General features: G+C 36.2%; 2 protein-coding genes across 4 annotated transcripts; one reads left to right on the forward strand and one right to left on the reverse strand.

Moving 5' to 3' along the window:
• Positions 1–220: 220 nt before the first annotated feature.
• On the reverse strand, positions 221–33784 carry LOC124157927 (mitogen-activated protein kinase p38b-like). Of its 2 annotated transcripts, XM_046533021.1 has the most exons (10): positions 33700–33784; positions 33475–33622; positions 33047–33235; positions 29075–29216; positions 26372–26534; positions 23788–23859; positions 12446–12525; positions 8354–8432; positions 6587–6760; positions 221–5225 (listed from the first exon to the last, which is right to left on the reverse strand). In XM_046533021.1, the coding sequence occupies exons 2-10, from the start codon at positions 33579–33581 to the stop codon at positions 5122–5124; spliced, it is 1110 nt and encodes a 369-aa protein (XP_046388977.1). In that variant the 5' UTR covers positions 33582–33622; positions 33700–33784; the 3' UTR covers positions 221–5121. The 2 variants fall into 2 exon arrangements, with proteins under 2 accessions (XP_046388977.1, XP_046388976.1); XM_046533020.1 differs by lacking the exon at positions 12446–12525 and adding an exon at positions 17587–17666 and having other exon boundaries at positions 33475–33732.
• Positions 33785–33870: 86 nt separating this feature from the next.
• On the forward strand, positions 33871–57854 carry LOC124157928 (RNA polymerase II-associated protein 3-like). 2 transcript variants are annotated; one of them, XM_046533022.1, is made up of 9 exons: positions 33871–34226; positions 34313–34429; positions 36866–36940; positions 37062–37189; positions 42634–42905; positions 45267–45364; positions 50759–51028; positions 52409–52631; positions 57644–57854. In XM_046533022.1, the coding sequence occupies exons 1-9, from the start codon at positions 34089–34091 to the stop codon at positions 57730–57732; spliced, it is 1410 nt and encodes a 469-aa protein (XP_046388978.1). In that variant the 5' UTR covers positions 33871–34088; the 3' UTR covers positions 57733–57854. The 2 variants fall into 2 exon arrangements, with proteins under 2 accessions (XP_046388978.1, XP_046388979.1); XM_046533023.1 differs by having other exon boundaries at positions 45270–45364.
• Positions 57855–62013: the final 4159 nt, after the last annotated feature.

The following is a 62013-nucleotide window of genomic DNA, read 5'->3' on the forward strand; positions in this document are numbered from 1 at the left end:
GCCAATCTGAATGCATGGCTGCTAACAGTGATTGATGTGCCTAGCTTGGTTTGTAATTTTACGACAGTCGTAAATATGTAAAGTGACAGAATAAGCGATGGAAAAAGACTGGGAATGACCGAGCGATTCTGAAAATGATGGATCGAGCGATCACTTATTTGGTCCCTGAAAACCTATCACTGGAGCTATTATTATGTGGGATGAAAAAATGGAAGTGTGATTCATGCTTTTAGATCTTTAGTTATTTTATTGGCAAATTTGACACAGTTACACGTTAGCGTATTGCAAATTTCATGGAACAAGTGTGAGATAATCAAAAGAGAAACTATTTTTGTGGCTTCACGGCAACATGTGTAATGAGAAACATTTTAGTATTTGCAGGTAAGTTCTATCTTACCAATTTAGTAAGTTATAGACGTGTTTAAAGTACATACATGTTCCAAGCATGCTTGAGTATAGTAATCGCATTTCAATACTTCACTGAGAGAACATTATAGCCAAATCACTATTTTATTCTGGGATAGCTTTAGATAAGTTATTAACATAGCTTTAATTATACAATGTCTTTTAAAAGGCACAACACATTTGTAGCATTACATAAAACATATAAACATCACAACAAAAACACGTTAAATTCTCATAAGTCACATAGGTGCATGCCATATGTAGAGTTTCATAGGAATAGGGAATCACTATATGCACATAAAATGTATAACAAATCATAAATAAAGTACATATAAGGTTAGATCAAATAACCATACATTTATCATGAAACAACCCATGGCAGTCATTAAATGACAGAGATGAATTATAAAATATAATTAACTTTTTGCAACATTTAAGCGATTAATAAAATTTTACAAATATTTAGAGAAGTCCTGTTAAGAAATGGCATCATTTTTAAATTTAAGTTACTAATATTATCACTTATGACCAAAATTCACTTGACTCAATATCAAATGCTATTCGAGGTCTTAATTCCTTGTTTAATGAATGGAACACACATTCACAGAGATGAGTTATCAATTATCTATTGCCGCTGCGAGATAATTTTAAATGTGTACATTCCTTTGGTGTATTCAAATAAGAAAGTGATGGATAAGTTACCACATTTGAAGAAAAAAAATTAACAATAAACATATTTACAAGGAATACCTGCAAATTGAAGATCTTCAACATTTCTTGATTGTTGATATTGAAGCTAGACAATAAGAAATTTTGACATGATCTAAATGAAGCAAAATATGTTTCATGCAAGAATATTCGGAAGAATTCACATAGCCTCAAAGGAATAATAAAAATTCTAAGCCATATCACTTTTTAAAAATCATTACTACCTCATGTTTCCAGGCTAGTGATTAAGAGAGCAGTAATAAATACAAGAATATACATTTCAGATATAAAATTGATCATTACAGGCACTTCAATAACAACATAAAAGAGAAAATAAAAAACCTTGATAGTTACACGATTATTTAAAAAAATTGGAAACGCTTAGTAATGTCCCTATAACATTTTAACATTTATAAGAAAAAAAGAGTTAAAGTATGGCACAACATAATTAAAAGAATGATAGAGATGATAATATTCATATTAACAATTGTATACAAAGCCATTTGAGAATACAACTAAGTAAGTACAGATATAATTAGTGACTGATTAAACCGCTGAACTGAGCGACTGTGTAAGCATTGTGGTTGAAGAGTTTGTTAGGAGAGAAATGATGAAAAAAAATTCCAATACTGCTATTTTGTTTTGAATTAGATTACGGAGAAGATAAGATTTCATTATATGTCTACCAAAATATATATATATATATCACCAATATCTCTACATTCAGCAGTTGGGATGTTTTGATCAGAGAACAAAAATGAAAAGCATTACAGCAACATAATCATCTTCCAAAAAAAAGTAGATCACTAGCGGCACATACCACCTAAAACCTCCAAATTTTATCTTAGATATACTTCACGGAAATAGCCAATAACAAAAATAATTACTTAAAACCTAATTTCTAACGTATAAGCTTTCAAAAGGAAATAATAGTTCGACTTCTCAGGATAACATGAAACCACACAACAAATGATAGACATATGTATGGTATCATAATTTTTAAGAGAGTGGAATCGAGTGCAACAATAAGTGACACGTATGCATGACATTCATCATTCCACAAAAAGAATTGCGATCTATACTTGGTTTCTTAAAGATAGTTGCCAACTAGCCACTGTTTTTATTAGACTTAAATTGACACAAAAGAGCTTTAAAACCTTCATCCTCTAAAAACTTACACTGATACTTCTTAAAAAGTACAGTAAAAGATGAAATGTCTGAGATTCAAACAGAATCCAATTAAAGAAAAAAATTTTCAACCAATTCCAGAGGTAGTCATTCCCATTATTACACCATGTGATGATTTTCTAATTCCATGACAATGAACTTAATATCATTTATTAAAGCTACAAATGACCCATCATGAATCCATAAATATTCTGAATAATATTACACCATTTAGTAAACATTCATATGTTTGACATAATGAATTTAAAAAAAACTGAAATACAACAACTACTTAGGTCATAAGTTGATTTATAATCATCATATGATGTTTTACTATGTGAACTTAAATGTTTATCAATATCAAGGCATTGGGATGATGAAAAACCAAAAACAGAGTGAATCAAATAAATAAGAAAACTTCACACTAACTATTACAGGTTAAACCAAAGTATACTTGGAAGCATGAAATACCTAAATGGAGTGCTTCTTTTGCACAACCGACGTAGGTGAAAATGAGATTTAGTAAACAAATATTCCAATAGAAGAAAGGAATCACAGAAAATGAAGAGCATGTTCCACCATGCTAGTTCTCAATAAAATATATGGCATTAACAAATGTTCACCTTGAGAGAACCTTACGTTTCTATGAATTGTTTTATTATAAAAATTAATATTATTATATTGTTAAACTTGATGCGTAAGAAAGAGGAGCATGACTATCTAGGAATAAAAGCACGGGAAAATAAGTGGCTTTGAAGTATAGGTATTATATCCAAATAGCTGTATCCTAAATAAGATTAAATAAAGAGCTTCGAAGAACGACAGGGACTCGGTGACAAAAATCGGTTGCTTACCTCAATTATCCCGGTTAGTCTAAAAAAAGATACTTATCTAAGTTTCCACAAAAAAAAAGGAAAAACTACGTTGATTACTGGATATTGAGGTAAATTTCACTAATTTGATGAGGATAAAACATCCCTCCCGAGGGAACCATTCCCCCCACACTACTAAGACAGCATATTCCAGATAATGGTCACCAAATCCATTTTCCAATTTTATTAAGAGCACGTTTCCTAGAAAAATCCACTCAAATTGATTTAAAAGTAAAAACGGCATGCCACAATGAAGTATCAAAACAAAATGGACGGACAATACGGACTGCATTCATGCAAAAATTTTATTTCCAAAAAGAATAAATTCATCCCACTCCAAGTAGTCCCTCTCACAAAGCTACTTCCCTCAGGTTCTCAACTTGAGAAAAATGGAAATTCTTAAGAGTGATGAATTACAATGCCATACAGCAAATTGGAATAGATATAAAGGACCATAAGCATTGCAAAGTCCTTAGGGTCGAAGAAAAATTTCTTGTACCGCACTCAGATCATGGACTGTGAAAGGTAACGGGAATATATAAATGAAATCAAAGCATAAAAAAATTGAGAAATTTGTTACAGTTCGAGTCAGACTGAAGGAAACAAGAAAATCTGCCATTTAGGCAAACGACTGGGTACAAAGTTCACTGAGCCAAGCTATATGTATAGAGTAGTGCATGAAAGAATCCATACGTTCAATGAAAAAACTGTGAAGAGTTAATAAGACAACAACAACTGATAATTCTATGCATAAGAAATTTTAGTGAATGACATCTATTTGAAACAAAAGCCAAGGGTATACGCAAGTAATGAGATTAAATTCGAAAAACTGTCTAACCAAGTGTTTTAGATTTACTGAAGAAGGGTAGACTACAACACCATGACCCAATCAGGTGAACCAACACCATTTTCATAACGTCACTGTATCCTCCTCTCGACTAGAAAATAGGGGCAGTAACCAACAATAGAAATATGAAACACCTTCCACATGATAGTTAAATACCCTGTCCTAAATTTATTATTGCATCATTTTTAAGCATTGTATAATTTGCTTTATTTACAGTTGAAAAGTGCTATTTTTCACTTTGGAGTGCTCGATCCAAAATATTTCAAAACAAGAATGCTAACTTCAAAAAGATAAGCAACACAAGAAACAACAACGATACAACGTTTAATTCTACCCATCTCACCACAAAAAGGTGACAGTCATAACAATTTTAGCACATAGATTGTGATGATCTTATGAAGGGCTTTACCCAAATCTCCAGCATATCACAAATGAGCAAGCCATAACCCAGGCATTATGTGATGAATTGACAGAAACTACTACCTAAAGCACCCAACTAAGGCACATCAATAATGCATCACTTAGAGAAGCAGATTATTTCTTATTAACAGTCACTATGCATAGAAGTAGAAAGTTGTGCAATTGAAAGACAATTTCATCAAATAAAAATCAATGAAACCAATAGCATTGTGCCTCCATATCGTTTTGCACTGGTGAATAACATTCAAAGGCACTTGACCGGCCCACAAAACATTTCATTCTCACAAACATTTTACAAACCAACTTCAAAATAACATAACGAAACTAATGTATGAAAAGATGTGAAAAACACATAGGCCAATTCGGTGATGGCTTTCTTTTAATAACACGCACTAAGTTTACGTGTAATTTTTCTCACCTTTTGAGAGAACTCGATTATGACAACAACCAATGTGAAAAATCAGTCAAATACCACAGTCAGCATTGTACCATCAAGTATACACACTAGATTCAGCAATTGAAAAATAGTGTAGCTAAATTATAATGCACAACGTGCATTGCCTAATTTTACATGCTCCCACTCAATAGCCCTCCTTCATTAAATGGAAAAATACGAGAGACAGTATAATTCCGCCAGGAAACTATGAAAGAGTAGGCAAGAGAATGGCTAGCAGTCATTGTACAATACAAATTTTGCTAACTTCATGCAACAGGAGTGGCGGTGGAGCATGCACCCGCTGCACCTTCCCTTGGAGCCTGTGGTGTACTTTGTGGAACGAAGTTTATCACCTCTTCATACACAAGCTCTGTGGAAAGTGAAAATTATCATAAATACATATAACAATTAGAGTGTAATATGAGCACATATACAAGTAAATTCCCCAAAACTATATGCCCTTGGGCAGTGCCTTAGTGCCAACCAATGAGCCTTCAAACGACTTTGGTAACCAAATGCTGTCCTCGTGTGCCAAAATTTGAAGCATGTACATATGAAATCTCAGTGGCAAAAAAATGAATTACACTGCAAATACATAAACTTAATTTATCTTTCTCGAAAATCACCTCTATTTTCCCTCTCAATGCCTCAAAAATGATCATATCATTCTCTTTATACTTTTTCCAGTTTGGCTGTGCCAGCAACTGTGACCACAGATAATTAGCATTGTTACAAATTACCGATATTTTGGTAACCAACATGAATTCAGATGACGGTTATCGGCTACCAGAGTATGGATCTTTGTTAAGATCATAGTGTTTGGATGTGGCATAATTTCTATGCATATAATCATTTCGGGTAACCGATTTCTTTACAGAAAACAGACTTTAACAGTAGTGTTCCACTGCCTAGAAGTACAGGTGGGTCATTTTGACTCTTTTTTTTTTTTAATCTTCTGATCAATAATTTTATGAGAAATCATTTCATCAAGTGAACTGGGCGAAACTAATAGACATCTTTAAGAAAAAAGGCACAGACTGAAGGAATAGGTGACTCTAGTAACCTGTATATGGCTCAAACTGCACAATTGAGGGTAACAAACAAAGAGATGGTCGAAATGTGATACAGGACTGTCCAGTACGATATTTGATGTTTAACCTCTCTCTCATGTGCGACACAGCAAATGCGTCCTCTATGCTTCCATATTTTATCACAACTAAGTTATTTACACAGTTGATATCGGCCCTTTCACTTTATTCTATATGCATATGTAATATGAATATCATTTGTGCAGCACCGACTAAGCTAGTGCAACATATCGGCTGAAAGTAAATTCTTTTCTAACATTTCATTGAAAATCATAGATAACTTTGCAATGGATTGCCAAAACAGCTCTTCCTCCTTTTTTCAAATAGCAAATAAAGAAATAAATATGTTAATTAAGAACGATTGCAGGAATAAAGGGGTTTTGTTTCCCACCTTAAAATATTACTCCATACATGTAGCAAGCGATTTATGGGCCATTGAGAGTGCTTGCTACACTATGTTTCAATAGAAATTGAATATCAGGATAATTTATCAAGCATGGTTGAAATAGGGAATCTACCTTAATCGCCATGGTAATTGAAGGCATCACTAGGACAAAGCACAAACCCCAGAAAAATTCGGGAACCAATGAGAAAACAAGAACTTAAAAATAGAACAATTTTATAAATAAAACATAGAACTCACTCTTCCAATTATCCACAGTAAGATTCATGTCCTCAAAGCTCTGGTCATAAGGAGCAGAAATCGGTTCATCTGAAGGATCAGCATACTGAGCTAGATACTTGTGAGCAAGAGCTTGCTCTGCTGTGATTCGCTTATCAGCATCCAATTCTAGCATTTTTTCAAGGAGATCAATAGCTAGAATAGCAACAATCCATAAACAGAAATGAGCAAACACACTATTATAATATGATGGCATGTAAGTTTATCATTTCATGGCCAGTTTTTTAAGACCTTGAAAGTATGAATCATATCTATACTGTTTTTTTAGTGTCTAATTAAAATTTTACTGGACACTAAAATTGAGTTTTAAGACTAACCCCATTAATATCATCACATTCTTAAATGCTAAGCTAAGCTAACCGGAACGAACACTCATTTTCTCCGAAAGGATGCACTATGTATCTATTAGTTCAAATTAATCAGATATGAAAGGCCATTATGAGTAAGGAGGGTGGTTTGGGGGTCAAACCCCCATAAAACCCTTTTATCTTGGAAAGTTTCCACAATAGACACACAAGCCATTTCCCAGCTTTTTATTTTCAACACAATACCAGTTTCAGCTCACAGGGCCATCTCCAGGTGTAAGACCTATCAACCCTTTCCCGCAGGTGCCAACAATTGGAAAACCTTTTCCGAGCTACGAGTAGCATGAGAATATTTTAAACCCCTCTCTGTGCGGAGATCTTCTTTTGGGTGGAGTAACGCTGGTACATATTTTCGTCCCTGAGATTTGGGACCCAGCTCAACAGGGCAGCCGTCCTTTACCCCAGCCACTGGACTACACTCTCTAACCCTATCAAAGCACCAATCCGCGGTCAACTTATTGCGTTACCACTGTTTTTTTTCAACCAAACATTGTATTTGATTTTCAATAATTTACTCTTCTAAAATAATTAATAACATTTTTTTAAGCATAGTGGAATTTTAAACGGATTTCCAGCATTAATAACAAATAAGTTAGTAAATAAAAGGTAATAAGGCTATAAGTCCGGAAGTACATTATTTTTAATGCTAAAATTTCGTATAAAAATTGTTTATGCACAGGACAAAACAAAGAATTCATTTCTAAGTACATATGAAAAGTTGTAGTATGCAACAAAATATATCCTTTAAAAAAACTGCTGATGATATAACCACTTCGCAACGGATCCCTACGGTGAGGATGATCATAAATGAGTGTGAGGGTCACGCTTTATTGCATGGGGAGTGGCCGTAAGGACTCGCTGAGCTGTTCCCCAGACCAGGCCTGAATGCATCGGACAATTGCTACCTCAGCGATCACTTCCCTTCCCTCGCATCAGCTAGAGCCGACGTCCACTCATTTACGTTGAAAAATCTGCAACAGCTATACCCAACATCAGGTGCTATGGGTTTGAAAATTTCCGTCGGCTCCACATTGGCCGACGTCTGGCACGAAAGGGTTAAGATGGCTCTGTGAGCTGAACATAGTACATACTGTGTTTGAAAATAAAAAATAAAATGCTAAGTGTTTCTATCAGGAATTATCTAATGACCTAACAGACTCCAGGACATAGCTGCAGCCAGCATGTCACGAGAGGGTCCAGGGGTGAAACCCCTCTTAAATTTTTGGGAGATACAATCTTAAATATACCCACTGCAACTGAGTCCCTCTCTAAATTTTCTTATAGCTACAGGCTTGATACAAGGTACCAATATTAGTCAGCAAGTTCAATAACACTCCAGAATGTTTGTCCATGAAATACTCACCCAGAGGGTTAGCACCTTTGAAAACGTCTTTGAAATCCTTTTTCTTCAGCACCGGAAGAGATTTAATGTAATTTCTGGCCTAAAAAGAAACCATGAGTAATCCTTCAAATAAATAATAAGATCATCATCACAATGAATTCACTCTCTTAAGCATGAGTAAAATTTAATTACCACTATACTATCAAAAATGTAAAATTTCATGGTAAAAATAATAGCCAGCATCCCTTCAAGAACCAAAAAGAAACAGAAAAAAGGAGTAAATTAAAGAAGTAGGAAAGGACCACATTTGGAAGGAAATTTGCAAATATGACACGCATTCATACAACACATATGAAACAGGGATGAGGACTGAAAATTCATAAGAAAAAATTTTATATCCATTGAACATAGAAACTTCACTTCACTAAAATACATCTGTAGCCACAGTTTCAAGATCATAAATCATAGAAAAGGTCATATCACGTCTAACAAACAATATGTAATTTTAAAAATTTGCTCTTTTTTTCTGCATACATATAACCGAAAGACTAAGAATAATTAATTCTCACACCTATCCAGTAATACTTGACTTCTGCCATAGTAACCTGTGACACCTATAACTTTCACGGCCATGTAGAAAAAATAGATGGTTATGATGGGCAGCAATAAAAAATATTAAGTTGAAAGAAAAATTCCTTTCAATTGATAATACACATTGCAGTTTGGCATAAGTAACGTTTACATTTTGCATAGCTTTTATTAATTATGTATGCCAAATTCATGTTAAATTTCCCAAAAAGCTGATAGAGGGACCTGACCAAGCTTATTAAACACACATATGAAGGCACTACACCCTACAATAGATGAATGAACATACTAATAATTTTTATTAGAAAAATCTGAAAGAATAATTAAAATTTTAAGCACATCCCCAACCCTAATAAGTGTTCACTAGGCTGATCAGGAGCGTTCCACTCAGAGCTAATACCTAAATGAAAAGTGTTCTCTATATTTCAAAATTTTACCCTTGATCACTCAAAAATGTTCTTAAAACACTGGCTACAGAGATAACAAAAGAAGAAAAATACAGCGACAATGGTAAAAAACATAAAACTAAATGATGTAAGTGCACACTTTGCAAAATAGGGTGGTTCTCGACCAAATAGAATAAAATGCACATTTTCTCATAAAAATAAATAAACAATTTAATACACAATGCCATATGCATGCATAAAATTCATGGATATAGATAACTCAAAGGCGGACAAAATAAAAATTTACATAGAAAATAAACGAATATGAAAGTAAAAGAATGAATCTAAAACATGCAACTTCTACCATCCCATGAAACATTATAGTCTTCAAAAACATTGCCAGTAACAGCATTACTTGCTACCCTCAATATGCTTAATACTTTTTTTGATAAGAATTCTTTACATCTAACTCATAGTAAACCATAGCCCAACCCAAATTAACCTATAACCCATACTCCAAAAGGTCACATCCACATTAATTTCTATAATAAATATGATATTGCTGGACTACCTAACAGTGCCAACTCAATAGAAGACCAGAAGAGCACCTTCACAGTACTACATAATCTAAAGAAAACTTAATGACCTCAGTTTTTCAAGACCACCAAACAGGGAAAAAATTCCAATATCAAATCTTTATCGACATATCTCTCCAATATACATACGTACTTGTAAAGGCTGAATGAATAACTACGATTCCCCTTAAGTGATTCTTCTACAAAGAAACAGGAGAGACTATTTAGTGAATACCAAGGATCACACGGGCCAAAATACTCCCAAGGTATAATAATTAATTTCCTAAGAATGCATCCATCCCACTGAACAACAACCCACACGAAAGGAATTACATACTGCAGAGTTGTACTGGAAAAATCATGAGTAGAAATGTTAGCCCAATAACAGGAGATCTAGCATGGGATTCCCATGAGGGAAAAGAGACACAAAATAGATGATGCACGCAAAAATACGCACCCCATTACTGACATGAACAAGAAGATGACAATGTTTGCAGTACAAACGGGCATTTTTGAAATAATGGGTGGTAGAGGGATTCTTCCTTCATTTCCATTGACATCAATTCTCTAAATATAATAATCCAATCAAATCAATCCAATACTCCTGCAGGGTCGAGCATGAGGATACTTCCCAAATTAAAATTAGTCAAAATAAGGGGTTAATTCCCAAATTAAAAAAAAATACACACTTCACAAATGAACTCATAAAAAAATATACATGCATTCACAATATTACATGTAACTGTGTTAATATTTAGTCAAATTCTATCGATACAAAATTTTAAAACTTATTTTAATAATAGAATTTTAATGATAGAAGTCAGAGAATTAGCAGTTTGTTCTAGGATTTTCATAACTCCCTCACCAAGATAACTTCCTTTGCATTCGAAACATCTTAAGAAGATGAACCAGGGATTTCAAGATTTGATCGAATCCCAGCTAATTCATGCATTTGAAACTCATTTGTTTCCATTGACAAGAGATAAGAAGTACCACTGTTGTAAGAAGGAATGGGTTATGAATTACAAGATTGGAATGAATCCAATAAAATCTATCAAATTCAATGATTTGAGATTCGCCTTTCTGTAATTTTTATCTCCTGGAATGGCACTAAAATTTCACAATCAGTAGAGCTTTAATTATCCATCTTAATTAAGGAGAAAGCAAAAAAAGAAACCTATTAACAGAGGAGACTACAAAGGCTTCCACATGTAGGGGGTACAATAACCCTTTGTTAACCCTAACAATCTAATACAAAATATTAACTTTAATCCTAAAATACCATAATAAATAAATAAGGAAAAGCTATAGCTTCTAAATTGTAGAAAGTTAACTCTCTTGCTCTCATAGGCATACAAATGACTAAATTTTTAAGAGGGTGGTAACAAGCACTGTAGGAACCACACGAAAAAAAAAGCCAAAACATGCCTATGCCTAAACATCGTAATTTTCTTAACAACTCAATGTCAACTTTGGTTAAAGTGCCATCCTGTCCCTGCATCTTTTGTAGCCATTGCTCTTAAAAAAAACTAGATGTTCTTGAGGAGGGAAGGGTAAGAATGGAAGAGTAGGGGAGGAAAGGAGTGGGAGTATTCGAGGGTATCCGCAGAAACAGGCTCGGGAAGTGGATAATCCAGTGAATAGTGAATCAAATAATGGATAACCAAAGCTCCACTGTATTTCGTACCGCTAAATAAAATATTGATAGACGTGAAAAATAAAAAAAATACTTTGTTATATTCCATGCTTCATTTCAAATATGTAGTACGACCCGAGTTTCTGCATATCATGCTATCATCAGGTGACATGCTATCAACACCTGATGATAGCATCATATGCAGAAACCCGGGTCATACTGTTTGAAATAAAGTGTGGAATATAACTAAGTATTTTTTTATTTTTAACATGAAACAGTTCCACAAAATAACGCCGGAGACCATGTCTTATATTGATAAATGTGAAAAAATATGAATCAAAATATCCAAGTAACTAAGGAGACTTCCGGACACTTTTTATCACTGGAGTATGAAATGAACTCAAGAGGGATAGCAAAAGAGACAATATTGGAAAATTGAAATTGTCTCCTATACATTCACTTAACAAAGCTATTCTTAAGATAAATATTCAGGGGACCCACATGACTTTAAAAAAGTAACTTATAATCTCATGGAAGACTAATGCACATTCCAGCTAACCTTGGGATGAAAATTTACTATTACACTCCAGATTGATTGTTAAAACATGTATCACAAAAAGTATTTGTGAAATCACTAGTGCAACAAGAAGACTGGACAATTACGTTTACAAGGCGACAAAAATTTTTTGAAGCAAAAATTATAACATACATCATCTACGCACGAACAGTGTTACATGGATCAGTTGCACACAGCATCATTTGAACAAATGACAAACATGATAGGAAATAATTTTTTTAAGGGATAAAATTGACAAAGAAAAAAGAATCATGATTTGATGGAATGACGAAATTAATAACAGACACTAGGTCAAGACTTAAACCTAACATAAAACAAAGGTTTGGAGACAGAAAATACATTTCACCCTACCTCTTTGCATGATATTTTCTGCAGCGTTTCATCACTAGGTGTGCCACACAAAACAAAAATGCGGGTTAAAAGATCAATATCTGATCAAAGGCTGTTAAGGAGCTAAGCAATTAAGCTTCTCACGCTGACCAAAGTTAGACTGGACGCCAAATAAGCAGCATAAATATCACTCACTTGAAATTATTATAAAATAAGCAATGTTTAGATGCATAAGTGAAGACTACCATGCCTAGCGATTAAGAATTATAAGTCTACTTCTCTAAGATCTCTTACAATCCAAAAACTTCAATCCAATTAAAAATATACATGATCATCCATAATTCAGGTGAGAAAAGCAGTTTTAAAAAAATTATACAATGGCAATATTAGCCTCCACTAGCTATTCTGGAAATCACCTCATTAAGTTTTTTACGGTGCTATCATTAGATAATCTCCCATCAAAAACTGGTAGAAATAAAAAAAATCAAAAGTAGCAGTCCATACCTGATTAAGCCAATCTAATATTGTTAGCACCAAGTGAAATGCTTCAATTGCAGGTCAGATTTAAGTACACAGCCTCACTGATTACAATTCTTTTTCCTTTTGAATGGGAAAAATTGATTTATACTTCTCCAGCAAATAAAAGTACATCACTAAAACTACTGAAATAGTTGTATTGAATAATTACAATGCATTGAAAGTATATAGTATAAAGTACAGGGAATTGAAATTAAAAAGAGATAAAAGAAAATTAAAATTTAACTTGAGTAGTGGGTGACTTGATTCCATTAAATTAAAGTGAAAATAAAAATATTTGTAGGTGATCAGATGAACCTTCAATAATTAAGAAACAATAAGTAATGGGATGAAAAAAATGTATACATCAAAATGTAGTCAAAGCAATAATCAAGAGATACACTTACATAGAATTGATGGAGATATTACTTATGCTAAACTTATTTCAATTGAATCTAAACACTAAGTCGGAAACTGATTAAATTAGGTCAACACAGTAGAGTTACAAATGCAAGAATTTAAGCAAAATCGAGGATAATAAAATGAGAATCACACCTAGAATAACAAATACACCCAACCACAGGCCACAAATTAAAGGGGATTAAAATCAAAATAACTTCAATGTACAAAAACCACCCAAATTTTCTTCTCCAGTACCAATAATAACAAAAAGAATGCAAGATTTCATAGATGACTCAACCACACATATGCCTTTCAAGCAAAAGATATTATTCTCAAATTAAATGCCAAAATTCCTTGCAATAATACGTACTTATTCTATTATCCGTAACTTTGTACACTATTGTTTGCTAGTAAACAATATATTTAATCAAAATAATACTATACACCATTCAAATTTCAATCTTTCAACTAAGCTGAAGAGATATGAACATTGGTCACTCAATCCCTTCACCACAAAAGGAAAAGAACCACGGGTAAAAGCAACATAAATTATTGCCTACACGTAAAAACCGGCACCAAACCAAATGCCACTTAGGAAATAGGAAATGTTCCGATGAAATACCAGGAAAAAATTCCTACACCTCCTACTTGACTGATTACTGTATACATACAACATGACGATTTTTTATTGGTAATTGCTCACCTCCCCTGATGACATAATTTTATGGCAGACAGATCTATAAAAATATAAAACTAATAGAAAAATAAAGAACCACAAAGATAAAAAAGGAATAACATACCAGAGGCTAGATCAAAAAAGGATAAGAAATATGAAAACAATGGTAAAAGAATGGCAATGGCCGAGTCCACCTGTTCTAAGTTATGTAGGTAACTTTCCCAATTGAGAGATGATGTTGGCACACCGTTACCATAAAAATAGGTAGCAGATACAAAAATGTGGACTTTATTACTTCTCTTAATATATCAGGCATGGAAATACAGAAAAGTTGGTGAATCAGCCCATTCTGGTACACGCAAATAAAGCATGAAGTTATATAAAATACTGTTTCTCTTCTTCACAATATTCACAATTGAAAAAGAAACAAAAAGTAATCACGCACACGTTTCTTTTAAACAATATCACCTGACATTATCCCAAAACTCATTTCAGAGGATAGAATTTCACTTGAAACATTTAAATTGTAATAAGGTGAATTTCACTAGGAAAAAACATACCAGATGTATGTTCAACCTACAAGAGAGTTATGGGAGCAAGAGCTGTTAATGTTTGAATCAACTTTTATGTGACACGAAAACTCACTATTGAGAATGAGATTGTGTTAACCCATACTTTTTGAAAAATATGAATTAAAAAATGTTGGCATATGATGCTAGAGTAAAATTAGGGGTTGGACTAGATTTTCCAACAGAAGTACTGTAACACATTTAAAGCAAAGACCAAAAATCCATCACCTAATGATTCTAACAAACTTTAATCGCAAAAATCACTCCAGGATATAGGTGAGGCACAGAAGCATGACTGGATTTTATGGTTCACTCAACATTTAAAACTTATTTATAAGATTCTCAATTCCACCATCGACTGCCCTGCATTGCTCTCTTTTATCAATTTTAAAGTTCCACCCCGCCCTACCCGTTCTCATCCCCTAATCCACATTCCTAGACTTTCACTCACTAAACGTTCGTTTTTCTACCGCATTACTTCTGTGTTGAACTCACTCCCTCCACACCCCCTTTGCACTTCCATTGAAATCCTTCATAAGCCTTTCCCTATCCTATCTGTCACTGAATTAGTCTGTACCTGCAATTCATTGTTGTCCTTTTGTTTTTGTAAATGTAATTATTGTTTTCTACTATTGTATTGTGTTATATTGCGTCTTCATCCTCTAATTTATGTATTGTTACCTGGCCGCTATAAAATGGCAAGTACATGCTGTATGTGGTTCTCTTTCTTTAAAATAAATAAAAAAAAAGACTTCATCTCAAAAACCATAGCAAGGTTGACCAAAGAAATTTTGGCATTGCCATACAGTAGGCAATAAGGCAGCAAAATCTCCAACCACAACTGCTCAAAGTTCTCTTATGCCAATGGGCAACAAAAATTGGAATACAGGTTTCCAATGATAGGATGTTAGATCATCAATTTTCCAAGTTCTTCACTGTGTCATTTAATTATCAGCAAGCCTTTTATCAACTTAGCAACAGAGACAACTTATTCAGTGAAGAATGAATTAAGGGCAGTTTAATGCCCATGAAAGACTGGTAGAAAAAAGTGGAACAATACAACAGAAAAAAAGGAAATATGTAATACAAATTACCCGACCCTGATGCATTTCAAAGGCATCAAAGATATACTATTCATTGCTTCCTTTACATTTGGTTCAAAGCATCCTTGGAAAGTTAATTTTTCGATTCTTATCATGGGTAAATCAAGCTCTCGCAGAAATATATATGACTGATTTGAACATAAAATGGTATGTGATCTATTAAGTTCAAAGCTGAAAATGATAATGTTGTTGAGGTTGAGTTGATTACATGAGATATTTATTTCATCTGTGAATTATTTTATAAACATACCAAAATAAAACTTGGAAGACTAATTTTCAATGTGATCAGTACATGTATTACAAAATAATAATATAAATACGAAAAAGAAATGGGTTAAATAAATTGAAAGAAGAGTTTTTTGAGTATAAGTTCATGTTAGATAAAATTTATTCAAACCCTTGGTTTTTATTCATTCGATTAAACTGTCCAATTTCCATCACAATACAGGTAGCAGATTAGGTGCAAATTGTGATGAAAGAATTTTACTCTGAAAATTCATGCTCAGCAGCCATGCAAAATAAGATATTTTTCAGTACATATTATTCTGTAAAGATGCCTTTTGGGAATATGACCAAAACCAGAAAGCTTTGACCATGACCTGCTAATCTATCTCCTTCACAAAAATGTTCAAAGCCGAAAGTACATGGAAAAGTGAAAAATTACTCAGTTATAAATGCTTGTAGAGATTCCTATCATTCAACAACAATCCCTAAAAATTTCTAAGCCATCTGTCCTGTATTTTATTGTGATTATTTTTGTGCATTTTTTAGAATTTATTTCAATATGCATCAATGCTTTTTTAAAATTAATTTCTCCTGACAAGTCCTATATCTATGTTAGAGTGTTCTACTATCACATACTATCTCAGGACAAAAAATATTACAATGATTATTATCACCACTTTAACCACAGTATCTTTGTCTAGTTAGGGAGACAGAGTATTCCATGTTATTTGCTAGAGGATAGCCAAGGGCTGACCTTTGCCCTGGGAAAAAGGACTAGTATGCAGGCACATCGAATTCTTAATGCCTTCTAACAATCTAAAAAGCATGCGGCCATTTCGGTCACTCTGCCACTCGAGATCCAGGGCCCCAACACACAAAAACCCCTTACGTATCCAGGCCTCCTGAGTCTGACGCAGGTCTTCCCTTTTTCTGCACTCCAAGCTTTACAAGATACGCTAAGCCTGCATTTGGATGATGACCACCAACCAGATGGCTAGACACTAGCAGAAACCTTTGTAAGTGTTCAAAGCTCAAACTGGCAGGTAAAGTTCTTTGTTTCTTAATTTTGCACAATGGACAGTGAGATAAACAAAGGTGCTTTTTTCACTGATCTTGCAATCTGAATTTCTTGAGACCCTTAACACCATCTGGTATTTAACACTTAAAATTGCACCCATGGAAAAATTAAGACCTCAATCATTCAAATAAATATGTTAACATTGCAACATACATTATCATGAGCGAGCCTTATTCACCAAAAAAAGGGACAGAATTTACCGCTTATTTCCTTATCTTAATCTTATCATTTTAACTCCTTCAAAGCTTCTATCAATATAATTTCTACTGTTTTATGACTTGAGACTATAAAGTAATGTGTCACCACCTTTCAGAAAAAAGAGCAGGGAGCAGTTACTGCTAGGGAGGAATGTCACATCAAATTGAAACGGAGACTACAAAGCACTAACAACATATGCTAATCTTTAAGAACATATGTACTACATACGAGCACTTTTGCATTAAGGTAGCACTACTAAGCAATATTAATCAAGCAACATGCTGGCAACTTGCCAACAACAACGTATGCAAGAAAACAATCGTGTATTCAAGAATATTATAGTGCAAGCAAGAAAAGACCTTTCTTCACTCCTGACTTCTCATATATGTACTCACCGATTCACTTGATATTTTCTGCATAAATTCTTCCTTGGGAGTTCCCAAAATCTCCATAATTAGATTTAACTGGTGGATATCTACAAGGATGGCTAAGGGAGGAAATATTTCTACTTTCATGCAAATATTGTAGAGAAACAGTGGCATAGTGGCAGTGAATAATGTAGTTGGCTGCCAATGCAGTTGACTCCATGAGAATGTTTGGAAGAACTTTCAAAACTAGAACAATGCATACTCTGATTGAATGTGGTACATATTTAAATGCCACCAACCTGCTACTGTAAACACAATTAAAATGCCATACTGGATTTCACCTCAATAATTAACAACATCAATGATGATAAGAGAATGAAATGCATGAAACATGGTGCTTAAATAAAAATTACATAAGCTACTACCAATACAATGCAGCCAAATATGGAATGAATACAAGAGCAAACACATCTTAAGTGCTCCAAAAATTTTGATACAGCCATGGCCTTAAAAAAGCCACCATACTATTGGTAAACAAATATAAAACTGAAAAATTCACAATAAAATATTCAACGACATACCAATCCATATAATGTCATATCATTTCTAGCACCTATCAAGCAGCCAACTACAACAAGTTCGATCTAACAGACTTTTAGCAATATCATCCATTATTTACTACAATAAGAATAAGGAAATCCATAGATACCTCAATATCAAAATACTGGTGATCAAACTAGAGAACTATAAGCATTCCCACTACAAATATTCTAAACTATACACTGAAAGTCCCAAATGTATGTGCACCAGGGGTGGCAAATGGAAAATAAAGCAAAATGAACCTTATTTCAAGATGCTTGAAGCGCGAATGCCATCCGTTTAAAATTTTGCACTTCATTCAGACAAAGAGTGAAAAATTAATTTTGGGGAGAAAAAATAAAATCGTGGCTAAAGATGTTAATACATTATAGCACTTGATTATTTGACTCATTTGGTGAAAGCTGGTCAACACATGTAAACAGGTAAATATAAGATAAAATTAAAACAGGTACATTGGTGGTATAGCTGGCAGAAAACCTAACCAGCAATCATGAGATCCTGGTTCGAATTCCAGCTAAGCCAAATGATTTTTCATGGTGAATTTCATCCTTGTTGTAAATCTTTTTTTAAAGGGCGTTTTTCCTATAGACCAGATGAGACAGTATAATATCTTTTTCGTAGATTTGTCTCATTTTTTTTAAACTAAGGTAATGAAGCTGAAAAGATCAAGATAGAAGCTCCTACACTTATAACAGGAGTGGTTTACCTTCCAGAATTACTCCATCATACTCATAAGTAATGAAAGTGTTTAATACTGTATATAATTTATATGTTTTTTTACTATATAGCTGCACAACTGCCCGTAAATAAACCTACTAATAAATTTTTCTAAATCCTCATTGGAGGTGGTGACTTTCATTTCTAACTCTGATGGTATTGAACTTAAATTTCCTGTAGGCTTAGGAAAAAAAACTTACTGAAAAAAATGTTTTGAGCTTATTTTTCTTCAAACTGCCAGTCATTTTTACCTCTATTTAATAATAACTAGCAATGGTGAGTTCCACTTAATTAGGCTAATTTTTGGCACTTCAATTTCAATTATCCAGCCATCAGGTCAATGAGAGGGAATGCAGAAGATTATAGGCAAGAACTATATGGAATTGTGTCATGCAAGGTTGTAACAATGTAAACGTCCAAATTCTGTACTTAAGGTACTTTCTAGCTGCCCTTCAAAAGGGCAGTAAGAAATAAAAGTACCAATTGAATATGTATGCTGCAAGAGCTTGATCATCAAAAATCATCTGTAACCACCAAAAAAGATACATTTAAAGGATGGCAGATTTATTCCCCTAAGACAGATGATTTATCCTTTAGTATTCTTAGCCCCACAGGCTGAGAAATGCTTCAACTAAAAATAAGATATGTAGCATTGCTATAATGCATATTTTGTCATTCATCCATTTCAAGCACTGGCTGCACCTTCATACTCATTTATGGTTTGCGGAACGACAAGGCAGAAAATTAGTATTCTTCGAATTAGACATTCAAAACAACTGATTTCAGAGGAAAAAATATTACCCATGTCACATCATAGTAATGTAACAACTGAAAACTCTAGTATTAAAAATTCCTTGACCTGGTTGGAGGCCAGGCAATGCCATTCTCTCGCTGGATTTTGGCCAAGGAAAAATGAAAGAAATATTACGAAGGCGACACAAATAACAAAGAACCCAATGAACTTCATAATAGAGGTTGGACACAGCCTGCCATCAGTGTCGAAATGACCCTAGGAACACAGACCAATGAGATACAAGGGAGAGAGAAACATCAAGCAGCAGGCTGAATAAATATCATCCAGAACGCAACACAGTCTAACTCAACCTGAGTAAGTCTCCCGGGTAGAGAACAAAACTCCTATGCCCCAAGCCAGCTCTACGCAACTTGGAATCCAGAGTGTATGGACCCTCAATTGTCAAAGTTGACAGATACAGTAGCAAGATATAAGAATAGGGTGGTTTCCTATTATTTTTTTATTGCCTTAATCGAAAGATTATTACTCCTGGAATACGTATTTCACGCTTTTAGATTTTTAAATGACAATGTATATCTATTTTTCGCGATTAAATGAAAAGTGAAAATTTTCAAGCGCGGGAAAACGCGACGGCTAAGTATGAATGCCGGGAAAACTCTGTGTGACGTCGTTCTGGTTCCCACTGCCGCAAGTGAGGTGACCTTGGGGCGAGGCTTTGAGCGCTGATACGGCACAGGATGCTAGCAGGTAGCAGAGTACCCTGCTAGCAGGTAGGGCTTGGCTTAAATAAGGATTATTAATACCTTATCAAACGAAGAAAATTTCCTACCTTAGCCAGTTTTAATAGGCGATTATTAAGACATGTTTTCCTGAGCTCTGTGCCTCATGCATGCATTGGTAATCTTAGACAAGTAAAACTCCTATCTACTAGTATAGAAACTAGGTCCCTGTGACGTCACATGGAGTGGCATCGCATGGGCGCCAATCTGGCCTTTTTCAAATGAGGATAAAATTGACCATTGCCATTCGTCTAAACATGTATTTCTAAAACCAAATAATTTATATATTATGAATACACTAATGGTGGGTAACGAATCGCAATCAATGCCTTTCATTTTCTTTGATGAAGGAAACTACCCTATTGCTAGAAAAAATATTCAATAAAAATGGATTCAACCAAGTACTACTTATTATATTCATGTAAAATATACTTCTTGTACTTGACGGTACCTGTGACCACACAACAAGTACTGTGCTGCAGATGAAACACACATATTCTGAAATGTGATCAGAATTTGTTTCTTAAGCAATAAAAATCTATGATGCAGATTTTACTCACCCTAAATCATTCCCAATGGTAATTACAAAAAAAGAGAAGAAAGAACAGAAGGCCGTAATTTACTCAATTTCTTAAAGACAAGTGAATGCCAAAAAAGAAGTCATATTTGATAATTGGATGGAGATGAACTACTGTACTGAAGGCAACTGGTAAATATTGCAAGAAGTTGATCATGATAACTCATTGCCATACATAACAAACTCTGCAAACTACTGCCATGACTTTCTCTTTAATACAGAGTTCTGCTCAACACGAACCATTCATATTCAATGGATCAAAGGCATTCACAGTGCAATATTTTGAGCAAATTTATACTCCTTCATGCTTTAGGAGATCATGATTTGATATGCAAGGAAATGAATAACAATAAAATTTCATACAATTACATACAAACTATGAGAAAATACCGTAATTATCTGATTAAAGTCCCCCCTTTTATCCAATATGCCCGTGGAAAAAGTAAAGGGGGGCCATATACCTATACATTTTTTTAAATTTTCCCAAAACCCTCAAAGTTAGGGGGGGAATGTATTCAGAGGGGGACTATAATCAGAGAAATACGATATGAAAAACATATTTTCAAATCCTCAGCCAGCAACTGCCCCTAATTTAGATTCAAAGCAACAAGCTTCAATAAACCAAAATTAATTTACCTCAGAACTAAATTACCAACAGAAAAATAACCTAAAAAGTATGTTTTCATATTCGAATGATGGATGTGGTTTAAATATGATAATCAAAAAATTTAAAGTATAAATTACAAAATCATCTAAGAAAATAGTATTCCATAAAAAATGAAGCAGTCAACGCAAAATGTGTGTACATGGCAATAATATGGGTGAAGTCAATAATATGACACAACATATAGAGGAACAGCATTTGGGTAATAAAAAATAACCACTATAGTATTCCCTAATTTATTACCTCATTACAACATAACTTTGACATATGATTACTATCACCATTACCATGGACAATTTCCAAGTAAATTCAAAAGTAAGAATATAGTCAAGAATACTATCATCTTTAACAACATTCAAGACATTGCATTGGATGATAATGGAGAATCGCATAAAAACATACATAGTAATTACGTAAGTGAAGTACAGCAACTAAACAAACTCAATAATCACTGGACAACCCCAAAAGAACACCAAATTAAGAGTACAGAATATGTACTACTCAACTAACTTGACACAAATTTCCACATCAAAATAATGAAGTCTCATTCACAGCGAGTCCTCTACTTCCAAACTTTTAAATCAAAAATGTAATGAGACACCACGAGCAATTTATCACGGAATTGAAGTCTGAGCCAAATTATTAAATTCAGCAAAAAGAAATTAATCTCTGATACCCAAGGTCCCACGCCAAAACGTACGCTTAGATCTGAAAGTCGTGCAATAGAAATTAGAAAAATGCCAAAAAAAAGTTCTCTGGCCAAGATGCCTAACAGATGATCGCACCACTTTCAAGACATATGCAGTAAAACCTCAATGCAACAAACAGTGAAATTACAAGCAAACCTCCATATTTTGACGTCACTGGCCCAATCTCTGACCCATCCAATGGACAATGCATGCAAAAGCCAGTGACGAACCTCTTAAATTACAAAAACTCCCGACAACAAAGTTTGCCCTTGGTCCCAAAAGATAGAAAGTGTCCCTCTATAATGAAGTATTTAAAAAAAATTAGCCTTATGCATTTAAAGGTTATTTTTCCATTGTCATTTATGTAATATGCAGTAAGTAGAACTGCAGAGGAGAGTGCCGCGTCTAAATTGTATCACTCCCAGCTTATCTGAGACTTACATTGTGGAGGGTATGGAGGAAACTTGACACTCTGGCTCAACGAAGACCAGAGTCAACTCTAATGGTTTCCACAATAATCAGTAAGCAAGGGAATTCAAACCTCCGCTCAGCTCTGTCTATTACTCTGCTCTGCATGGCTTCGTCTATTGCTCCACTATGCATTACTGGATGAACAACGACTGCGTTTTGGAACAGAAGAGCAGGTGTGCCAAACAGAATACCAATTGTGTTCAGCTTCTATGAAGGCATCATCATTTTCAATTGCCACTGCTCAAATGTTGTTGATAGACCAAAACATGTCATGCAAAAGTGAATTCGTTGGAAATATTGCAACATCTTATTTAACTAATATTAATAAGTAGTATGGTTTAATTGAAACATGGAATGAGTCCTACAAAAAGATACACTAAACAGGGAATTTGTCAGATCCTATGAAAGAATAAAAATTTAATTTCTTCGTTTTAACTGACATTTATAGTGAATAAGCTAAAACTCAGGAACTCTGCATATGTTCATTATGCTAAAGCACTAATACATTGAGAAGTGTCATACTCGTTTTTTTGGAACTCATAATATATTCATAAATATCAAGAAGAGAACTGACTGTGAAAGAAAGACGAGAGATTTTGTCCAGTGAAATTTAGTGTGCAGTAGAGATTTGATTATCTGCCCCACTCGAAGGGAACGCTTACACGGATAATGCAAAGAGATAGATAATATTTTCAGGACAATGTTTGTAACAACTTTATGCGTACTGGGAATATTTAGGACCCATGACATTGAAAAACTCATTATTTTGAGGTGAAAAAGGGTGAATGTTGGCGGGTATGTGAGTACTGACGGGGACAGGCTAGGGAAATGACATCCAATGAACAGCTAATCAAATAGCAGATAATCAAGGCTCTACTGTATACATTAAACTCTAATAATAAATTTCACTAGTTATCCACAAACTGACCATTATTACAACTAAAAAAAATAACTTAAACATGGGAATCAAAGGATACGATCTGTTCCAGGGAAGATTGTTCTAGAAGTAAGTAATTCTGCCATGATGCAGCCCACAGACCAGATATCCACTAAATAAACAAATAGACATGAGCAATGTAAGTAACACATAAATTTCTAATCTATCAGAATTTATCAACAGCTTCAAGCATACTATTCTTTAAAAAAAAATGTTAATAAAAAATTAAGTCACCTGCCACCTTCATGAAATGAATCATACCAAACGACTTCCCCTCCAAAAATCCCCTTAGGTCTGGCTCAGTGTCATTTGGGTTAAACCACCATGCTTCACATGTTGCTCCTCAATAACATTATACAGCATGTATAATTACCAAATTCAAACAATGGGAATGGAGGCAAAGGAAAGACAGATAGCCAGTTGGAGGCATATGCAGGGATCACAGGGATATAAGTTATTGCTCCGCCTCAACTCCCCTTCGTAATTGCAACAGTGTCTATTGCTAACAGCTACGTAATTTAATATGAATTAAAGTTGTGAAATAGAAGAAATGGAGACAACTTGTTAGTAATATGGCAATTTTAAGAAGAATAGAAGTCTTATAAAAACCTTGGGTAGGAGACGGAACAACTTAATTGGCCACACCATGAGACATGATGGTAAGATGAAAATTGTCCATGAAGGGCAGGTGGAAGGGGAGAATGGTCAAAACCGAGCATGCTCGGTGGAATAATGTTTGAGCATGAGCATGCTCCCTCTCAGACGCTGCCTCCATCGAAAAAGAAAAACGACATTTAATGGAAACTTTCCAGATGAACGGCTCCCAGCGAGAAAACATCTTGAAGATTTCCCACAAAATGGAACGTAAGCAGTCGCTGATGGCCCCGAAAAGGACCAATGAAGAGAGCCCTACTACAGAAAAGGCGAGAGCACATGCTATCCTACCTTACGTCGCCGGTACCACGGAAAAGATCGAGAGAGCCCTCCAGAAACACAACATCATGACCAGATTCAAATGCGTCACCAAGATGTCGAATATCCTCATCAACACGAAAGACCACCACCCTAAAGACATCAGTGGAGGAGTATACCAGATTAAATGCAGCAGCAGTGATTCCTACATCGGCCAAACATCACGAGCACTGAAATGCAGAGTCCAAGAGCACAGAAGGGCCGTAAAAAATAGACATTTCACCCAGTCAGCGGTGGCGGAACACCAATGGAGTGGACCGACATACAATATTGACTTTTACAACGCCTCTCTTTTGAACAATGAAAGCCGCTACTACCCGAGAATAATCACAGAGGCAATTGAAATTGCCAAAACGACAAAGAACTTCAACCGTGAAGACGGCTACAATCTCACCAATACGTGGAAAAGGGTCTTCAAAGATCCTAACCAATCAGGGCACACCTCCACAGAAAAGGCGGCAAACGGGGTGTATATAAGATGAACAACTTTCTGCATCGACACTTCAGTGGACCTGAGGAAGCCAACTGGAATGTTGGAATATTGTCCTACAAAATGGATAAACGCGGAAGAATACCCGGAAAAATCACTAAAAATCATCAAAGGGTACTTGTCCGTGAATTTGTTGAATGCATTCCTGAAGCTTCCGATGCCACAATTGAGAGAACTTAACAGAAATGTTGGGTTATTGCAATATGTGCACTTCCTGGGTCCCCCGGATGCTGACTGACAGACAAAAGGAGCAACGCCTTGACCGTGTTTGCAAATTTCTTCAACACTGTGAGGGGGAGTTCACAGTTGCTCAGTTGGCAACATGTACACATGTTAACTGGTGGTGCAGCCACTCACTTTTAGGAAGTTGTTACCAACTGCTTCTATTTACATTCTCTCTTGGTAAACAATACAAATGAGAAAAGATCTATAAAACTGCCAGACATTGCTAGACACAATGGTGAATACCTTAGATTCATTATCACATAGAACACTGTTATCACTGGTGCACAGGAGGCAGACAACACAATAGCCAAACCAAGAGATAGCAGAACATTCCCAGCCAGCTGTCACCTGATAGCACAGTTTCATTAATAGGCTCAGTGCGATAAAGTGCCTTATGACCATGATTTAGATTGTAGTTATGACTTAAATCTTCTATATAATGGAAGTGTATTGCAGTACATTAAATAAAAGCTTCAATGTGGTTGAGGGGCATGACAACCAGTTTGCGGCGATTCCACCAGCTGCCCTGGCAGGCTCCATAGCAATCAATGCTCAAAGATGAGCCCAGAATCTGGTGTCAAAGCCAATTGCGTCGCAGGGCAGACAAGAGTAGTAATGGCCAAATTGTCTTCCTGAGAAGTGACCGCCAAGTCTCATATTTATCTGCGCCCTAGCAAAGGAAGCCTTCCCAATTTGGATGTATCATCCTCTATTAGGATATGAACATTTATGATGAATCTCACATTTTCGGATCAAAAGTTTTCGTTCAATATTTTTTGTATCAGCATCGTTCCTAACCTTTTTCATTTTACATGTTAAAAAATACTACTTATACCGTTCAAGTAACAGCTATTCAATTTGCTAATAAATTATGACATACCAAAGTAAAATAAGTCAACTCTACACGATTGCAAAATGATATTTTCATCGAGCATACCTGTTTGGTTGTAATGCATCCAATTTAGCATTATCTCTGGAGCCCTGTACCACCTTGTGGCCACATATCCAGTCATTTCATTTTCAGTGGGTCGAGCAAGACCAAAGTCTAAAATTTTCAGCTCACAATCTTCATTCACAGCAATATTAGATGGTTTCAGGTCCTGAAAATCATTTTTGCAAAATGAACATTCACGCATTGCAAATGCTCAAAATACAAAATAACAGTGTGCCAGGCCAGGCTACATTGTACAAAACCATATTTGCTATGACAATAATGGTTTTATAAATTGGCATCAATGCCTTATTCTATCACATGATTTATTTTGTTGACATAAAATAATTTCATTTGTTACAATGATGGTTAAATTTACATGCACTAAGCCTTGGGCAATGCTGAATATATCTTCAATACAGTATCAAGAGAGTTAAACAGCAGACATTTTTATACGACTCAGATGTTAGGACCTTAGCTAGAAATAACTCAGGTTTTAATTCGGGTGTAACAATATTACCCTTTTCCCAAGAAAAAAGAAAGATGGCCATTATAATTTAAACATTTTTTTTCAAATTTCAAGGACATTCAGTGAGAGACAAGGCATGTACCTCTTGGTACCATTTTCTTACAAAATGTGACACCATAAAACATATAATAAAATTGCATGTTAAAATATTTCATAGCATGAAATTTCGTCAGACAGAGACAACTTTACTTCAGTGAACACATGAGCAGGACTAACCTTAGAACCTCTTGTTTTACTTCATGAGCAAATGGTGAACCCAAACATTTATAAACAATAATATTATGCTAACCAAGGCTCGCCGTGAATTATTTCCCAAAATATGTCTGGAAAAATAGTATATACAGTGAGTCCTCGTTCTACGTCACCCCATTTAACGTCATTTCGCGATAACGTCACGAAAATTTTGAGACCGTCATTCGTTTATCGCTCCTACGCTTCGCGATAACGTCACGTCCTTTAAATTTCGCGCGAAAAAAAAGGCGAAGCAGCGGGCGTTGCAGGTTGTTCGTTTTGTGGGCGGTAATACAGTCTGTCTAAGCAAAGTGTAAAACGGTGTGTTCATTCTTAATTGCGACAATGGTTTTAGCAAAAATTTATGCAAAATGAATTCTTGCGTAGATGCACAAGGTTTTACTTGACATAATGGTTTTCAGGAACCTAAAAAGCGATTTCAAGGCATTTTTCCGTGTAGTACTCGGAGTTTTTGTCGTCACTTTTTTTGACGAGTTCACAATAATTTTGGTTCCTGTAACTGCGACGATGCTTCAGCGATGATGATGCCGAGGTGACGCTCGCCCGGGCGACCACCATAGCGAAGCCGAAAAGCAAATGCTGGAAGATACAAAAATGGAGAAGGATTTACGTCACTGCTGCCATTGTCGTTGATGAAGACAGGAACTCGTATTTATGCGATAGTTTAGCATTCCCACTGTAAAAAATGCCCCAGATATGATACGCTAACATTTTTTCGCGCAGGAATTGTGAGGTCTAGGAGCCGATATTCACTTTTTACATTGATTCTTATGGGATATTATGCTTCGATTAACGACATTTCGTTCATCGTCACATTTTTCAGGAACGGTAAGTGACGTTAAACGAGGACTCACTGTATGTTATATTCTCTTGTTTTTCTTTTAATTTCACGGACACATAATTTAGGTCTATATACAATTAAAATTTTAGAGAGAAAACAGTAACTTTGAGATATAGATTATAGAACCTGACTAGACATTGTCCTTTAAAGTATGTGACCGAATGCTAAATTTAGCAAAAAATCATTCCCCTTGACTGGGATTCGAACCCGGATCCCCCAATTTCCGGCCTAGTTTTTTAGCCAGTTAAGCTATCGAGGCATCATCATTATCTCTTGTGGAAATTTGAGGACTATACCGGACAAGGTGGCATGGACTGCTGAGCATATAATGCCACAAGCAGTCCAAATCGTGCGCACAGCACCACAGCCGAAGAGCTAAGCCTGAACTGTGACCACATTGAGGCAGTCGCTTCATACCTCCGAGGCATTCCATACCACCTTGCCCTGAGTAGTTCTCAAATTTCCACAGGGGAGAATGATGCCTCGGTAGCTTTACTGGCTAAAGCACTCCACCTGAAATTGGGGAATCCGGGTTCGAATCCCAGTCAAGGCGAATGATTTTTTTCTCTACGGATTTTTTGCATAATTTGTGCATTGAGGGTGACCCCGTAAAGTTATCACCGTGACTAGTGCCGGAATACTTAAAAAATTTATGCTAAAGGACAGATGCTAAATGAATAACCGACTTATGACAATGCATATTGTATTTCTCCGAATATGCCCCCCCCCCTAATTTTGAAAAAAAGGGGGGACTATATTCAGACAAATACAGTATCAATCTTGTAAGCAGTGAAACAATGGCCATCTCCGAGGAGTCTGCAAGCAGGAGATATTCATGTTCACATCACATCTAGTACCAAAGGAACTACATACTTTGCGCACAGAATAGAAAGGATTTATCTTTCTGTAAAGGTATAAACTTTCTATGAGTCCTGGAATTTAAGAAATAAAGTTTATGTCTTCAATAGATACGTTTATGCAGCCTAAAATCTCTTTCTACAGCAATGTGCTGGTACATGATCCTCTGTTTTGTGGATCAGGAGCATCTTAATTTTATGAGAGTTAAAAGTGATAAAAAATTACTTACCCTGTGAATTATCCCAGCTGAGTGAATATATTTCAAACCCCGTAATATCTGATACACCAAAAATTGAACATGGTCATCTGAAAGTTTCTGTGTCCTTACAATATTGTTCAGATCAGCTCCCATCAAATGAGTAACTAAATATCTGGAAATTAAAATACTTTTCAGAATTTTATAAAAGTAAAATTAAAACAACAAACGATGCAATAAAAAACTACATTTAAATAATGGTACGGCTACATGGTATTTTTTAATATAATAAAAGAAAGATAACCTCTCTTAAATTCCAGTTTAAGTCAGCAATAAGTCTTTCCTAATCAAACCAACCAATTTTTTAATCACCCACACCTGGCATTTTCATAGAGTGATCTCTGTTAACTGCTTACAGTTGTAATAGTAAAAAAAAAGATGTAAATAATAGAAAGACAGTCTCAACTTAAAGTCCATGTAATGAAACTAACAAGTTACTTGTAAGTATTATAGAGCATAAGCTTAATAGAAGCTGAATTTCGAGCTTGAGGCTTCAACCCATAAATGGAATATTTGCACATGGGAGGATTACGATTTAAATGCAGTTGATTTGATAAAGTGTACCATAAATAACATTATTTTCAGCATTCTTTGACAATTTGCAGAACTTTCCTTCATATTAAATTTAGCTTGTGGATTAAATCTTTCATTGCCATTTCCCATATCCACACCACATATTAGAGGTGCATCCTAATCAGTGCGAAGTAGCACCTCTCTTTCATTTTTCCAATACAAAACCCCACAAAACGGGCGATGAACCGATTTTTTGTTATCGATTTATGCTGTAAAAGATCGTTAAATAATTATACCACCATAAAATTCCCATTTCTTGTACATACTTCAATATCAACGATCGCTACAGAAATTCCCAGCCAGTTTAGAAAACGTAATCAAATAATGAATTGCAAAGTTTATAATTAGAATTTAATGTTATAAATTTTTGGTTAGGAGCAAATAGCAACTATTAAGTACGCGTAAGATAGATATTTGTTTCCAACACCCACAGAATTTTAGCGGCAGCCGGCCTAACCATACTCTAAGGGCCTAACCGCCATTTATGTCGCCCTCTATCGCTCAGTGATGAGAAAAAAAAAGTTCGTTCAACTGTATTAGGCTCAACTTTGTGGAAGTTAATACTAAAAAATGAAAAGGAGACTTCGTTGATTACCACTGATTTATTTCGTCCGTACCCACCCAATTAATTAATTCCCACCGTGAGGTTTTAGGCGAACCCTTTCTCTCCAAAGTTGCACTATCATTTACAACTTCACACTTTGGATGGACCAAAGTGGGAAGCGCTGATTTTTTTTGGCTACTTACGCCGGCGTATCTAGTTTTGTTGACAAATATTTCGCCGTAGTTCATATAAACGAATGCCATTTGCTCCTGGGGACCGAGCCGAGGTTCGTAATTTCAAAACATTTCGTATAATCAAAACTTCGTATAATGGAATAGTGCCATGTATTTACCATAGGCTTTTTGCCAGGACCGCAATATCACTTCGTAATATCCTGCTTCGTATAATCGAGAGTTTATTGCATTTTGATGGCTAACAAGTTGTAAGTTCTAACAACACATATCGCAAAAATATGCAGCAACTTTTCAAAAACGATTATTTTTTTTAACTTGTGCACTGAAATTAAAAAACCAGAAGTTCATAAAACTGAAAAAAGAAGCATTCATTTGCAAACAAGAGTTGTTTTTTGCTAGTATATTGTTTTTTAAATGTAAATAAACTTTGTTTAAGACACCTGTCTCAAACCGGCCAAATTTGAGATAAGTGTTGTTGGAACTTAGCCATCGATATATTACCTGTGACCCAACAACAGTTTTGATGTTATTTCTAGATATTTGACATTATCTTACACCTTAGTTTGGATAGTTGAACATTCTATACAAGAAACCTACAGTAGTAAATTCGTCTAGTTTTAACATAATGTGTGAAATAATTATTTTGTATGGAGTCACATAAATGAGTGGAAATACCGTATTCCTCCAAATATAGTCCCCCCTTAATTTTGAGGCTTGAGTTTCGGAAAAAAAAAATGGGTTTGAATAAAGTCCCCCCCTTAGCTTCCATCATGGGCATTTTTGGAAAAAAAGGGAGACTATATTCAGACAAATACGGTATCCAGTGAGTGTGAAATTCATCATGAAAGAATAATTTGGCTGGGCCAGGATAAAAAACCCAGATCTTCTGTTTTACAGTCAGGTATGCTAACCAGTTACACCACCATGACACCTTCTTCCACGGCAAATTTCTAGTGGGTTTTAACCAAAGCAGATGTTGACATCTCAAGTGTTGTGTTTACTAGGCCTCTGTTGGAGAGAAAAACTCTACTTTTGTCGCTATTCAGCGACAAAGGTTATCCAAATACAGCAAAAAACAAGTATTTTTTATGCAATCACGAGCACTGCCAAAGTTCTGTCTTGAAATGTGAGCATCTGGGTCAGTTAGACATTTGCCTTGGAGGATTTCTTGGTTGTGTAGCTGGTTAGCATAACTGACAGGAAATCAGGAGATCTGGTTTTGAATCCTGGCTAAGACAAAATATTCTTCCATGGTGAATTTCACCCTTCGTGTGTCTTCGCATTTAATTCTAGTCCCCTCCACTTCACTGCACGCATGCATATTGCTTAAGTTCACTGTGAACCTAGCTATAGATTTTTGGCGGTCATAGGAGACATGATGGACAGTAATGAAGGTCTTAAACGTGGGTTTTACATCTGACTATGACACTAAGTTTTGCAAATTTGCATTCAAGGAAGGACAAATTAAGTTTATTACAGGTACTATGCATTTTTACCTGTTCTGTTACCTCAGTTTTAACGAGTCCTCCCATGGAAATCGCATTTGAGAAAAACCTTATACTGTTTGGGGTGAACAAAGGTATTAACATCGCTACTCCACTGATTGAGATTATTGTTAGGGTGCCAATACCGACAGAGCCAGTAAAACAATAACATAAGGTATCATATTTGCTCACATAGCACTTCATTCAAAAGGTTAAACACTCGCAGCAAGGCATTCAACCAGGACTAATTTTCAAACTAGACCACTCCACAATAAATCTATCCCCAGGGAAAGGCAATACCATAATAGCTTATGTGTTGTGAGTACAAGATGATTGATGCTTTCGGAAAGACTGTTTCTAGTCCGAGTAAAAGTTTCCCCTGTATAACCGACACTCAAAGAAAATGATTTTCGAACTAGACTTTCAAATTGGAATATGAACATGACAACTTCAATAGACAATTACATATGGGAGAAATGGCCACTGATGATCAATAAGAAGAATTACAATGCTTATTGCCATTTAGACAATGGTGTTGAAAAGCCAATAAATATTAAATGGACTATGAATTTCGATTTCCACGGGGGGATTAGAAGAGCAATAAAGGTAGCACTCAATAATCAAGAGCCGTGAACACTAATTGAATTTTCGGGACTGACTAACAATGAGCAGCCATCAATAGTTCCCACAGTTTTAATTTTGATGGCAGTATCACACTTGGTAGCACGGCATGATATATATTCGTACATCTTTATTCAGTCTTCATTCATTAAGCTAAGGTTAGAAAATCCACTTTGCATACCTGAGAGACACTGCCATGTAAACGTCAGTTAATGTTCTTCAAAAGAGGGCATTTACAAAAATGTGTAGATATATCATGCGACAACATTTTGGCTTAAATACCAGAATACACTAAATCTTCCACAGTAACATGTCATACGAAGGGGGAGGAAAATTACTGAGAAATGCCCTGTTCATTTATTTTTCTGTCATCATCAATAATAATTCGAATATAATAATTAATACTACGAGTTCAAGCAAGCCGTAGAAGGCTGAATACTATGGACTTAAAGATCGCATCAGTTGTTAGATACATTTCACTCCTCTAAAATTAATTGACTAAATTACAATTGTTGAAACATAATCTTACACGTGATCAAATTCCTCCAGCGTTGTAGATGGGGTAAACACATCCAACAGGCTTATGACATTCTCATGGTTCATATGCTTTAACATTCTCAGTTCTCGGTAGGTTCTTTTGGCATGCACAGCAGATTGAAAAGGCCGAGCCAATTTTTTAATTGCCACTTGCACTCTAGTTAGCGTATCAATTGCAGAGCTGAAATAGTGGATACAATACACATAATATTTCCACAAATTGATTAACAAAATACTATTTTAATGCCGCCTATTGAAGACATATTCCCCCATAAATGATTTGTTATGACATATGCTAAGGTGAAAGGCAACTGCGCCAACCGGTTACACAGTGACGAGTGGGATACTAAAAACGAATCACACTATGACAACATGTGAAATATTTTCAAAATAAATATTACATTATTTCTACAAGCTTACCAAACTTGACCATAGGCTCCAGATCCTACAGGAGATAGCATTTGATATCTCTGAGGCACTTCCCATTCCGTTCTATTTATGTCTACTTTATAAAATCCAGGCTTCATTTTATAATATATTCCAGATTCTTATTCTGACAAAGCAGTACCTTGAAATTCAGACACACATCAGAAACCACACCACAAATACACAAATACCAAAAAATCGTAACCTCGTCGCACTAACCAACTCTTTCCCAAATCACTTTATTTTTTTCATTAGATAACAAAGTTCAATTTTTCTCCACCAGCGCTGTAGCTTGCGCAGTCATGTCACCTACAGGAAATAATGGGTATTACTTCCTGTGTTGTGCAAGCAAATGCGAAATTTTCTTTAGTCATTTGTTTGTTTACTATTTTTGTGCGGTTCGCGGATATCTCGGATAAAACGTGTGCACTGATGCTCCAAATTGCTCCAAATATTCTTTGTGTGCGGTGCAGTTCATGCGGTTAAAAGTTGTTGTCGTGCGAACTTCAGAATGTACAGGCTTTTGAAGATATGATTGTGTGTGCCTGATCCTCTCCTAAGCTATTTATCTTCTAGTTTTAATGGGCTAAGACTTGTTTCTGTTCAGAATGGATCCAATAGCTATACAAAAATCTGTAAAAGATAACGCCGAAGATGTGGCAACGTATTTAAGAGATTTAAGAAATTGGGAAGCAAATATAAAAAAGAAAGATGCCGAGTTGAGAGGCGTTGATATTGAGGAAGAGGTATATAGAATGAATCCTTCACATTTACTTGACGTACAATGTGACCCTTTTTCTCTGACATGCATTAATGACAATCCCATGTGCAGAAGCTGTATCCGGAAATACGGAGCAAGTACAAAAAGGACAAGAACGAAATTGAAACATTTGAGAAAAAGAAGAAAATATCTGGCTTTGATTACGAATCCTGGGATAAGTTGGACGTGGTATGTTGTCTATACCTCAGACGTTTTTATGCTATTTCGTATTTTTTTGGCTCATGTCCATTAAGTTAATGCCTGTTTTTAAAGTACATCGCTCATCAAAAGGCTAAAAATGTGAATGGTCATTTAAGATTTTGTACAGTAAAAATGATAATCCTGCCATCGACCGTGACAGGAGGCCCCTAACAAATCAGTCATTGCGCCATTATGAGTTGTCCGTCCCGTCCCGTCCGTCCACCCGTCAAGGGTCGTGCTCTAATTAATAAAATTTTGATTTTATTCATTTGCAATATGATGTTATTCCTACACCGTCGAAATTCATTCAAATCTCACTCATTTGAATGTTTGGTAGCCTAGCTGACACACATTGTGTTCTGGAGTGTGTAAATGTTACCTCAAAATCGAAAATTCGTTAAACTTGATTGTTACGACTTGATTCGCCTTCTCCATTAATCTATCAAAGAGTTAATATTAAGATTAAGGAAGGAAATAATGGTTAACAATAATGCAGACATGTATTCTAAAGAGTTCAATATTTTGCTTTTTTATGTAAGTGGCATTTTCATCTATAGAGACTTATATTTTTACTTCAACAACTTTGATGTCTTTTACTTAATCACTTCATATATTAGGCATCAGTATATACATTGAAAATCTTGACACTCAAATAACTTCTACCATTAATTTTTTATGCTTCACATCATGATATGTCTCATTACTGATATCAACCTTGGAAAAAGCATCTCCTTTGTGTAAAGAAGGTATAGTTTGTGTATGTAAGGAAGTGGTTGCATAGTGTAAAGTCAGATCAGACATTATACATTCTAGCCATAAAACTTAAAGGCTGACATCATGTGGTTGGGTAATTAAATGAGTACAAATGTATTGTGATGATCATGGCATAATTGGATATGCTTTAGTTTATCAGACTTAAGAAAGTGTATCAAAGAGCTTTATTTAATTTTACCAGCAAAAAAAAACTTTGTCAATATATGAGTGAGTTGGAAGCCAAGGGGTACCAGTAATTTCTTTTTTTCTATACAGAGTTAGGTACAGAAATTAGGTATAGAAAACAAACGAGATCGACTAGATGTTTAGTAGTGCATCTGACTTTCCACTCGATGCCAGCACAGAACTGAGACTCACTCTCATCCCTTGTCAACCAATTGTCATGTATTTATTCTAACAATCAACTTCACCTAACTCTGTTGAGAAAAAATAATCACTTTTACCCCTTGGCTTCTCACCCCCTCACATATGTTTAGTATGTAGTAGTGCTGTCGCCTGTTCCCTTGGTTGCTGGCAGGGAGTCCTTGGGAGTGGTGGGCGGTGTAGGGGACGATCACTGGCCTACTCACCTAATGAGCACCTCCAAAGCAGTGTTCTCCCTCACCCCTTCGGTTCCTACTTCCAGTTTAGAGGGGGAAGAGTGGACCCGAGTCCCTCTCCTTCCACACATTCTCAGGCAGGGCATGACCGGCTTTTATGCAGTGTGCAGTTCTGATTACAATCCATCCTCAAATATTTGGAGGCAAGGTAATACAGTAGACTCTCATTAATACAAACAGCGTTATTACGAAGTTCTCGTTATTATGAACCAATTTGTTGGTCCCGGTGAAAATGCCTATCCAATCTATAGTAAAAGAAACGTTATTACGAAAAATACAACCTCAGTCCTGATCCTGGCGGTTACAAAATGAACTTTATTACAAAGTTCCACGAAAAAGCAACGGCATTTAGGCAGATGTACACGATGTTATCATCATTGATCTACGCTTAGGTTCTGTTCTTGTACTGTGCCCAAGAGCATCAATTTTTGTTCTTTGTTCAGTAGGAGATACATCAATATGCACGCTACATCAAATAATTAGCTACATTCTTGTGAATATTCTCTCTTATGCACGATTGTGATGCAGTGTTGCATTCTGCAGGAAAACAACTCTCCTGGATTCCATTTATAGGAATTTGCTTGTATTTATGTATTTGCACGTAAATTTTCAATCGCGCATATTACTCACTTGACTCGCTTGTAAGCTATTCCGCAGTGCGAGTATAATTACAGGAGACTGAAGAGACAAGAAATTTTGAAAAAGCATGCTTTCTTTCTTTTGATGATTCATAAACCTCCAGTTTTTCGGTCCCGTGAACTTCGTCATAACGAGAGTCTACTGTAACACTATTCAGAAGGAAAAAGTTTGATCCTCCGTTAAAATGGATTTGGAATGAAGTATTGTGCATCATAAGATGATTAAATTAATGAAAATGCACATTCACTGGGGAAGTAGAATTTAGACCATGATGTACTAATTGATTACGTGCTTAGTATTAGAATGACTCAGACACTTTTGTGTGGGGATTTATTTTCTGAGAATTGCTTTATAACCAGAAAATTTGTTGGTTCAGATAGTAATTTTTTTTCAATTTTTGCATTTTTTTAAGGAAAAAGTATGTGAAGAAATAGATTTCAATGAAGCTGAGAAGATCAAAAAAGCAGCCGTGTATGAGAAGGAAAAGGTATTGAACTTGGTATAAGTTAATGAATCATTATTGCATGTTTAAATATGTATTGTATTCTTTTAATTTAATAGCTTAATAGTATTAAATAATAACTTAATAGTATTTTCTTCTTTTCTAGGGAAATAGCCATGTGAAAGATGGAAACTGGCAGAAGGCCATCGACTGCTATTCCAAGGCTATTAAGATATATCCAAAGGATGCTATTTTTTTTGCTAATAGAGCCCATTGCTACCTTCAACTGAAGGAGTGAGTAATTTGTCTTAATTATGCGTATATTTTTTTAATGCCATAGCTTGTATTGCATGAGCTAAAGTGATGTTATCACTATGAAGTACTTATTTTTGTCAGGTAGTGAGATATGAAATACACAGTAGGGTGGTGCGAAAAAACTCAAGTTCCAAATTTCGTGTCGTAATAGTGCGGAAAAGTTGCGATACGTTAGTACAAGAAAAACAAAAAAAAGAATTATTAAAATCGGACGTCATCTTCCGATCCCGCAAAGCACCTGAAAAAATGACAAAAATGAAAAAAATTGTTTTTTTTTTCATTGTAAAAAATTAAATTTAATTAATATCTTTTAACGCTGTAGCAAAAAATGATTACAAATAGCATAGGGTATTATTTATATATGCATATTTATGGCTTTTAACTGTTATTACCGATCGCACAAGACCATTAAAAATGTATAAATTTTGCAATTTAGCCGATTTTTCAGAGTTGTGTCATAATAACTTAAGGTAATATTTAAGTCTAAAATACATGTTTGATTATGCAGCTCTTCCTTTGTTTATATATGATTTAATAATAATTAAACAACCCAGAACTCACCGCGGAGAGGTGGCTGCACTTTGAGTTCTACCCACACCCTCCATCCATCCAACCAATGAGGGTTACTGCTTCTATAATATTTAAATTTTTTGTCCTTCTTTAAAATTTTAACTTTTGAAAACTACTTTGTACTGCGATTTAGTGGTAAGGTCGATGCCTCCGTTACCAATTTCACACACGGCTCCATTGCTTGCGTGTGATATGGGAAGTTATAATATCCCAATCTTGTGTATCGCCAGATTCAATGAAGGAAGCTATTTCTTCATTAGTAATTATTCTCATAAGAAGAGGTGGAGTAGATAGTTTGACTACATTCCACTCAATCAATTCTATATGGCCAGTTATTTCGAAGTTCATGGTAGGAGTAATGAAGTTTACGATAGGTTTGCCTTTTGGTTAAGTCTGTCTGGCTTTAAATACTCTTTTTAGCCCCAGCTCTCTAATGTGCCTTCTGTAATCAAAAACCATCGCCATCAATACAATCTCTTCGTGATCAAAGTTAAGAGTTCCGTTCAATAGCAGGGAAAACTACTTTCTTTTAATATCCAGGTATGTATCGAGAGGTTTCCTTTGCTCTGTTCACACGAGCCATCTAGCATGTGAAAATGGTCCAGTATCCCGGTTTGCTAAGTCATTTGGAAATTCGCCACTTGTGATTGCTTGACTAATGTCAATAAGGTATCTTTGGTCCTTGCTCAAAATTTATCTATCAACTTGTAGAATTTCACATTCAATTGTTAGGAAATGCAGTTTGGAAGCTTTCCATAACCATTCATATTAGTCCAATTGGCCCACTAAATTATTTTTGGCCACTTGTTTCACCATCTAAATACTGAAAAATATGACAAAAGTAATTCAATGAAATGAAGTAACCCAACTGCCCACTGCAGCGGGTGTCATTGGTGTTTTACGAGCTTTCTAATAGTGCAACCTTTCCATCTAATGTTGATGTTCGTGCCATCACAGCAAACTAACTCTAAGAACTCTAATGATACTCCTTGATCAGAGCGATAAGATAGTATGGAGACCACTATATCTTTATCAGACCCGGAGCTTGGAGAAACATAACTCAAATACACAAAAGCCGGTTCTTTTATTAGAGAATGGTGTTCCGCTATAACTGTCCGACAGTACTCCTTCGATTCAATCATTTCTATTACTATGGTATTGTCTACCCTTCCGTCAAAGTATAACCGTGTAGCTCACCTAAATCAAGATGGATTTACTGTAAATCGCTTATAATATTTTTCTTTTCCCTTTTAATTCTACATCGGTCAATGAACTTAGAAGTATATTCTTCAGTTATAACACCAATGTCTACAAGTACACTTGATGCTATAGCAGTAGCTGTACGGTGAGACACCCCGTATTGATCACAATGAAAAGCTGTACTTTGGAATTTTACCCTCATTTGCCATGGTGATTTATATTTTTTTGTATGTACTAGGCATGTAATCTTCCTAGTCAACAAATTTCTCCTTGATTGTTGAACTTTGCGTTGCGTCATTTAAAACCTCAACATCTTCACTTTCGGTTTCAATAGGGTTAACATGCTGCCTTTTTAAAGTGCAATTTTGCCTTTTAATTCTAGTGGTCAGTTTTATTGTCTTTTTTGATCTAAAGAGCTAATTAAAACTTCTCAAAAATTATCCTCAAGGAATTATTACTAAACTCTGAAAAATAGGTGAAATTGCAAAATTTATACATTTTTAATGATCTTGTGTGATAGGTAACAACAGTTAAAAGCCATAAATATGCATATATAAATAATAACCTATGCTATTTGTAATCATTTTTTGCTACAGCATTAAAAGGTATTAATTTAATTTAATTTTTTTACCACGAAAAAAAAGCAATTTTTTTCATTTTTGTCATTTTTTCAGGTGCTTTGCGGGATCGGAAGATGACGTCCGATTTTAATAATTCTTTTTTTGTTTTTCTTGTACTAACGTATCGCAACTTTTCCGCACTATTACGACACGAAATTTGGAACTTGAGTTTTTTCGCACCACCCTAATACACAGTATGAAAAAGGAGTAAAATTTTCTTAGAATTTTATTTAGCAAACTTTTTTTTAGCTTGCTTGAGTCACCAGAACAAATGTGAAAGTTTTAGGACTGTCCTTTGGAAATAAAAAAATAATATTTCACTTAACTATTCCATATTTCATTTAACTATTTCAATTTACAAAGGTAGAGGTGATAGTGATGATTTAAATAACTTTCGTCCCATATCCCTGCTCTCGCAGTTTTCCAAAATATTTGAGCAAATCTTTTTAAATCGTTTAATTCCATTTTTGGAGGATCATAAACTGTTATCTAATAGCCAGTGGGGCTTCAGGAAAGGGCGATCTACTTCTCTTGCCCTCTTCCATGCAATGCACTTTATTTTCAACTCTATGGATGAGAAAAAATGTACTCTAGGGATGTTTCTGGATTATTCCAAAGCCTTGGACATGGTCGACCATCAACTGCTGCTTAAGAAATGCAATGCATTTGGTATAAGGGGTGTGGCTTTAAACTGGATTCTATCCTTCCTAAGCAACAGATACCAAATTGTTTGTTTAACCCATGATAAACAGAAACACATGTCCGATCCTTTATCCATCGAAACTGGTGTACCACAGGGATCTGTAGCTGGCCCAATATTATTTATAATTTTTATAAATGACTTATTAGGGATTGGGAACAATAGCGATGTTGGTAATGGTATTCAGGAAACTGAACATACTCACTGTCTTCAATCTGTATGTATATATGTAGAGTACTTGTACATACGAAAGACAATCTCGAGTCTTTCACAATTAGATCCGACATACATGACCATGACACTAGAAGAAAGAATCACTTATTTGCAGGTCAAATGAGACTAAATATAACACAAAATTCCTTCTCAAACATGGGTATTAAGCTCTTCAATCACTTACCTGCGTCTGCAAGACGAAGCAACAGTACTAAATTTAAATCTGTTGTACACTCCTGGCTAGCATCTAAAGCACTGTACTCCGTAAATGAGTTTTTTACTCAGGAAGCAGATATGGTTTTCTGAATAATCCTGTTCTTTATTTAAGTATGCAAACTGTAATTATATGTATGTAACACTGAACTGACGAGGTCAAGTGTAAATTATTTACTTAACGACCAATAAATCTATTATTATTATTAATGTAACTTATGCTGATGATACCAGCTTTTTAATCTCATCCCCCAACATTGACTTGTTAGTTCGTGAAGCCCAAGTTTTACTTGACTCAGTATTTGAGTGGAGCACTAGGAACTCTCTCAAGCTAAATAGCAAAAAAACTGAATTGGTTTTATTTAAACATAATTGCATGACAAGAATTCCAGATATAATGCTGGATGGCAGCATAATAAAAACAACAAAATGCATTAAACTTTAAGGTGTACATGTCCAGTACAATGGAAAATGGGATGCCCATGTCTCCAAACTCATTTCACTACTGCACTCCTCAATATGTATTTTGTTTGCGATATCTAAAGTCCTCTGTGTCCAGAAATATTCTACTTACTGTTTATTTTGGCCATTTCTGTAGCAGAGCTACCTATTGCATTATACTCTGGGGTGGCTCACCCACCCTATTGAATAAAGTCTTTCTCCTTCAGAAACGTGCCTTACAGATTAACCTGCCCTAAAGATAGACGAAAGACTCTTTGTTTCTTCCACAAGCTTAAAAAAAATTCTATTTTATTACCGGTTTCGGCTATTACACCATTATCAAATGCTATTATAATATTATTTTTTATATTATTATTATTTTTATTAATATTATAACAGTATTTGATAATGCCGAAACCGAAAATAAAATGGAATTTTTTTTAAGCTTGTGGAAGAAACAAAGTGTCTTTCATTATTAAAAAGGCCGATCCAATCTATAGTGACTGCAACCATTTTTTAGCATTTTCAATTACAAACACCTAGTACAGCTACCTCATTTATAGTATGTATTTAGTAAGTAGGATTATGCATATGGTAAGTTTTTATGCTTTTATATCTTCATTTTAAAACACTGGCATAAATTTTTCTGCAATAAAACAAGAAAACAGTGGGTAGAATATTTTTAAATCAGGTTTTTGTCTAACAACCCCGATTGGAGCTAGTGAGAATTATTTGCATTGAAACATATTTGTTAATGTCATTTATTGTCATGGACTTCTATTCAGTTACAATTAGCGGTGATTAAAAAGTTCCAATTTGCTGTTTTGAAAATGTAAAAACTTGCAAAATCAATGAAAAAGTTGTGGAGCCAATTTGATCAAATTTATGATCACAGTAGCAAAAAATTTAATTCCCACTCATGATATATAAGAATATCATGATAAGAATTTTTCTTGGTGTGCAATACTTCATTGGAAACAAATTAAAATACAGGCTGTTCACTGTATGTACTAATTAGCTCCTTGCAATAGGTGAGACTGATGTGGTATGTGGTAACATATATGTACATATTCATAATAACTTTAAAGATTTAATTCTGTTATGTATATCCATCATAGGCGAATCTAGGGAGGGGGTGGGCACAGGAGCACGTGCCCCCACCCCCCAGAACATTAAAAAATATGGAAAATTTTACTAAAGTCCAATTATCATTGCGTTCGTTTTGTATTACAAGATAACCTAGTGCTCCCCAGAACAAAGTCCTGGACACGGCCTTGCTTGTGCCCCCCCAGAAAGAAATTCTGGATCCGCCCCTGATATCCATCACACATTATCAAAGTCATGACTTTCTAATGATGCCTTTATGTACTTAGTTGGTAAAATGTTTAGGTATTTTTGTCTAAGAGAGTGGTTGCGATGTTAAAATTAGTAGCTAGATGATTTAATATGCAAACTTATTTCTCAAGTTTCCAGAAGGCTAAGTGTGACTGCGATGAGGCTCTACGCCTTGATTCGTCATATGCTAAGGCTTGGATGAGGCGGTCAGCTGCATGGGAAGGTCTTGGAAACATGCAGAAAGCCATACGTGATCTGGAGAGCATGCTTTCAATTGAACCTCAGAATAAAAGAGCTTCATCAAAATTGAAAGCTTTAAAAGCAGAGATTCTGATGTCAAAGCAGAACCAGGAAAAAGGTTGTGGTGATGGAAGTGGAAATACAGGAGAGACAAATTCTGTAGGTGTGTAAATGGTTGGTCAGTCACTATGAATTTCTCATTGCTGACAGTTGCATGCAGTCTGTAATATTTATATTTATCTTAAACTGAACATTGTTCTGTCCTTTATAATTTTTTCACCAAGATTATAGTTTATTTGAATATAATGTAGAGTATTCTAATTTGCACCAATTTTAAGGTAATAAAGTAGAAATTTAGTAAATTAATGGAATGGAGGTTATGGAAATGTAGCTGTGTTGCATTTGGGTATGAGGTGGAGGGGGTTAGAATCTGATGCATTAGTCAGAACTTTAAAAGTTAAGAGATTCTGATGCAATTGCAATGAGGAGTGGAATGCCCCTGTGGTGTGGGAATCACGTTGGGCAGCAGGTGTAAACGTCGAAACTGTGTTTTGTTTCACCATGAATATTTCATCGTTCCACCAAGTAACGCCCAAATCAGTTGATTTTATTAGCAATCAGGTGGTTGGGGGAGGGGGGCAGATGAGGGAGTAGGAGACGATGAGGCCAGGAAAGCTGACACAGGAACTTCCATCCACCCTCCCTCCACAGAAAAAATATATGAACAGGATATAAATAGAAAATATATATAATATGTTCAGGAGGAACACATTATATTCTTTTCCCTTGAATATCAGAAATTTTTAACAAAAACAAATAGGGTGGTTTCCTAATATTTTTTATTGCCTAAATCGAAAGATTATTACTCCTGGAGTGCGTATTTCATGCTTTTACATTTTTAAATGACGATATCTATTTTTTGCACGGTTTATTTCGACAAAATGTCCTGGAACTTGTGGGGAATAGTACTCAGAAAATAAGAGATATGCAGAGCATAAGGAAAGGGTGGGATAAGACTAAAAGTGGAAAAATCAATGAGGCCAAGAACTAAGACATTCATGTAAGGGATTTTTGCAGCAAATTTTTTCAAAGGGGCCCTTTTTATTCAGCAAATAAGATGCACAACAAACTACCAGCTCATCTCAAGTGTCTATCCCTTAATAATTTCAAATGTGCACTGGAAGAATAAATACTCTGTCAAAACTTTTACCACCCAAATGATTATTTGCTTCATTTTTTGTACATACTATTGCCGTACTTATTGGCGTAGATATTGACAGTTGAGGGATCCTGAAGAAACAGGGTAACTGAGAGAAAAATCAAGGAAATGGTTGATAGAGGGAAGTGGAAGAACGTAACACAGAGCATGGCTGTATTAGGAAATAAATAATTGATTATGGTGGTAAACAAAGACAGCACAATGCTTTCCTAAGTTGACTGTATACCTTTGATGTAACATTTATCACTCTCTAATTGCTGGAAGCTGAATTTTTCCCACCTTGAGTGGCTTGGCAGCACACTCGTCTTTTCCATTTTTGGCTTACATTTCTGAAGACTGAATTGAAACTTTTGTTCTTTCGCAAAGAATTTTTGTTTATTTAAGCTGACAGCTGCTTCTTGGTTTTAATCCCTGTGGTCGAATAAGTTTTATTTCACCCAAAAATTAGCTCAAATATTTTTTAATAACAACTGAAAAGTTGGTGCTACCTGTCCACTAGGAGTTTGATACAAATGCACGGAATATGAAGCATGTATTTTAAGGGTTGTGGTGTTTCAGTTTAAGGTTCTCGCTTGAAGTACACAATTTTTTTTATGACCTCATGTGAGTAAGAATTGAAAATTTTTCTCCCTAGATGGAAGTCTATATTAGCAACTTATAGTTTCTTTTGAAGTTATTTGTTACTGTCGGAAATTATAGAGTATTATGAGTGATAAAAAAGTGACTAATTGGTAGTAAATGAGTGAAATTGGTGTGCTAGAAAAACTTGTCAAAATGATAAATTATGCCTCTAATCACCTAATTTTTGTGGCTTGGGTTTCAATACAAATTAAAGGAAAAATTTTTCTCACATCTTAGTGACATGTTGTCATTTCATTAGATACCAACGAAGGCTTGTGTTTTTTCTAGCATTTATGTTATGACCTCTGAATTTGAAATGGATAAATTTCAGATCATACTTAGTTCTCGTTTACGTGTTGATACCAGACACACATTGTAAATAGACATTGAGTTTTTATGTGTGATTTCAGGTTTTCTACTCAAATTGTGATTATTGGTACTGGATTTATTCTTTATTTCTTAGTTATTTTCATATAGAATGGTGAAGCCAGATTGGCATTTAAATAATTATGTAGATCTCATGGTGTTTCTCACTAAATAAAAGATGCTTAAATGGCTTGCACTTTATTGGTCACTGTTAAATTTTTTGTTGCACTTATCGATTCTTTGACCTGTACATATATAGACCTGCAATTGGGTTGCAGTTTTGTTTGAGTTTGTTTTAATGAATCCATCATTTAATTCAAGGTGGAGAATTTAAGTTTGATGGAGATCTTCCATGGAAGGATTACAAAGGAGAAATAATTCAGCCTATCTACAAACCTCCACATCGTCGATCAAAGGTATGAAACAACCATTTGTGCAGGTTCTTTCCTAATATTATCAAATGGTCTCACATGATCTTCACCACATTATGTTTATCTCTAACTAGAACAATTTAATTCGATTGGTCTGAAGCTCCCTCACTGAATTCTTCGATGTGAATGTTAATTTAGATAGATAAGGGTAGTGCCCACCCCAGTCGAAGTGTAAGGTATGTGAAATTCTCACATTTAAAGTTGGGACAGTTCCTTTTTTTGGGCCACTTTTCAGTGCAAAAATTGGTGTTTCAGGGGGTGTAAAAGACTTGACCCAAGATGTGAATATCGCACCCATCAATCATTAACCAAGCACTATACATACCACTTCCCATGGTCTGTAGTTAAGAAACTTAGTTAGGCAGAGAAGATGGTTGGCAGGGAAGCCAAGTATGACAGTAAACCTTGGAGCAATTGGAGAGTAGAATAGATAGTAGTATTTTAGGTGGCTCTTAAATGTAAGTTTTTATTTTGCCAGCTCAACAAAAAATGTGTAAAAACGGTTGATGAATATCTAAAAGTCTCTTGTCAATGCATGTATGTAAGACCTCAAATGCATTATCACACCTATGTATTGCATATAATCAGGGCATTGTGGGTAGTAATGATTTTCCCTTCCGTCCCTCACACCTCAAAACAATGACCCTAATCCGCTCCTAGCCTTAGAGAGTAGATTAGTTTAGCAGTGTCCTGGGTGGCCTAGGGGGTCAGCCTAACCTAGCTGGACAGTGGAGCCTAGTGTGGCGTAACATTGTCAAAAACTAGTTTTAAATGATATCCCTGGCGCAAGGACTATCTTTTCACCTGCCGCTGAACAAGTGAGGTAAAAACTCCACATAGACAAAGAACATAATGAATGGGAGTACAATTATATCATAAGTATGTATTGTAATGGTTCAGATACCATTTTACGTGGTGCATTCATTTCCCTTTGCCCGCTCCCCCCCCCCCCCCCCCCCTCCCCCCCCCCCCCAGACCACGGCCCGTGGAGGATAGCGTGAATGTGTAAGTGGGGATGAATGTGGTCATGTAAGATTGTCAGGGTTGTGTATGAGTGTGTTTGGGAGGACGGGAACTCGGGTTTTTCTCATGAATAGCGTGTTCCTCCTCCCTTTTCTTGTGCGTTACCCCACCCCAAGATGGGGATTATAAAAAGGTTGTGCGCCTGGAAGAAAGGCATTATTTTGAAGTGAGCGCCGGGCGGAGCCCATGCCCGAATTTGGGGTGCGACACGGCAGAGAAGACGAGGGGCCTAACAAATCACGCGACTGATTGGTCTAAAATAAAGACCCCCCCCCCCCCCCTGTCCGAAGGAGCAAGGACCAGCTGAAGAGGACGCATTACCTCCGTTCCGGATGCAGCTTCCTCCAACAAGGGAGAAAGGAGTGTGCGGTAAATGGAACGAGAGTTTGTTGGATCCAACCTGGTCTAACCTCGGGCAACGATCAAGTAAGATCGCAAGAATCCCCCCCTAAGCCCCCTCTTGTCTTCTGCCAAGTGTCAAGACAGACAGTCACGAAACGCACCCGTTACTCAGTGAAAGTGAAATTAATCACCTAAGTAAAATTAACATTCGTTGGGATGGACTTTCATTTACCTCCCCCGTCAAGAAATAATTAATAAGTGTATCATTATTTACATGTTCACAACCAAACTATATTTTGTTGTTATCATTTGCTATTCTAATTTCATCTTGAAAATCAAGTTATATTGTTGTGTTTTTTTTATCATTGATGTTTCATTAATTGCTTTCACCAATTAATACATCACTAGTTTATAAGAGGGTTTCTTTTTGTTTAGTCATATGCAGTCTTATTGTTTGAATTATATTTTGTTTCGCTGAAAGTGTTGAGTAAGTGTTTTGTTGTAACTCCTTCACGGGTCATCTTAAGGAAAAATATCCCTCGCCATTCCTTTCGCCCCGTTCATTTTTCTTTCCGTGAATGCGTTGTGGAAGAGTGCATAAGCGTCCGAACGTTACCCATCAGGTTGAATCGGGAACCCCCCCACCCGCCATTATTTCCAAAGAAGGGGAATATTTTTAATTTCTGTAAATTGTACAAAGGGAGTGACATAGGTTTGTCCCATAGGTCCCATGCGGGAGGAATCCACGCAGATTTATATATTTTCTTTTGTTTTTGTGAGACATCTCCCCCCGGTTCTATTTTGGTATTCGGGCGAGCCAGGGGTGGGATGCCACAGTATGTACATGGAAAATTCATTTATCTAATATTTCAAGCAAAGTTATTTCAGTAATAACATATAACAACTACTGTTCCCCAAAACGAACCTTAAACATACAAGAAAATAAGTCAAACGGCATGTGGAAGTACCAAAGACATCTCTGTGAAAGCATGAGCGAGTAACTCCGACGATAGCCAATTCAAGAGAGCGGGTGCCTCGCACCAAGGCTAACTTGCAGCGGTGGATGGGGAGGAAATCACACTAGCAACGGAGGGGAGGTAGTTAGGTGTAGAGCGTTTCACATTCAGTTGACAGTATGGGTTCTTATGGAGATGCGTTTCCCATGTTAATCTCCATGCTGGGAGAGCGGTGTTGTCAATAACAGCATAAAAATTACTATTGCGCTATGCACTGTTTGACAGTGTATTATAATACAGAAAGAGATGCTGCATTCATTGGGGTCAATAATTTTGGCATAAAAATGATAGCAAAGGCCATAAAAAATATTTCCTTAAATTGATGTTACAAATGTGTATTTTTTTACTTTATCTTCTTCTTGCAATTTTTGTATAGCCGTGAACTATATTGAATTGAATCCTCTAAAAAAAATTCTTCATACTATTTTCTCTTTGAAGGCTTTCACCAATTTTACAATAATTGAGAAAAAATGTAGTTGTACTGATATAACACCCTTTAGGACAAGAAAATTTGGATTTTTGCAATGTAAAAAGTAGTCGCCTCCTAACTTACGTTTCTTACGTCTTAGGTCCCTATATGCTGCTTATCAAATTTGAAGAAAACTACAAAGTTATTTTTAGTGAAAAAATCATTTACTGATCTTAATTTTGAAGAGAGTTACAAGGTTTTGGTCTTAACCCTTAACTAGTGACGTGAAATATTTGTTACACTACCAGTGACGTGCGGTCTTGGAGACTGCAATAAATCAAAAATTCATAAAATGTTGCAACGCCATTGTTATTGTTTTGTTTAATTTTTATTTGAATGCTTAACTATTATTAAACTTATATTGAAATTTTTACACTCCCAATACGAACCAATTTGTCATTAAAAATTGTGATTTGAAGCAGGCTCAAAAAACTGATGCCCAAAACACTTGAGTTATAATTATTCTATTTATGCATCAATATGTCGCCAGATTAAAAAAAAAGCCTTAAATGTTAAAGTTGGAAGGCTAAGTAGTAAGTAGCTATGAAATTTATCCAGCTTATTCCTTTCTTGATGCTTTCTTATGCTAGTGACGTACGGTCTCACAGACCGCTAATCGATTTGAAATTCAAATTTACAAAATTTATAAAAGGAACATTAATTTTTAAAAGTGGGATGTCCTTGTTATGCAAAAATATGAAGCTAACAAGAATTATAGATATTTTGAAATCTTAATTTTGAAAATATTCATAATTTTAGAAATGCAGCGGTCTCTCAGACCGCACGTCACGTGTTAATGGTTAAGAAAAAATATTATGGCACCACTGAGCCGAGCTTCTCGCCTTGCCTTGCCAACTCCTTGCATGCGGAGGGAAAAATCTTGGGTGGAAAAGGAGATTTTTGTCCATCCATGCCAGGAAATATGTACTCCTTTGTCACATATCCTGAACAGGGAATACTCATGCGTTGTAACAGCAATGTTTTTGTTTCAATACAGTGGTACATGAAAAAGAGCAAATTTTGATGACTTGGAAATAAGATGCAAATGTCGCCTTGGGTCTTTTGGTCTATTCACGGACACCAAGACAGGAAATATCTCATAATCCGTGGGAAAGACAACCCCTTCCAGTGCATGCCTTATACGAAAGGGCACTCTGAGTTTTTCCAAAAAGTAGCATTTCGGGATCTCCTCAAAATAGGCATTATTTTGGAAATTTTGTCGCAAACAGAAGTGGCGATAAATTTTATTATCCTTCACTGAATTATAATTTTTTACATTACAGATAATTCATTATTCAGCTGGTGTACATTGAATAAATACACATTTATAAAAACAAAAGACTTTTCCTTTTATATTGCTGCAAATGTATTTTAGTTTACGCTAATAAATTTCTTCATTTGCGCCATCTTTTGAGCGATCCCAAACTCCTTTTTGAATTACACCATTTTGGCACTCTATTATGTGTAGTTGCATATGCTGTCAGGATGCCTGCCAGCGGAGCGGAAGCTTGGCAACACTTATCCATAAGGCCCGTACTGTCAACTAAATGTGGAATACTCTATAGTTCACGGGAAGAGTTTAGGAGAGGCTGCAAACTCCAGGCGGAGAGATGAGGTAACAACAGGTGGCCTCAGACAGCGGTCAGCGCAAACTGTCCAATTTTCCCTGAAACACCCAGGTTGACAAGAAACTCCAGAACAGTACTCTTAGTCCAAGCATGGCTAGGGAACCTACGTTCTCGGTGGGGAACACCTCTCTCTCCACAATCTCCTCAGTTGCATAAGTTCCCAGGTAGGGTGAGGAAAGTTCAGATGGGAAAATGGTAGCCAATGAGGGGAGAGAAATGATAGGATTAGGTCTCGGAGGAAGAGAGAGATTTGATAGGTGAAATGTCGAATACTACTCACTCCAAACTGCAGACTATGCCTGACCAATCTTCCCCTGGATTTCCAAAGTCTAAGTATTCGTCTGCAGGACTGCTATTTAAGTGTTGAACTCCTGGTTTGGCAGGGAATGGAGGCAGGGACCAAGGTATTAGAAATCCCAAGACATCAGGAAATCTAGCATTAGAGACCCGAGCCGAAGTCTTCGAGCCTTTTGAATTTAAGGCCTTTGCAAGAAAATCCTTAGCACGAAAGATGCTACGTAGGAAAGTCCTGCGGTAAGTCCGGCAGGGGACGAGGGGAAAATTTCTGGGGGGGTACTTAAAAAATGTTGGGGAGGAGGGTGGGAGAGAAGGCACCTCAATAATGCCATGCTTGGAGGGGCAGTGTAGCCTAGGTGGATGAAGTAGGGTAGGGGCAGAGGAGTTTATGGGTCTGAGGAGTTTGTTGGGGAAGTGGAAGTTGCTTTGTTTTGGCACCACTTAATGTAAAGTGAGCAACCTCTTCACTAAGAAATGACTGACACTGTTTCTCTGTTCCTCTACTTCCCTAGGAGTTCAGTATTGTGTCTTAAACAATTGATTTTTGTCTAAGGTAAGCACTGGAATTGTCTCTCTATAAGAGAAATTTTACTATTTGTTGCAGAAGCCTTTGAGGAGAGTTCCAGTTCTAGAGGTGCAGATAAATGAACCTGTGTGCCCAGGTGGTGCTAGGGATTTGGCACCAAGCAAAGTGGAAACTGGTAGTAGTGATAAATCAAGCATTCCTTGCAATTTACCTGCAAAGAACATAGAAATAGAAACTTCGGAGCCTCCACCCTCGGAACTACCTCCGGCTCCCAAAACTTCAGTACAGTTCTTAATGAACTGGAAGAATATTAAGATGCATCCAGACATGGCTTTGATGTACTTGCAGGTGTGTCATCATTTTTAATTTCATTTATCACCTGGGAAATACATTTCTGTGTCTTGACACCAATGTTGAAATTGATAGATGCAATGGAAGTTCAGATCCACTTGATTTTAATCTTAAATAAGAAAGTTCTCACATTTGCCCTCAAGAATGGATTATGTATTTTATTCAGGAAGAGTTCCTCATTATTTCAGTTTTCTCTTTCCCTCAACAACTGGTCATTGTATCCATTTACCATGTAGGATGACTCTCTTCCTTCTAAGTATTAAATTTCAATAATCGTTAGAAACTGGAAATGTGTACATTGCAAGGTTGATAATCCAGAATTATACAGAAGATCCAAACAGTGGAGAATTTTTTGGAATCTTTTTGAGCTTGCAATATTTTTTAAGCAGTTTAAATGTTTCTTGAGAGTCTTCGCCGAGCTAGTGAATTGTTTGACTGCAAAATTATATCTTTCCGTCTCGTGATATCATAAATAGCCGACTGTCTGAGAGCATACTCTGGGAAAAGTTTCGGAACACTGACACCTCGTTCTAATTTTCCCAGAAGCTCCACTTTTTGCTGAAAAGATAGTTTTTCTCTTTCTCATGCAGCTAACTGCTGTTTCTATTATTAAGTAAGGGGATCGGGCTATTGCTGAAGTTACAGGGGATTCAATTCCTCATGTTATTTTCGTTACTAATCCCAAATCATTATGTTTAAGATTGGATGTTATATGTACTTACCCATAAATACTTCAAGCATCATTTATAAGCCGCACCTCAAGCCTTAATTGAAACTCCAGTTCTGGAGTGGATGCATGGAACACTGGGTGTATTCCAGAGGGATAGATTAAGGGCATAAAATTCCAAAAGTCTCTTAAGTCTCCTTTGTTTTTGGTGCATACTATGGGACAACCAATTTTATTATGCCTCCTTGTCAGAATACCAGTAAATTTTCTTTTCATTTTTTCAATATCTCTAAATTAATATTGATAATAACATTTTTTTGTAATACTAAATGTACTTAATAGTTTAATTTCTTCTCCATATAAACCCGTTCCGATATTTATCATTGTGAGGTTCACAGGCAGGAGAAATTACCTATCTCTTCCTTGGTTTAAGTCAAGTCACTTCCATGCAATTCCTGCTTGATGAGTCGGGAACCCTGTGCTGCTGCTCCCAATTTCTCCCCGACTACTACTTTCCAATCCACCTCATGCTGCTTCTTTCAAAAGCATTGCCAACTGAAGATAACCCTTAATGCAAATTTTTCATGTTTCTCGCTAGCTCTTAGTGGTAGCTCATCTGTGGTACATTTACTTCTGTCCACTGCACATATTTGCCTAGATCATTTTCTACCATTTTTGTCTTTCATGATTTATTTCCTTTTCCATTTTAGCAAATACCACCAGAATCTCTACCCTCGGTGTTTGGAGACTCGTTGGAAATATCAGTTCTGGAGGAGATGCTATCCATTTTGGGACAAAAAGTCATCAAATCCTCACCTGTCGAGAATCCAATTCCACGAGGCCATCATTCAATTTATGAGTTCATGAAGCACCTGTGTAAAGTACCTCGGTTTTCTACGTTAGCTATGTTTTTGAACGAGCAGGAGCAAAATGGTAAGTAGATTTGTGATACCAATCAACGGGTTTCGAGGTTATTTTTTTGTATTCTATGTTGCAGATCTATGTGTAACGTCGGGGCCCGCAACCTAAAGTCACGGGTTATACGTTTTAAAGTGTGGGTTTTTGCCCCTGGTGTCGGGAAGCGAATAATCACACACAAATATTTAAAGTTTTGCCCAAAGCTTATTCCCATTTAAAATACCAATTGTAAATCAATTCAAAGAAAAAGTACCAAATAATGAATTTGTGGGTCTAGAATAGCCAAAATTTAGGAAATTACCAAAGTCTCAGGAAGGAGAGGAGCTGCTAGTGATGGCACAGGTGGATAGCGAGGCCCTAAGGTCACATGGGCCATACGACCCCCGCTTCTGACGGCTACATTGTGACTGATTACTGACAAGGGATGAGTGACCAGAGATTGAGTATGAATATCTGAGTGGCAATAGCGTCTCCATTGTCCATTATTTATGGAAGGTGAAACAAGGATGTTTTCGACAAAGAGGAATAGGAAGAGGAAGGTATAGGCATTTTCGAAAATGAAAGGTTACAAATCCCGAGGCATAGTTTGACATAGTTATCCTGGGCTAATGATTGGGGGAGGCGGCATTAATAATCAGAAAACACGTATAATCCAAACTTTCACGGTAAATTCTTGAAATTATCATAATTTAGGCAAATCTAACTACGCATCAATTATTAATTATGAACATTGTCTGTTTTTTTAGATCGCATTCCAGAATCATTTAGAGCTTTCTTTTCCCAACCGTGATCTTTTTAGCAGTGATAACGTGATTTTACTCATATTCTTATTGTTACATGTTATATCCTAGTTTCCGAAAACCATGCAACCGTGTGTGCGAAATCATGGATTCAGAAAATTGGTTTGCACGAAATCTTCAAAATCGCTGCACGATGTCGGAAACTACACTGTCAGGCACCATGCTAGGTAGTCGCGTCTCGTGCTAGTTGCCCTGTATGCAACTTCTGAGGGATGCGGTTGCATGATCACTGAATGCAGTCACGCACCGTGATGTTTAGATAACATAAACAAGGAGCTTCCGTGAAGGTAATGGGCACGTGATCGTCCCATCGCACAGTAGCGATTATAGGAAACCTGGACTGTTGGCAATTTGTCTGCACAGGCGAGTGCCTGGCTATAACTTATGCTATCTCTTCTTCCACTTCCCCCACTGCCGTCACTTCTATTATTTCCTTCCTCTCCAGTTTGACTTTGACTAGTCACGGTGTAAATATGTCCAAGTGTGATGAAATCTCCGGTTCCTTTTGATCTTTCATGCCCTTTCTGCCTCATTGCTCCGTTCTGATTCTTTAAGTATATGTACACCTTGCCTCTTCAGCAGAGAATTCAGTCCATGCCTAGTGTTTTATCCATTGTTCTTATTTCTCAATGTATTGGAAAGTCTTCATTTTCTTTTGCAGATTGTGCATAATTTACATCCTTATGCTTTCAATGTTTTAGATATCTTATCAGGTGAGATTAAATGCATGCAGGGGGAGGGAAATTGGAATCCAGAGCTTGAAATATGCTTATTATAGGCATAGGCAGAAATGGTATCAACAGTTTTTACAGGGTTCCCACTCAACCGTGAAAACCTTAAAACCGTGAATAAGCCGTGAATTTTGTCTGCCGTGAAAAAACATGGAAAAAGCCGTGGATTTCATCATAAAACCTTAAAAATCTCTCAAAATTGATAACTACGATTGACGGATCAAAAGAAAAATGGATACGTCGGTCATATTTCAGGGTCACACGCAGACACTGTCCCTGCATTTACCTGCACACCTATATTCGAAGCTCAATTATTGGTCCGTGTGCCTTGACGACACATTGACCTTGAGCCTGTATTAACGCCGGAAGTCTGGTAACCAAAGTGTTCATTAACACTGGCGAAAATTCAGACACTTCTTAACTTCCCTGGCACCTTGGTCCCTCCATTTTCTCACTCAAAACCTTTAGCTGGAGCTGAATTTTGCAAACGATATGTGACGTTAGGAGAGATAGCACTTTCATTGCTGCATTTGCATTCACGGTGTCTGTCACGTTTGTTAAATTTGTAGTTAATGTGCGACCGGTGATTGTTACGTGATCAATATTTCTGCCTAAAATGGCTTATCAATAAACCGTGAATTTGACGACATTTAGACCGTGAAAACCTGGAAAAAACCGTGAATTTTATGCATAATTTAGTTTGAGTGGGAACCCTGGTTTTAATTCTGAAAGAGCAGATAGATGGCCCCGGAGTTGCAAGCAAGAGGCGAAAGACCCTCACTCAAGGTCGTCTTTCCTTCTCTGGTCTCTTCCCCTTCCATCCCGCCCTCCCCTCTTCCAAACTCTCCGCCACGCTCCCAATGCTCCCTTGGGCTCACATCAGCCACACTCTGTGTTCTGGGTCGGGCGATATATACCGTATTTCTCCAAATATATTCCCTCCCCTAATTTTGAGGCTTCAGTTTCGGGACAAGTTAAAAAAATGCGTTTGAATATTGACCCCCCCCCTTTACTTTTGCCACAGACATTTTTGGAAAAAAAGGGGGGACTATATTCAGGCATATAAGGTACTTAATCTATGGTACTATGTATTTTGTAGCTTGCAGGTGATGTACTATCATTTGCAAAAGTCTTGCAACAAATCGAGCGGCGCCACTTTCGCTCCACAAAGATTGTGCCCGGAAATTGTATGGTTTTCGGGTGTATGCAACAATCCAATACTAGTCTTCATGATTCAATGCATGGAGAACCAGTCATTGGGTGGTTGAGGTATTTTGTCATCCTTTTCAGTCTCAGGATTTGACCGCTTCCATTTAAGTGAAATTAATGTTCATGATATTCCCCCAAACACATTGTAGCAATTAATGCAGTAGGAAAGATCGAAGGTAATTCCTCGGAGAGATTTTAAAAAGTTGGTAGCTTGGCTCTTTTTGAGTGATCTCAGCTCTTTTCAGAGAGCTGGAAATCACGAGTCGTTCACTGTGAACATGGTAGACTTTTGTTTACATCTATCGACTCGGGTTGATGTTTTAATACAATATGTACGACATATGATACGAGGCAGCTTTGAAATTCCCAGTGTTTCATCATATAAATATCTGAGCAAACACGTAAAATATGAATTAGTTAAGCTGATCGGCATTAATCGTTGCGTAAGTAATAACAGAGTTCTCCGACGTCCGTCAATCGGTAAAGATGTATTCCTTTCCACTTATTCAAAGTATGACGAGGAAAACTTAATTCCAGCTAAAAGTCCCATTTTTAATGATTGTCGGATTTCAACAGGTATTGTTTGATAATATGTTCTACTGCTGAATTAGTGTGAATGCGAATAATAACTCTAAGCTGCTATATCGTTGATGATTAAGTTATCTTATTTAGATGCAATCATTTACATATACACTGATGAATTCGGGATAATGTAGGATACTTACTTAGCATTATTAATTGAATTATCTACTTGCATTAAGTAGGTTAAATTGTATTAGGAAATGTGTTTGTTGGCCATACGTTTTATGTTTAAGGCATCAGTGGAACTGCAGCTCATTTCATAAAACCTTTCAAGTCGAGTAAGAAGGACGTAAGCAAATCCTAACAGAATTTCTGTTTGTAATGAATGTATACGCTTGCTTCATTAGAAATACAAGTACCGAGTTTGAAACATAATAACAAATAATAATAACTTAAAAAGACGACACCATACCGAAGTCGCAGGCGACAACATCATTATATTCCTATTGTATATACTAACCAGCCGAAACATAGAGTATGCGAAAGCCTCCGTGCTCAAGTTATAATCATATAAACGAATAAAAGACTAATATACCGAGAAAGTGATTATTTTGATCAAATTCGTTCAAGTGAGAAGCCGTAGGAGAAGCACACGAAGGAGCTCAGTGTTACAATAATAACAAATAATCAAAATTACGTCTTGGTGACCTTGAGCTAGTAATAGCTCAGTGGGTAAACAGTCGGGTTGGTGATAGGAGGGTCCCGCGTTCCATTCCTTCCCATGGCCGAAATTTTTTATCCTCCGCAAAGCCGTATTTTATTTTAAAGTTTTTTTATTTTTGAAATTTATGTTAAGAGGGTACCAGCTGTTGAATTTGAGCATTTTTTGCAACAATTTGTTTAAAAAGTTTATAATCATGGGTGTACCCAGTAATAGCCCCTAGAAGCGAAAATAATTTTAGCTCATAACAAAAGTCGTAAACAAATTTTCCTTTTGAAGAAAAATGATATTAGTAAAGACATGGAAGTAATGAAACACTGACTTGCAATTTTCCACAAAATAAAATTTAATTCGACTCGAGTTTCGATGTTACTACATCATTTTCAAGGTACAGCAGTTGTACCTTGAAAATGATGTAGTAACATCGAAACTCGAGTCGAATTAAATTTTATTTTGTGGAAAATTGCAAGTCAGTGTTTCATTATGAATCAATTCCACTCCATCGCGCTTGATTCTTCGAATTTTATACATGGAAATAAAATAAAAATCGTTATTATTATAAGCAAATAATTATAAAAACTAATAAATTACTGTCATAGTTTCCTTAAAATTTTGGTTTCATTAACCTTTTCTATGCAAAAAAGATGCAACTTGAACGACCACAGCTAGTTTTGCCCCCACCCCCCAGTTTTGATTCTGGGTATGCCCATGTTTATAACAGTGGAAAATTGCATGTATTTCTTTCAATATTAAACAATGCAATAATTTATGACCTTATTCTTTCTATGCCAAGAGATTTCTTGGCAATTATTTGTATTGAAATATCATAGTTATGCATAGAATTAAATATTCCTATTATGCTTTATCATTCCGCAATAGTCTGCGGACATTCAATGTTCATTCACTATAAATCCAGTTGAATGTATTTTTAGATTTTGATCTAAAATTGAGGAAATGATCACAACAATGATAACTCTATATGTTGAGGAACTGTATAAATCTTGCTTAATATGAAAATAATTGTAATGGAATGATTTTTTTTAGTTTCCAGGCAGATATTAGCCAGTTGTGTGGAAAATAATGAGTGCACTGCAGAAGAAGCTGCTAAGTTGGCGGAAATATTTTTTTTGTGAGGTATTGAGTGATTGAAAACTCTTTATTTATAGTAATACTTACGCTTCACTGGATATGAACATTTAATTGCCTTGAAGCTAATCGCAATTTGTGATTTCATAAATAAAACTGTTGTAATGTATTAGATTTTTCATTCATTTTTAATCTTGACTGTCAACAGTAATCCTCTTTCTCCTTATGTTTTTAATCAAGCATTAATCACAAGTTGTTGGTGTTTGGAGAACCCATGAAAAAATTCATTATTTAGACTTTACTTGGTTTATGAATTGTGCGCCTAAAAGACTTTGATTTTGCACTTGTCCATCATTCTTCATATGCCGCTAAGCATGTTTTCTTTATTATTCTGGATTACTAGCTCCTAAAGTTATGTTCTCCATTTTATGTATATGTGCACATCTGTCCAAAAAAAATATAATGCAGCATGTGCAAAAAAAAAAGTCCAGAGTTGATGCTGATGTGACAACATAGCCAATCCCCACTTCCTTGCAGGGTCATACGCACTTTCATGCCCGCCTCCAAACAAAAGTGCCGTGCAAGAAAGCTAAGGATCCAAGATCTCATAACCACCAAGAGTTTATATCTGAGGGAAAGGATATGGACTATATTTCTCTGAAGATGTTTAGCAAATGTGACTGAGCAAATTTTGTCTGACCATGAACACTCACAACATTCCTGCATTTATTCATCAGGAAAATGAAATTCCTGTTGTGGGGGTATTTTGGTAGCCTTTCCTTTTAATTATATTATCAGTGATTTTAATACATATTGAGGCTTTTAGGGTTATGTGGCATTGGCAATGCATATTTGATGTTTGTTCTTGGTTGAATTTCATTGTGATGATAATATTCAAAAGCATTTCTAGACTTGCTGAAGATTCCTCAGGAATACTATTAGTATGCAGTGATTTTTGAGTTAGTGACCCAGTAATGTAAGAGGTAACTTACTAAGAGGTATACTTTTCTCGTGTTAGGAAACAAGTACATATTTTTTTAGAAGGGAATTGCACTACCTATACAATACTGTTAATGGCCATCTAAGTCCGAGGAAATTTTACAATTGGAGCCGTGGCAGGTTCCCTGGTTTAGCCCATTCGCATCCATCCCCTGGGATTTAAATCGACCCCAAACACCGCTGACTTTTAACCTTTAACCAGTGACGTTCGGTCTGAGAGACAGCTGCGTTTCTAAAATTATGAATATTTTCAAAATTAATATTTCAAAATATCTATAATTCTTGTTAGCTTCATATTTATGCATAACAAGGATATCCCACTCTTAAAAATTAATGTTCCTTTTATTAAATTTTGTACATTTGAATTTCAATTCGATTAGTGGTCTGTGAGACCGTACGTCACTAGCATAAGAAAGCATCAAGAAAGGAATAAGCTGGATAAATTTCATAGCTACTTACTACTTAGCCTTCCAACTTTAACATTTAAGGCTTTTTTTTTAATCTGGCGACATATTGATGCATAAATAGAATAATTATAACTCAAGTGTTTTGGGCATCAGTTTTTTGAGCCTGCTTCAAATCAAAATTTTTAATGACAAATTGGTTCGTTAAGGGAGTGTAAAAATTTTAATATAAGTTTAAGAATAGTTAAGCATTCAAACAAAAATTAAACAAAACAATAACAATGGCGTTGCAACATTTTATGAATTTTTGATTTATTGTTGTCTCCAAGACCGCACGTCACTGGTAGTGTAACAAATATTTCACGTCACTGGTTAAGGGTTAAAGAAATTGAACACATTTGTGGTGTTTCTTTAAATAAGACATTTAATAGACTATTTTTTGACTGATTTTGACCAAATTTTGATGTGTTGTTAAGTTTTAGCTTACATTTGGTTGAAGTATAAATATTTTTAGGGCGATTTACAATTTAGAAAAAAATTTCTGAATAGCCACCAGATGGCAGCTACTATCAGGTACACTATCTGGCCAAAAACTTACAAAAAAAACTCGTAAGATATCGGTAGGATCAACTGATATGTATATCACTATGCAGTAGCGCAGCGAGGGGGTGGGGGGTTTAGGGGATGAAACCCCCCCAGAGCTCAGAGAAATTTTTAAGTCTAACCCATTTTACTTAATTTGATTGATTTTACTAATAGAATATTGTAAGGATTAATAAAATAACCCTCAGAAAGCCGTAAAACTCACCATTTTGAACCATTAATCTATAAAATTCCACAATTTATTAATCTCGCACCTACTGCTTATCCTGGTGGGTATACCATACCCCACACATACCGGTGTTAGTTGCACCTAAACCCCCCCCCCCCCAGCCTTAATTCCTAGCCAAGCCCCTGTCACTATGCATTATGCGTACCGTTATGCTTGTGGTGTTTGTGGCTAGCTTCAGGCTGTGTACCAGTGCACTTGTGGATGCGAATGGATTGATGGAGTGGCTCGTGGGGCTCCATTCTGGCTTGTGCCATCAACCTTTGTGTTGAGCTGCCAAGATGTATATCACGGTATCCGCTCGTCATTGCCCCCCTCCCCCAGTGGTCAGGGCAAAGTATATGTAGAGGATCCTGAGGGGGCAGAGAGAATGATGACTCAAGGGAAGCCCTTCGAGGATACAACACACCGGGATAGTTTCGGAAGGGATTTGACTGGGAAAAACACCTTAATGCTATAGAAGCGGAAAGGGCCCAACTAAACAGCGAAACCAGGCAAAGCCATTAATGTGCCAGCGAATTTAGAGGATTATCCTATAAGAAGAATAATCCAACGATCAAATCCCTAGATATCCTGAGGGGGCAATAGTGAGACAGCTTCCAAATTTGCCTTATGGGTCTCTCTGCGACTCCGTTTAGCCCAATTCTGCCTGCCCACACCACCCGGTTGGCCACCCACTTTCCTTTTCCTCAATTCTGCTTATCCACACATTGCCACCCCCACCACCAGGGAAGCCACAAGTGTGTACTTTGTTTACTATCAAATCTTACGCTCAGGTGGCGGACTTACTATATCTTGGGATCGGTGGATTTTATTTATTTTGACATAATATCTTTCAACGTGTACTGTGGAGTGATTAGCCTATTACATATTTAGTTTCAGTGGGAAAGAAGGTGTGATGCCACTTCTGATCCCTTTGTATTTCATTGCCCTGCAACCCGATGCATGTATCCTCCTTTCTTAGGATACATGCATCGGAATTAAGTCCACCCCTTTTCGATTATTCCTCCCCCCTTCTCTTTATCTTAAACGTCCATCTTCAACCCTCCCCCCTCTCCGCTTTAAATCACCCCTTCCCCTATTCAGTCCACCCCTCATCCCCATAGCCATGTCTTCCCCATGGTCCACCCTACCCCACGTTCAATATTTGCTTTCCTCCGCGCTAAATCTCTCAGTGCCTCCTTTCGGACCCTGCCCCCATGCATGTATCCTAAGAGAATTTCTAATGGTTGGGACATGCTCCTTGGACCTAGTAACCAACCTTCCTCCACCCTTGTTTCAAGGGAAATCTCAAAGAAGTAGGCATGCCCAAGCCCGTGCTGGACCCCTTCTTAGGGCGGTGGACGGTCGTGGCCAGAGGGCACGAGCACACTGAAGGGGGAGGACTACCAGAATAATCCAGAATGAATTAAATTAATTTAAATCATTGTATAATTTACTTGAGACTGTGTTAATTATAATGTTAGATTGAGAAATGATTGAAATCAAGTCAACTACTCAATGCTGGTATTCTGACAATAAAATTTGTCAGTTTCGGGACAGGAGGTCAAGCCGTTTGAAAGGTGTATCCCAGCTGTTCATGAAGCATTCTCCAACTGTACAGGAAGCGTTCAACTAGGTGTTCAGAACCTATTCCCGAAGTGTTCATGAACTGTTGGGGAACCGTTCAAAGATTTCCAGTCTTGAGGTTTGTAACACTTAATTTGGGGCAAAATACAGACTGTGAAAGGTTCCTCAACAGTTCATGAACACTTTGGGAACAGGTTCTGAACACCTAGCTAAAGGCTTCCTATACAGTTAGAGAACGCTTCATGAACAGCTGGGAAACACCTTATGAACGGCTTGTTTGAACGGTTCATAACACCTTATTTGGGCCAAAATATAGTCCGTGAACTGTTCCCTAACAGTTCATGAACAGTGGTGCCGACTCCATGGGGCCTGAGCCCCCCCCCAAAAATTCGTTACAGATGTGAGGAAAAAATGTGTCAGGCTTGTCGATTTTCCCCGGAGTGTCCAGATAATAAGATTCGAGTGATCAGGCTTCTAATGTTGATCATATGACTCTTCTAAAATGCTTAAAAAACTTAAAATTCACT

Source organism: Ischnura elegans, chromosome 4, assembly GCF_921293095.1.
Source record: "Ischnura elegans chromosome 4, ioIscEleg1.1, whole genome shotgun sequence".
Lineage (NCBI taxonomy): Eukaryota > Metazoa > Arthropoda > Insecta > Odonata > Coenagrionidae > Ischnura > Ischnura elegans.

Bases quoted from the DNA above. Each gene is read 5' to 3' on its own strand.
- LOC124157928 (XM_046533022.1), top strand. From the start codon at position 34,089: ATGGATCCAATAGCTATACAAAAATCTGTAAAAGATAACGCCGAAGAT. The intron at 36,941-37,061 runs GTATTGAACTTG...CTTCTTTTCTAG, and splicing joins CCGTGTATGAGAAGGAAAAG to GGAAATAGCCATGTGAAAGA. The intron at 45,365-50,758 runs GTATGAAACAAC...TATTTGTTGCAG, and splicing joins CTCCACATCGTCGATCAAAG to AAGCCTTTGAGGAGAGTTCC.
- LOC124157927 (XM_046533021.1), bottom strand. From the start codon at position 33,581: ATGAAGCCTGGATTTTATAAAGTAGACATAAATAGAACGGAATGGGAA. The intron at 12,526-23,787 runs GTATCCTTTGAT...GCCTTTGATCAG, and splicing joins AATCTTCCCTGGAACAGATC to ATATTGATCTTTTAACCCGC. The intron at 6,761-8,353 runs GTGAGTATTTCA...TTGCTATTCTAG, and splicing joins CAAAGGTGCTAACCCTCTGG to CTATTGATCTCCTTGAAAAA.